Source organism: Rattus norvegicus, chromosome 2, assembly GCF_036323735.1.
Source record: "Rattus norvegicus strain BN/NHsdMcwi chromosome 2, GRCr8, whole genome shotgun sequence".
Taxonomy (NCBI): Eukaryota; Metazoa; Chordata; class Mammalia; order Rodentia; family Muridae; genus Rattus; species Rattus norvegicus.
Window position 1 is genome coordinate 146,069,224 of NC_086020.1, and position 72,089 is coordinate 146,141,312.

A 72,089-nucleotide genomic window follows, 5' to 3' on the forward strand; every position below is an offset into this window, starting at 1 on the left:
TTCCTAATTTCTTTCAGCCAGTTATGTTAACAGAGTGTTCTGCTTTCAGGCGTGTAGTCTTTCCTGTCTACTGGTCTTCAGCTGTTCCCGTGGGCCTGTGTCCTGATTCCACCAGGCAGGTCTCTTGGAGCAGAAAAGTTGGTCTTACCTGTTGTCCTGCAGCTCAAGTTGCTTGTGGGGAGCTGCTTTTGAGCTCTCTGTGAGGGCGGCCACCAGGAGGACCTGTGCTACCTTTTCCCGGGGCCTCGTGCACCAGTGTCCCAGATGACATTAAGTGTTTGCTTCTGGAATCAGAAATGTGGGCAGAGTGTAGTCTCTTCTGGCTTCCTAGGCGTGTCTGTCCCTCTGAAGGTTTAGCTCTCCCTCCCATGGGATTTGGGTGCAGAGAACTGTTGACCTGGTCCCTTCAGGTCTGGGCCATGTGTAGTCATTGTTTTTAATAGCTGAGTAGTACTCCATTGTGAAAATATACATTTTCTCTACCATTCCTCAGTTGTGAACATCTTTGTCCTTTTCACTTCTGGCTATTATAAATAAGGCTATTATCAACATCATAGAGCATGTGTTTTTGTTACTTGTTTGAGCATCTTTTGGGTATATACCCAGGAGTGGTATAGCTGGGTCCTCAGGTAGTACTGTGTCCAATTTTGTGACGAACTGCCAAACTGATTTTCAGAGTATAAGTACAAGCTTGTAATCCCATAAACAACGGAGGAGTGTTCCTATTTCTCCACATCCTGGCCAGCATCTGCTGTCACCTGAGAAATGTTGAACATTTCTTTAGGTACTTTTCAGGCATTCAAGATTTCTCAGATGAGATTTCTTTGTTTAGCTCTGTACTCATTTTTTTAATAGTGTAATTTTGTTTTTAGGAGCCTACTTCATGAGATCTTTGTACATATTGGATATTAGCCTCTATTGGATGTAGGATTGATAAACATTGTTTCCCAATATATTTTAACATAAGCTATTGGAATTCTGTTGAAAATTTTCTCTGTGCCTCTGTGTTTGAGGCTCCTCCCCATTTTCTTTTCTATTACTTTGAGTGTATCTGGTTTTATGTGGAGGTCCTGGATCCACTTGGACTCAAGCTTTGTAAAGCTCCTAATAATGAATAGATTTGCAGTCTTCTACATGCCAACTTCCAACTGAACCAGCACCATTTGTTGAAAATGCTGTCTTTTTTCCACTGGACAGTTTTAGCTCCTTTGTCAAAGATCAAGTGACTAAAGGTGTGTGGGTTCATTTTTGGGTCTTTAATTATAGTCCATTGATCTACCTGCCTGTCTCTGTAGCAATACCATACAGTTTTTATCACTATGGTCTATAATACAGCTGGAAGTCAGAGATGGTGATTCCTCCAGATCTTTTTTTATTGTTGAGGATAATCTTCTCTATCCTGGGGTTTTGTTATTCCACATGAATTTGCAAGTTGCTCTTTCTAACTTTATGAAGAATTGATTTGGAATTTTGATGGGGATTGCATTGAATCTATAGATTGCTTTTGCAAGATGGCCATTTTTACCAAATTAATCCTTCTTTCCATGAACACAGGAGATTTTTCCATCTTCTCAGTTCTTCATTTTCTTTTTTCAGAGACTTAAAAGTTCTTGTTATACATATTTTTCACTTGGTTGGTTAGAGTCCCACCTGAAGGGTGACATATCCCTAATTTCTTTCTCAGTCTGTTTATCCTTTGAGTAGAGGAAGGTTATTGGTTTCTTAGAGTTAATTTTATATCCAGACACTTTGCTGAAGTTGTTTATCAGCTATAGAAAGTCTCTGGTGGAAATTTTGGGGTCACTTAAGTATATTATCATATCATCTGCAAATAATGATATTTTGACTTCTTCTCTTTCAATTTCTGGTTTTAGTCAGATTGCTTCAAGTTCTCTCCATTAGTTTGATATTGGCTAACGGTTTACTGTATATTGCTTTTACTATGTTTAGCTATGTGCTTTGATTCCTGATCTTTGAGGACTTTCAACTTGAAGGGGTGTTGAACTTTTTCAAATGCTTTCTCAGCATTGATAAATCTAATCTAATGAGATGACCATGTGTTTTTTTTTCCTTTGAGTTTGTTCATATAGTGGATTATGTTGATGAATTTCTGTTTATTGAACCATCGCTACATCTCTGGGATGAAGCCTCCTTGATCATGATAGATGATTGCTTTGATATATTCTTGAATTTGGTTTGTGAGAATTTTATTGAGTATTTTTGTGTCGATATTCATAAAGGGAAATTTGTCAGAAGTTTTCTTTCTCTGTTGTGTATTTGTGTGGTTTAGGTATAAACATAATTGTGGCTTCATAGAAGGAATAGGGTAATGTCTCTTCTGTTTCTATTTTGTGTAATATTTTTGACAGTATTAGGTGTTTTATGACAGTCTGATAGAGTCCACCAAACCTATCTGGTCTGGGCTTTTTTTTTGTTAGAAGACTTTAAGAACTGCTTCTAATTATTTAGGAGTTATGGGACTGTTTAGATGGTATATCTGATCCTGATTTAACTTGGGTACTGGTGTCTGTCAAGAAAATCGTCCATTTTATCCAAATGTTCCAGTTTTGTTGAGTGTAGGCTTTGTAATTGGATCTGATGATATTTTGAATTTCCTCAGATTCTGTCGTCATGTCTTCCCTTTTATTTCTTATTTTGTTAATTTGGATACGTTCTCTGTGTCCTCTGGTTAGTCTGGCTAAGGGTTTATCTATTTTGTGATTTTCACAATGAACCAACTCCTGGGTTTGGTGATTCTTTGTATAGTTCTTTATGTTTCTACTTGGTTGATTTCAGCCCTGAGTTTGATTATTTCCTGCCCTTAACTCCTCTTAGGTGTATTTTCTTCTTTTTGTTCTAGAGTTTTCAGGTTTGCTGTCAAGCTGCTGATGTATGCTTTCTCCAGTTTCTTTTTGGAGGCACTCAGAGCTATGAGTTTTCCTCTTATCACTGCATTCATTGTGTCCCATAAGTTTGGGTATGTTGTATCTTCATTTTCATTAAATTCTAAAAAGTCTTTAATTTCTTTTTTGACCAAGTAATCATTGAGAAGAGCATTGTTCAACTTCCATGTGTATGTGGACTTTCTGTCCTTATAGTTTTTATTGAAGACTACCCTTAGTCCACGGTGATCTGATAGGATGCATGGGACATTTTTCAATATTCTTGTATGTGCTAAGGCCTGTTTTGTGACCAATTATATGGTTAATTTTGGAAACTGTATCATGAGATGCTGAAGTGTATTTTTTTGTTTTTGGATGAAATGTTCTATAGATACCTGTTAAATTTATTTGGATCATAACTTCTGTTAGTTTCTCTGTATCTGTGTTTAGTTTCTGTTTCCATGATCTCTCCATTGATGAGAGTGATGTGTTGAAGTCTCCCACTATTATTGGTTGGGGTGAAATGTGTGCTTTGGACTTTAGTAAGGTGATTTTTTTTTTAATGAATGAAGTTGCCCTTGCATTTGGCACACAGATTGAGGAGTTCATATTGGTGGATTTTTCCTTTGATGAATATGAAATGTCCTTCCTTATCTTTTTTTGATAACTTTTGGTTGAAAGTCGATTTTATGATTAGAATTGCTTCTTGAGCTTGTTTCTTAAGACCATTCCCTTGGAAAATTGTTTTTCAGCCTTTTACTGTGAGATAGTGTCTGACTTTGTCACTGATGTGTGTTTCCTGTATGCAGCAAAATGCTGGGTCCTGTTTATGTATTCAGTCTCTTAGTCTATGTCTTTTTATTGAGGGAATTGATTCCATTGATGTTACGAGAGAGTAAGAAATAGTGATTGTTGTTCCATGTTATTTTTGTTGTTAGAGGTGGAATTATGTTTGTGTGGCTCTCTTCTTTTGGGTTTGTTGAAAGAAGATTGATTTCTTGCTTTTTCTAGGATGTAGTTTTCTTCCTTGTGTTGGAGTTTAACATCTATTATCCTTTGTAGGACTTTATTTGTGGAAAGATGTTGTGTATATGTTGGTTTTGTCATGGAATGTCTTGGTTTCTCCATCTATGTTAATTGAGAGTTTTGCTGGATAGAGTAGCCTGGGCTGGCATTTGTGTTCTCTTAGGGTCTGTATGATATCTGCCCAAGATCTTCAGGCTTTCATAGTGAAAGACTATGGTGACTTCTGGTGAGAAGTCTGGTGTAATTCTCATAGAATTGCCTTTATATGTCTCTTGGCATTTTTCACTTACTGCTTTTAATATTCTTTCTGTTTTGTGCATTTGGTGTTTTAACTATTATGTGATAGGAGAAATTTCCTTTCTAGTGCAATCTATTTGGAGTTCTGTGGGCTGCTTGTATGTTCATGGGCATCACTTTCTTTAGGTTAGGGAAGTTTCCTTCTATAATTATGTTGAAGATATTTACTGCCTCCTTTAGTCGCGAATCTTCGCTCTTTTCTATAACAAATATTCTTAGGTTTAATCTTCTCATTTTCTCCTGGATTTCCTGGATGTTTTGGGTTAGGAGGCTGCATTTTGCATTTTCTTTGACTGCTGTGTCAGTATTTTCTATGGTATCTTCTGTCCCTGAGATTCTCTCTTCTATCTCTTGTATTCTGTTGGTGATGCTTGCATCCATTAATCCTGGTCTCTTTCCTTGGTTTTTCTATCTCCAGGGTTGTCTCCGTGTTTGTGCTTTCTTTATTGTTTCTATTTCCAATTTTAAATCCTGGATGGTTTTTTTCAATTTCTTCACCTGTTTAGTTATGTTTTTCTTTAATTCCTTCTACTTGTTTGCCTGTGTTGTCCTGTATTTCTTTAAAGGAGTTATTTATGTCCTTTTTAATGTCCTCTATCATTATCATGACATGTGATTTTAAATCCAAATCTTGCTCTGCTGAAGTGTTGGGATATCCAGTATTTGCTGTGGTCAGAGAACTGGGCTCTGATGCACACAAGTAGTCTTGTTTTCTGTTGTTTAGGTTCCTGTGCTTGCCTCTCACCACTTGATTATCTCTGGTGTTAGCTAGTCTTGCTCTCTCTGACAGTGCTTTGGCCCTTCTATAAGCCTATGTGTCAGCACTCTGGGAGGTCAGCTTTCTCCCAGTGAGATCTGGGTACAGAGAGCTGTGTCACAGGGTAAGCTCTGGGCACAGGCAGAAACCAGAAGGGTCCTCTCCCAGACTGCTCCTCGGTTCCTCTGTCCTGAGAGCACTAGGCCGGTTTCTCTTGGGCCAGGAATGTCAGCAGAAGTGATGGTCTCACTTATGCTCTCAGGATTGTCTGCATTTCTGAGCATCCAATTCTCTCCTTATGGGATCTTAGTAAAGAGAACTGGGACTGGATCAGCTCCAGGTGCAGGTGGAAACTGGAAGGATCCTGTCCCAGACTGCTCCTCACTTCTTGTGTCCTAAAGGCTCTAGGAGGGTCCCTTGGAGCAGAAGTGATGGTCTTCCCTCTGTTGTCAGGTGTGTCAGCACTCCTGGAGACTGGATTTCAGCTCAGGATGCTGTCAGAAACCCCTTGACTAATTTATCTTAATTAATCAATATGCCCTATGCTGCTATATACCTGTGAATCATGCCATGTTCAACATTTCTTGACATATTCACTTCTCTTCCTTGTTCACATTACAGATTATTCAGTATCTCTTTATTAAAACATTGTGCTGGAGCATGAATAGTCTCAGGTTCCACATCACTTTATAAAAGTTGTTCTGTCTCCACCAGCAGACATCAATTATTAATTCTTCTCAGATAGTGGTCATACTTCACAAGTCCCTACCTGAGCCATACTGATACTTTAGACAACTTGATATTCTTCAAGTCTAAAGCATGTAGTCATAGTCACTGTAAGAACACATGTGTAATGATCCTGCCATATTCAGCAAAACTATATTTCACTGCTGACCTAGAATCCTGGAACTTAAATCATCCCTTCTCCATGATGACCAATGAGTATTGGAGAGAGAATATGTAATATTCTATTAAAGGTGAGCACTCAGAGTCTCTTATTTCATGTGTATTGATTCGTTCTTAACCTCTTATTAATCACCATATACTGCAGAAGAGATTTATCTGATGGTAGCTGGAAGATGCACCAAAAAATGGCTATAAAAATAAGAACTTAGAGGGGGTTTTATTAGTGTGTTAGTTTAGCAAGATAATATATTAGATTTTCTTATCCAGCCATATTTTTGATGTTGTTTTGGTGTTTTGTTTTGTGTCTGTTTTTTTTCTCCAAAATTAACAGTACCAGGCATGAATTCTGGTTTGAGGATTAGACCTTAACTTCAATCAGAATTTGGTGGATAGTTACTCCAACATCATTCAAGCCACTATTACACCAATCTTAACTGTCCAATCATTATTGTAGCATGTAGGGTTCACAATTTGATGACACAGCTGATGACTTTTCTCCCTTGGTAGCATTTAGATAACCTTCCAGCAACAGGACAGCTATCCAATATGAATTAATCTTCCAGGTCAGTAACAGCTAGATATCTCTATATCCTATGTCTCCATTATCTTATGTCTTCAGAAATAAGATTTCTGCACATGGAATTAATTTCCACAGCCCTCTTTACCTAGATCCTGCCTGGAGAGAGCTGGTCTCCCAGGAGTGCTCTCACTCTTCAGCCCACAGGTGAGACCATAGGACATTCCTGTCTCCATCTGCACCCCAGAATTATTAAGGCTGTCCACCCAGAGACAGCTGGTCTACTCCTAAGATCATAGGCTCACAGGAGGGACAAGCTTCAATCAGAGACATCAAAACCAATTAACCCTAGAAATATCCTGATGGTAAGAGGCAAGCACAAGAACCTAAGCAACAGAAACCAAGTCTACTTGGCATTGTCAGAACCCAAGAAAACAAAACCAAACAGGTGAAGAAATTGAACAAACCAGGATCTAAAAATGGAAATAGAAACAATAAAGAAATCAGCAGCTTATGTAGCAGAGGTTGGCTTTGTCTGGCATCAATAGGAGGAGAAGACATGGTCCAGTGAAGAATCATTTTCCCAGTGTAGGAGAATGCCAGGGTGGTGAGGTGGGAGTGGATGGGTGGTGGGAGTAGGAACATCTTAATAGAAACAGGGATAGGGGAGGGGGAATGGGAGAGGGGGAAAGGGGATAGCATTTGAAATGTAATTACACAAAATATCCAATAGAAAAGGAAAAAAAGAACCACTATGTCTTAGTTTAGAAACCTAAATGTCAGAAACTTGGAAAATCTAAATTGAAATGGACACATTTTATTTTTAGTCACCTATGTGTTTTGTAGTAATGCAATCTATGTCGAAATACTTATGAAACAGCAAAAGTTTCAGGATTCTCATTCTTCATTGCAATTTCTTATTTTATTTTATTTTACTTTCTTTTTGCTCCCTTTTATTGAACATAGATTCTTCTCTCATACAGTATATTCTAGATACAGTTCTCCCTTTCTCTACTCCTCTCAGTTCATCTTCATCTTCTCTCCCATCTAGACCTAATTTCTTTCAGTCTCTCAATAGTAAAAAATTGCAAAAGAAGCAAATAAAAAATCCAAAAAAAAACCAAAAAAGAAAATAAAGCAATAAAACCAAATCAACAATAAAAAACTGGCTTCTAAGAGATAACAAAAGCATAACACAATATATAGTAAGATAAAACAAAAACCTTCACACTGAGTTTGGAAGAGTGAAAGCAATGGAAGTAAAATAGTCTTAAGAGAAGAGATAAGAATCCCACTTGTTTGCATATACTCAGAATTCCCATAAAATACTAAACTGGTATCTATAATCTATATAGATAGGACCCCGTGCAGACCCATATAGGCCCCATGCTCTCTGCTCCTATTTCAATGAGATCACATGAGCTTTGCTCAGTTGTTTGATATGTGTTTATTCTTCTTGTTTTCTCCATCTTTGGTAACCATACTCTGACTTCCTCTTTTTCACAGACTCCTGAGATATCTAAGAGGAGGGTTTAACAGAGCCTTCCCATTTAGAGCTTCTCTGTTTCTTTGAGCTTAAATTCTTATTGAAAACATTCAGATATCTTTGTGAATTACTATGGGTTAACAAATGCATAAATAATTGGAGTTATCTAGCGATTTCTTTGTTCACAATGACATAAAACAAGAACTTATACATTATCTACTCATATGATTAAATGAATAATGGACAATTCAAAGAAATCTTAGTCAATTTTGTTTCAGCATGGGTTAATCAATGTCCCTTCTCTTTTATAAACATAAAAAGAATTGTTACACACAATACCTTATCTTTATACATATTATACAAGCAACAGCAAATGATCCTGGTTTGCTTAAAACAGCTAGTGCATTAATATCAGGGAAGACTCTTATTGGTGAAATATTAGTGATTTGTTAATAGATTGTTGTTGAGGTAAATAAGAAAAATTCTCAAGTTGAAGCCAAAACAAAACAACCCAGGATCTAAAGATAGAAACAATAAAGAAATCACAAAGGGAGACCAACCTGGTCATAGAAAACCTAGGAAAGAGAGCAGGAGTCATAGATCCAAGCATCACCAACAGAATACAAGAGATAGGAGAGAGAATCTCCGGGGCACAATAGTCAAAGAAAATGCAAAATGCAAAAAAACACCTAACCCAAAACATTCAGGAAATCAAGGAGACAATGAGAAGATCAAACCTAAGGATAATAGGTATAGAAGAGAGTGAAGACTCTCAACTTAAAGGAACAGTAAATATTTTCAAAAAATTATAGAAGAAAACTTCCCTAATCTAAGATGCCCATGAACATACAAGAAGCCTACAGAAATCGAAATGGACTGGACAAGAAAAGAAATTCCTCTCATCATATAATAATCAAAACACTAAATGCACAAAACACAAAACGAATATCAAAAGCAATAAGGGAAAAAGTCAAGTGACATATAAAGGTAGATCTATCAAAATTATACTAGACTAATCACCAGAGACTATGAAAGCCTGAAGATCATGGGCAGATGTCATACAGATCCTAAGAGAACACAAATGACAGCCTAGGCTACTATCCCAATAAAACTCTCAATTAGCATAGATGGAGAAACCAAGATATCCCATGTCAAAACCAAATATTCACAACATTTTTCCACAAATCCAGCCCTACAAAAGATAATAGATGTAAAAATCCAACACAAGGAGGGAAACTACATCCTAGAAAAAGCAAGAAATTAATCTTCTTTAAACCCCAAAGAAGGGGTTTAAACACAAACATAATTCCACTTCTAGCAACAACAACAACCACAACAACCACAACAACAACAACAACAACAACAACAGAAACAAAAACAGGAAGCAACAATCACTTTTCCTTAATATCTCCTAACATTAAAGGATTCAATTGCCCAATACAAAGACATAGACTAACTGTCTGGATAGGTAAACAGGACCCAACATTTTGCTGCATACAGGAAGCAAACATCAGTGACAAAGACAGACACTACCTCAGAGTAAAGGACTGGGAAAAAAGTTTCCAAGTAAATGATTCCAAGAAACAAGCTGGAGTAGCCAATCTAATATCAGATAAAATTGATTTTCATCCATAAGTTATCAAAAAAGATAAAAAGGACACTTCATACTCATCAAAGGAAAAATCTGCCAAGATGAATTCTCAATTCTGATCATCCATGCTGCAAATGCAAGGGCACAAATATTCATAAAAGAAACATTACTAAAGCTCAAATTACACATTTTACCTCACACAATAATAGTGGGAGACTTCAACACCCCACCCTCATTAAAGGACAGAATATGGAACAGAAACTAAACAGAGGCACAGTGAAACTAACAGAAGTTATGAACCAAATGGATTTAACAGGTATCTATAGAACATTTTATTCCAAAAGAACATAATATATCTTCTCAGCACCTCATGGTACTTACTCCAAAATTGACCATATAATTGGTCATAAAACAGGCCTCAACAGATACAAGAAGACCTAAATAATCCCATGCATCCTATCAGTCACCACAGACTAAAGCTGATCTTCAATAACAACAGAAACAACTGAAAGCCCACATACATATGGAAGCTAAAAAACGCTCTACTCAACGATACCTTTGTCAAGAAAGAAATCAAGAAAGAAATTAAGGACTTTTTAGAATTTAATGAAATGAAGGCAAAACATAACCAAACTTATGTGGCACAATGATAGCAGTGCTAAGAGAAAAACTTATAGCTCAAAGTATCTCCAAAATGAAATTGGGGAGAGCATACAATAGCAGATTGACAGCATACCTCAAATTCCTAGAACAAAAAGAAGCAAATACACTGGAAGGAGTTGACAGCAGGAAATAATCAAACTCAGGGCTGAACTCAACCAAGTAGAAACAAAAAGAACTATACAAAGATGCAACAAAAGCAGGAGCTGGCTCTTTAAGAAAATCAAAAAGATAGATACACCCTTAGCCAGACTAACCATGGGGCAGAGGGACAGTATCTAAATCAACGAAATCAGAAACGAAAGGGAGACATAAGAACAGACACTGAAGAAATTAAAAAAAATCATCAGATTCTACTACAAAAGTCTATATTCAACAAAACTGGTAAATCTGGAGGAAGTGGACAATTTTCTAGACAGATACCAGACACCAAAGTTAAATCAGGATCAGATAAACCATCTAAACAGTCACATAACTCCTAAAGAAATAGAGGCAGTCATTAAAAATCACCCAACCAAAAAAAAAAAAAAAAAAGCCCAGAACAAGATGGGTTTAGTGTAGAATTCTATCCGACCTTCAAAGAAGACCTAATACCAATATTTTTCAAACTATTCCACAAAATAGAACAGAAGGAACACTAATCATTTTGTTCTTTGAAACCATAATAACGCTTATACCTTCACCACACAAAAAATGCAACAAAGAAAACTTCAGACCAATCTTGCTTGTGAATATTGAAGCAAATATACTTAATAGCCTGTCCACTTACTCTCTACCTATTCAATATAGTACTCAACGTCCTAGCCAGAGCAACTAGACAACAAAATCAGGTAAAAGGAGCAGAGATTGAAAAGGAAGAAGTAAAAATATCACTATTTTCAGAGGATATAATTGTATATTTAAGTGACCTCATAAGTTCCATGAGAGAACTCCTACAGCTGATCAACAACTTCAGCAAAGTGGCTGGATATAAAATTAACTCAAACAAATCAATAGCCTTCCTCTACTCAAAAGATAAACAGACTGAGAAAGAAATTAGGGAAATGACACCCTTCAGAATATTCACAGATAACATAAAATATATTGGTGTGACTCTAACCAAGGAAGTAAAGGTCTATATGACAAGAACTTCAAGTCTCTGAAGAAAGAAATTGAAGAAGATCTCAGAAGATGGAAAGACTGCCCATGCTCACAGATTGGCAGGATTAATATAGTAAAAATGGCTGTTTTGCCAAAAGCAATCTACTGATTCAATGCAATCCCCATCAAAATTCCAACTCAATTCTTCATAGAGTTAGAAAGAGCAATTTGCAAGTTCATTTGAAATAACAAAAACCCCAGGACAGTGAAAACTATCCTCAACAACAAAGGAATTTCTGGGGGAATCATCATCCTTGACTTCAAGCAGTGTTACAGAGCAATAGTCATAAAAACTGCATGGTATTGGTACAGAGACAGGCAGATAGATCAGTGGAATAGAACTAAAGACCTAGAAATTAACCCACACACCTATGATCACTTGATCTTTGACAAAGGAGCTAAAACCATCCAGTGGAAGAAAGATAGCATTTTCAACAATTGGTGCTGGTTCAACTGGAGGTCAGCATGTAGAAGAATGCAGATCGACCCATTCTTATTACCCTGTACAAAGCTTAAGTCCAAGTGGATCCAGAACCTCCACATAAAACCAGGTACACTCAAAATAATAGAAGAAAAAGTAGGGAACAGTTTTGATTTCATGGGCACTGGGGAAAATTTCCTGAACAAAACATAATGGCTTATGTTCTGAGATAAAGAATCTACAAATAAGACCACAGAAAATTACAAAGCTCCTGTAAGGCAAAGGACACTGTCATTAGGACAAAATGGCAACCAACAGATTGGGAAAAATCTTTTCCAGTCCTACACCTGATAGAGAGCTAATATCCAAAATATGCAAAATAGGAGACGTTAGACTTCAGAGAATCAAATAACCCTATTAAAAATGGGGTACAGCGCTAAACAAAGAATTCTCAGCTGAGCAATATCAAATGACTGAGAAGTACCTAAAGAAATGTTCAACATCCTTAGTCATCAGGGAAATGCAAATCAAAACAACCTTGAGATTCCCCCTCACAACATTCAGAACGGCTAACATTAAAAACTCAGGTGAAGATAGATTATGGTAAGGTTGTGGAGAAAGAGGAACACTCCTCCATTTTTGGTGGGATTGCAAACTGGTACAACCAGTCTGGAAATCAGTCTTGAGGTTCCTCAGAAAATTGGACATTGCACTACCTGAGGACCCAGCTATACCTCTCCTGGGCATATACCCAAATGATACTCCAACATAAAACAGAGACACATGCTCCACTATGTTCATAGGAGCCCTATTTTATAATAGCCAGAAGCTGGAAAAAACCCAGATGCCTTTTAACAGAGGAATGCATATAGAAAATGTGGTACATCCACACAATGGAGTACTACTCAGCTATCAAAGACAATGACTTCATAAAATTTATAGTCAAACGGATGGAACTGGAAAACATCATCCTGAGTGAGGTAACTCAATCACAAAAATTCACACATGGTATGCACTCACTGATAAGTGGATATTAGCCCAAAAGCTTGGATTACCCAATGATACAATTGACAGACCACATGAAGCTCAAGAAGAACGATGGCCAAAAAGTATGGATGCTTCAGTCCTTCTTAGAATGGGGAACTAAAATATTAATAGGAGGAAATATGGATATCAAGTTTAGAACAGAGAATGAAGGAATGACCATTCAGAGAGTGCCCTACCTGGGGATCCAGCCCATATACGTACAGCCACCAAACCCAGACAATATTGCTGATGCCAAGATTTGCACGCTGACAGGAGCCTAATATAGCTTTCTCCTGAGAGTCTCTGCCAGAACATGACAAATATAGAGGCAAATGCTAGCAGCCATCCATTGAACTGAGAAGGGGTCCTCAATGGAGGAATTAGAGAAAGGATTGAAGAAACTGAAGGGTTTGCAACCTCATTAGAACAACAATACCAACCAACCAGAGATCCCAAGGACTAAACTACCATCCAAAGAGTCCATATGGACAGACCCATGGCTCCAACTGCAGATGTAGCAGAGGATGGCCTTGTTGGGCACTGATTAGAGGAGAAGCCCTTGGTCCTGCCAAGACTAGATCCCCAGTGTAGGGGAATTTCATGGTGGGCAGTCGGGACAGTGTGGGTGGATGGGTGGAAGAACACCCCCATAGAAGAAGGGGGGATGGGATAGTGGGTCTATGGATGGGAAACTGGGAAAGGGGATAATGTTTGAAATGTAAATAAAAAATCCAATAAAAATTGAATATAAAGATAAATTAGCCTAACTTCTATCATAAAGTATATAATATCTAGATCTACGATGGATCACTAAATATCAGGTGCTTTACAAAGAGGTGGATTATGGACTGGACATACCAGTAAGTCAGAGGTGTGCTTCCTCCAGTATATTCATCTCTTAAATGTTTCATAATTTACACAAATAGCAACACAAATGTATGTGCACATGAGGGACAATTTTCATTTTAACTGCCATAGCAAGTTTATGTACTGTGGGTGAAAATAAAGTGGAATATATAATAATAGCAGAGATAGAGAAACAGATGAACAGTCTTAAAATGAAATGAGAGATATGCAAATACAAGGAAATCATTAAGAGATATAAATCTAAGAGTAGAGTTTTGTAGGTTTATACCCTCACACCAATACCCGTTACCTCTTTCTGCTTCCTTGCATGAATGGACATCTGATCAGGTAGCTTCAAGCTCCTGATGTTATGTCCTGTCTCTAAACTATCATGCACTCTACTCATTTGGAACATAAAGTTAAAACTACTACCTTTCCTCTGTTAAGTTGTTTTTGATCACAATGCTTTATCACAGTTACACAAAAGCAATTGATAAAGAAATTGGCACCACAGGTAGAATGTTGCTGTGAGGAACCTGATCCTGTTGAGTTTTGAAGGTATGTGGAAGCATTTGGAACTTCATGCTAGACAAGCAATTGAATGCTTTAAGCAGAGCTTAATGGAGTTTTCTATCAAGAATTTGAAAGGCAATTTTGCTGAAATTAGTGTGGATAGTAGAAATCTGGTTCATAAAGTCTCAGCAGGAACCAGAGACTCTATCAACCACTGGGCTAGATGACATTTATGTGATATTTTAACCAACAATCTAGCTGTATCTTTCTAATATCCTAAGAGTTTTTTAAGAGACTAAATTGAAAAGTGAGATACTGATTTATTTTCCAGGGGGAAGTTTCAATATAGCCAATGTTGAGCCTGTGGATTGGTTATTACTGGTCACTCTTACTTAAGTATATAATGAACAGGAGCAACAAGGCCAGGAAGAAATGATGTGTGCAGCTTGGAGCAGAAGAGGGCACCAGGACACTTAAGAGTACAGTCACTTGTCTACTGAAGAGGGAGGGGTAGTGTCATTGTTGAAGAGATTAAAACCAACAAAGAAAAGCTAAGACTTTCTTCCTCCAAGAAAATAATTGCTTAGAAAATTTGTCATTAGTTTCAATGTATAGAAGCTGCTGTAACTGTGGTCCAAGAATAGCAGGATCCATTCCAAAGAGTTATTAGCAATGCAAGGATTTTTCCTCCATGGTTTATTAGAGTCAGTGGAAATCAGACAATGTATTTGAAGGTCAGAGTCCCAAGAGGAGGTGAGGTATCAGGCTTGACCTGGCTCCCCAACTGTCTTTGACTTTGTATTGATGGGAGCTGTATGCCTCCTGTGTCTCCTTCACTGTGGTTATCAACTGGACATCATCAGAAACAGTATAAAAATTTCTGCAAGTGAACAGAACTTTTGATGCCCTCTGCCAATCCCATTGATAGTCAGAATTCTCCATTTTGAACCTGGCCTTAAAGGGTTCAATCCCCATTGACATATCATTCTGCCTTTACACGGTGGGGGGGCAGTTGAAGTCAGAAACTGATGGGACAAAAAACCAACTGGTAGAAGTGGGTAACTTGGGGAAGACCTCTGAATGCTGTCCTAGGCTTTTATTGTTTTCTATGGTCATAGAACTGAGGCATCATGGTAAGGTATTTTAGGGTATTGCCACATTCATTCAGTGTGTCTCTATCTCTGTCTAGATCTTTTTTTTAATTGTGGGGAATGGTATTATGCTGTAGCTTTGACTGACCTGTAGGTTTACTTTAAACATGTGACTCATCCATTTGAACTTCCTCGTAATGGGTTTACAATTTTGACAACCATGTCTGAGCTTACTGTCCTTTCTTTGTGTCTTTGGATTAAGGTCAATTCTACTTTTAGAGGATGCTTACTCTCTGTGCTGCATAATCTCTCTATTTCTATATTGTTCTGTTTATGAGAATCACTCCTCTCTCTCTCTCTCTCTCTCTCTCTCTCTCTCTCTCTTACACACACACACACACACACACACACACACACACACACACACACACACACACACTCATCGGATCAATGAACTTCGGAAATATATCTCTTGTGATTTTTGCCTTAATGTTTGTTTGCTTGTCCTGTGTCAGTGGAGACTAACATTACTGACCTGCCTCTTTTGTTCTCACACTCATTTGGTTTTATGAAAGATACCCAATTTTGTGACTTGTTAACATTTTCCTGTTACTAAAACTTTTCAGCTTTCAACAGCAAAGTTAAGATGGTTTTGCTTTTTTCTCCTTCCATTTGATACATTCTGTTTTGAAAAGTAGGGAAGAACAGGATTTACCAGGCTGGACATGAGGTAGTGGTGGGGTCACAAAATTCTGCGAAAGCTCTCTGCAGTTCAGAAATAAGAAGAACATGCAAGAGTCACCTAATAATTCATAGTTAAGTTCTCTTTCCAGTCTGTGTATTGTTCCCTCTGCTTGCTTTCAGCCTCTACTTTCTCTTTCTAAAATCATTGCTTTCATTTTCAGAGATTATAATATAACTACTTCATTTGAAACTTTCCTTTCCTCCTTCCAAACACTCCCAAATACCACTTTTTGCTGTTTTTACAAATTCATGGGCTCTTCTTAAATTAACTGTTATTACATACATATGTTTATATGTATATACATGTGATCTTAAATGTGTAAGTATAACGTGCTCAGCATCCATGATTCCATGTAGTTTATTATCCCAAACGCTTTTGAGAAATGATTTTTTTTCTGATTTTTTTTTGTTCTGGTAGATATCAATGCAGGGTTGGTAAACATTACAGCAAGGAAAAACATGGAACAATCATGCTGGTAATAGGTTCTGCCTCAAATTTCTTGGAGAAACTTGGAAGTGGACTTAAATAAAGAAACTATTATAACATCGGCAGAAAGACCTCAGAACAAGTAAATAGAGCAAGGGTGTTTCATAAAAGGAATGGGCATATGTCAGGTTTACACACAGAACATGATAGATACAATGTTGCAACAAACGTTTGCTTAATGAATATATATTATTCTCAGGATAATGCAAAGAGCTCTATGAATTTTCTGAATTTAACTTTTATGTGTTATATTTTAATACTGCCTAGTCTTCATCAAATTAATTAAATATGTAATTTTGACAAGCATTTAGTTTCCTGTTCTATATTCTATGCTCACCTCACACAGTATATTTTATTGAGCTATAGGCTTTAGTGTTTAGATTGATTCAATGCTATCCCCGTTTTTTAAACTTCTTGTCAATGCTTTTGGTAAAATGGTACCAAAAATGGACTTTTATTTTTCCTGTGCTATTCTGAGAGTCCCATTAAGATGTGTTTCACTGATGTTAAAGAAGAATTTGATACTCTGAAAGGTTTTGGCTCTTAATGCGAATTATCAGTAGACATGGTACGTTCTGTTCCACAGAAAAGCACAGTTGCTCAATGTATTAAAATAGTGCAATGATCTTGGTGCTTAATCTTCAGTGAGTGTTGCTATATCACCGTTTGATCTGGACAGATATGCCTTCTACCTTTGTCTTACTACTTAGCAATATATATATGAGGTGACATTTGACTATTCACACAAAGAAGTTTGGAGAAGACTTATCATGAAGCACAAAACTCTGTGCTTTGGATTCTTTTTTATATTCCTTGCTTATTATATTTATATACCCATTCCAGAAAACGTTGAAGAACCATGGAAAGTGAGAATCATAGATGCTGGCATGAAAATATCATCACTTACGGTAATACTTTTTTCTGAGAAATACAATTTTCCTGAGAAATACAATTTCCTGAGAAATTGTGAAGCTTTCTTACAAAGTAATATGAAATTTCCTTTCATCAGTATTTTGAAAGATTCTTTGGTTTTCTTTAGTGCTGTATGTACAAATTACCATAGTTCATGTATTTAACATTAGAGTTAATCATTAACATGCTTTATTGTCTATTGAGGAAATTAGTATTTAAAAGATGCTATTGCTAAAATTAATAATATATTGACCACAAAAAGAATTAGTGTTCTTAGAAGAATATTTGGGTAACTGTTCAGATGTTTAAATATATTGGAATACCTAGGCTCATATATTTTCTTAAACTCACATGTTTAAACCATTCGTGTTATAAAAGCTAGCATATATTAAACATTTCATTGTTTTAGTATCTTTTCCCCATTTTTAGGTAATTCCTAAGCTTCCTATATTCAAAAACTATTCTTGTGCCAAAGAATTGATCAATATTAACTATGTTAGTAATCAATTCAATGATAATGACAATTTCACTACAACTTTATACAAGGGTTATGCTGATGTTAATTAAATTATATTTTAATAATCAGAAAAATGTTATGATGGTGTTATTTATTTCTATCTTTTCATATCATTTAACAATTATTTGTGTAATAATTGTAAAGCTGTCTGTCCTACCTGCTTTTGCATTTATGTGTTGTAATATCCCATTTGTAAAGCTACTAGAAAGCAAGCCTGTGCACTTATGAGCAGATCACCCCCCCTCTCTCAGAAAATGTGCTATATAACACATACTCCCTGACAGCTCAAAGGCCACAGCTTGGCACCTTCTGCTGCTGTTGTCTGTTTTTAGGTCCAAGTTTCTGGGATTCAGAATTTATAATGACAGTGCCTGAATTTGAACTCAAGAATACATCTCATTCTCTTTTACCAAAATATACTTCTTTTTGGAAGCCTTTGGCTATTGTGACGATAGGAAAGTTTGGAAAGTAGAAAAGAGCAAACAATGAATGATCAGAGAAGATGCAGCAATGTATAGTAGATGAGGAAGTCATGGCTATTGTGCTGCAGAAAGAGGATGATCTCCCCATGCCAGACAACTGCCCTATTCTCATTCTGATTTCTGTGATAATATACCCTGGCAAAAGCATCCTACGTGAGAGAATGTTTATTTTAGTTCGCTACATAAAGAACACCCCTTTATTCCAGGAAGATCAAGTTTTGGGTCTTGATGTGCCATCAAGAGCAGAGAGAAGTGAAAGTATGCATCTTATATTTAGCTAGATATCCAGGCACAAAATTGGGGAATGGGGCCACCTACTTTACAAGGCTGTCTATTGCTACATCCATTAATACAATCAAACAATTCCCCAAACATCTGTTCACCAGCCAACACGATCAAGACAGTCCTTTAATGAGACACTCTCAGGGCTGGAGAGATGGCTCAGTGGTTAAGAGCACTGACTGCTCTTCCAGAGGTCCTGAGTTCAATTCCCAGCAACCACAAGGTGGCTCACAACCATCTGTAATGGGATCTGATGCCCTCTTCTCATGTGTCTGAAGACAACTACAGTGTACTTACATACATAAAATAAATGAATACTTTTAAAAATTGATGAGACACTTTCCTAAGGTGATTCTAGGTTGTATGAAGTAGACAGTAGAACTAATCATTAAAATAGCTAATACGTTTACTTCTGAGTCCAATGTTAGCTGAATTATCCTGGTTTGGGCTTCTTTTTTTTTTTTTTTTTTTTTACCCTTTTTTTTTTTTTTTTTGCAATTCAACGTGCCCTCTTTATTAGTATTATGTGGCATTTACGCAAATCTTTTTATTTATTTATTTATTTATTTATTTTCTTTTCTTTTTTCTTTTATTTTTTATTAACTTGAGTATTTCTTATATACATTTCGAGTGTTATTCCCTTTCCCGGTTTCCGGGCAAACATCCCCCTCCCCCCTCCCCTTCCTTATGGGTGTTCCCCTCCCAACCCTCCCCCCATTGCCGCCCTCCCCCCATAGACTAGTTCACTGGGGGTTCAGTCTTAGCAGGACCCAGGGCTTCCCCTTCCACTGGTGCTCTTACTAGGATATTCATTGCTACCTATGGGGTCAGAGTCCAGGGTCAGTCCATGTATAGTCTTTAGGTAGTGGCTTAGTCCCTGGAAGCTCTGGTTGCTTGGCATTGTTGTACTTTTGGGGTCTCGAGCCCCTTCAAGCTCTTCCAGTTCTTTCTCTGATTCCTTCAATAGGGGACCTATTCTCAGTTCAGTGGTTTGCTGCTGGCATTCGCCTCTATATTTGCTGTATTCTGGCTGTGTCTCTCAGGAGCGATCTACATCCGGCTCCTGTCGGTCTGCACTTCTTTGCTTCATCCATCTTGTCTAATTGGGTGGCTGTATATGTATGGGCCACATGTGGGGCAGGCTCTGAATGGGTGTTCCTTCAGTCTCTGTTTTAATCTTTGCCTCTCCCTTCCCTGCCAAGGGTATTCTTTTTCCTCATTTAAAGAAGGAGTGAAGCATTCACATTTTGATCATCTGTCTTGAGTTTCGTTTGTTCTAGGGATCTAGGGTAATTCAAGCATTTGGGCTAATAGCCACTTATCAATGAGTGCATACCATGTATGTCTTTCTGTGATTGGGTTAGCTCACTCAGGATGATATTTTCCAGTTCCAACCATTTGCCTACGAATTTCATAAACTCGTTGTTCTTGATAGCTGAGTAATATTCCATTGTGTAGATGTACCACATTTTCTGTATCCATTCCTCTGTTGAAGGGCATCTGGGTTCTTTCCAGCTTCTGGCTATTATAAATAAGGCTGCGATGAACATAGTGGAGCACGTGTCTCTTTTATATGTTGAGGCATCTTTTGGGTATATGCCCAAGAGAGGTATAGCTGGATCCTCAGGCAGTTCAATGTCCAATTTTCTGAGGAACCTCCAGACTGATTTCCAGAATGGTTTTACCAGTCTGCAATCCCACCAACAATGGAGGAGTGTTCCTCTTTCTCCACATCCTCGCCAGCATCTGCTGTCACCTGAGTTTTTGATCTTAGCCATTCTCACTGGTGTGAGGTGAAATCTCAGGGTTGTTTTGATTTGCATTTCCCTTATGACTAAAGATGTTGAACATTTCTTTAGGTGTTTCTCAGCCATTCGGCATTCCTCAGCTGTGAATTCTTTGTTTAGCTCTGAACCCCATTTTTTAATAGGGTTATTTGTTTCCCTGTGGTCTAACTTCTTGAGTTCTTTGTATATTTTGGAAATAAGGCCTCTATCTGTTGTAGGATTGGTAAAGATCTTTTCCCCTCTGTAGGCTTCTACTTGTTCTCTAAGGGAGTTCTTTATGTCTTTCTTGAAGTCCTCCAGCATCATGATCAAATATGATTTTGAAACTAGGTCTTGCTTTTCTGGTGTGTTTGGATATTCCGTGTTTGCTTTGGTGGGAGAATTGGGCTCCGATGATGCCATGTAGTCTTGGTTTCTGTTGCTTGGGTTCCTGTGCTTGCCTCTCGCCATCAGATTATCTCTAGTGTTACTTTGTTCTGCTATTTCTGACTGTGGCTAGACTGTCCTATAACCTGTGTGTCAGGAGTGCTGTAGACCTGTTTTCCTGTTTTCTTTCAGCCAGTTATGGGGACAGAGTGTTCTGCTTTCGGGCGTGTAGTTTTTCCTCTCTACAGGTCTTCAGCTGTTCCTGTGGGCCTGTGTCTTGAGTTCACCAGGCAGGTTTCTTGCAGGGGAAAAATTGGTCCTACCTGCGGTTCCAAGGCTCAAGTTTGCTCGTGGGGTACTGCCTAAGTCCTCTCCGCTGTGGCAGCAACCGGGAAGATCTGCGCCGCTCTTTCCGGGAGCCTCCGTGCACCAGGGTTCCAGATGGCGTTTGGTGTTTTCCTCTGGCGCCTGGATGTGCACAGACTGCAGTCTCTTCTGGTTTCCCAGGCGTGTCCGCTTCTCTGAAGGTTCAGCTCTCCCTCCCTCGGGATTTGGGTGCAGAGAACTGTTTATCCGGTCTGTTTCCTTCAGGTTCCGGCAGTGTCTCAGGCGCAGGGGTCCTGCCGCTCCCGGGCCCTCCCCTACGGGAACCCAGAGGCCTTATACAGTTGCCTCTTGGGCCAGGGATGTGGGCAGGGGTGGGCAGTGTTGGTGGTCTCCTCCGCTCTGCAGCCTCAGGAGTGCCCACCTGATAAGGCGGTGAGGTCTCTCTCCCACGGGGTTTGGGAGCAGAGAGCTGCTGCGGTCCGGGATCCGCCAGTGTGGGACTTCCGGTAAAGATCTTTTCCCAATCTGTTGGTTGCCATTTTGTCATAACCACAGTGTCCTTTGCCTTACAGAAGCTTTGCAGTTTTATGAGATCCCATTTGTCGATTCTTGATCTTAGAGCATAAGCCATTGGTGTTTTGTTCAGGAAATTTTTTCCAGTGCCTATGTGTTCCAGATGCTTCCCTAGTTTTTCTTCTATTAGTTTGAGTGTGTCTGGTTTGATGTGGAGGTCCTTGATCCACTTGGACTTAAGCTTTGTACAGGGTGATAAGCATGGATAGATCTGCATTCTTCTACATTTTGCCCTCCAATTGAACCAGCACCATTTGCTGAAAATGCTATCTTTTTTCCATTGGATGGTTTTGGCTCCTTTGTCAAAAATCAAGTGACCATAGGTGTGTGGGTTCATTTCTGGGTCTTCAATTCTATTCCATTGGTCTATCTGTCTGTCTCTGTACCAATACCATGCAGTTTTTATCACTATTGCTCTGTAATACTGCTTGAGTTCAGGGATAGTGATTCCCCCTGAAGTCCTTTTATTGTTGAGGATAGTTTTAGCTATCCTGGGTTTTTTGTTATTCCAGATGAATTTGCAAATTGTTCTGTCTAACTCTTTGAAGAATTGGATTGGTATTTTGATGGGGATTGCATTGAATCTGTAGATTGCTTTTGGTAAAATGGCCATTTTTACTATATTAATCCTGCCAATCCATGAGCATGGGAGATCTTTCCATCTTCTGAGGTCTTCTTCAATTTCTTTCCTCAGTATCTTGAAGTTCTTATTGTACAGATCTTTTACTTGCTTGGTTAAAGTCACACCGAGGTACTTTATATTATTTGGGTCTATTATGAAGGGTGTCGTTTCCCTAATTTCTTTCTCGGCTTGTTTCTCTTTTGTATAGAGGAAGGCAACTGATTTATTTGAGTTAATTTTATACCCAGCCACTTTGCTGAAGTTGTTTATCAGCTTTAGTAGTTCTCTGGTGGAACTTTTGGGATCACTTAAATATACTATCATGTCATCTGCAAATAGTGATATTTTGACCTCTTCTTTTCCGATCTGTATCCCCTTGATCTCCTTTTGTTGTCTGATTGCTCTGGCTAGAACTTCAAGAACTATATTGAATAAGTAGGGAGAGAGTGGGCAGCCTTGTCTAGTCCCTGATTTTAGTAGGATTGCTTCAAGTTTCTCTCCATTTAGTTTAATGTTAGCAACTGGTTTGCTGTATATGGCTTTTACTATGTTTAGGTATGGGCCTTGAATTCCTATTCTTTCCAGGACTTTTATCATGAAGGGGTGTTGAATTTTGTCAAATGCTTTCTCAGCATCTAATGAAATGATCACGTGGTTTTGTTCTTTCAGTTTGTTTATATAATGGATCACGTTGATGGTTTTCCGTATATTAAACCATCCCTGCATGCCTGGGATGAAGCCTACTTGATCATGGTGGATGATTGTTTTGATGTTCTCTTGAATTCCGTTTGCCAGAATTTTATTGAGTATTTTTGCGTCGATATTCATAAGGGAAATTGGTCTGAAGTTCTCTTTCTTTGTTGTGTCTTTGTGTGGTTTAGGTATAAGAGTAATTGTGGCTTCGTAGAAGGAATTCGGTAGTGCTCCATCTGTTTCAATTTTGTGGAATAGTTTGGATAATATTGGTATGAGGTCTTCTATGAAGGTTTGATAGAATTCTGCACTAAACCCGTCTGGACCTGGGCTCTTTTTGGTTGGGAGACCTTTAATGACTGCTTCTATTTCCTTAGGAGTTATGGGGTTGTTTAACTGGTTTATCTGTTCCTGATTTAACTTCGATACCTGGTATCTGTCTAGGAAATTGTCCATTTCCTGAAGATTTTCAAATTTTGTTGAATATAGGTTTTTATAGTAAGATCTGATGATTTTTTGAATTTCCTCTGAATCTGTAGTTATGTCTCCCTTTTCATTTCTGATTTTGTTAATTTGGACGCACTCTCTGTGTCCTCTCGTTAGTCTGGCTAAGGGTTTATCTATCTTGTTGATTTCTCAAAGAACCAACTTTTGGTTCTGTTGATTCTTTCTATGGTCCTTTTTGTTTCTACTTGGTTGATTTCAGCTCTGAGTTTGATTATTTCCTGCCTTCTACTCCTCCTGGGTGTATTTGCTTCTTTTTGTTCTAGAGCTTTTAGGTGTGCTGTCAAGCTGCTGACATATGCTCTTTCCTGTTTCTTTCTGCAGGCACTCAGCGCTATGAGTTTTCCTCTTAGCACAGCTTTCATTGTGTCCCATAAGTTTGGGTATGTTGTATCTTCATTTTCATTAAATTCTAAAAAGTTTTTAATTTCTTTCTTTATTTCTTCCTTGACCAGGTTATCATTGAGTAGAGCATTGTTCACTTTCCACGTATATGTGGGCATTCTTCCGTTATTGTTATTGAAGACCAGTTTTAGGACGTGGTGGTCCGATAGCACGCATGGGATTATTTCTATCTTTCTGTACCTGTTGAGGCCCGTTTTTTGACCAATTATATGGTCAATTTTGGAGAAAGTACCATGAGGAGCTGAGAAGAAGGTATATCCTTTTGCTTTAGGATAGAATGTTCTATAAATATCCGTTAAGTCCATTTGGCTCATGACTTCTCTTAGTCTGTCGACATCACTGTTTAATTTCTGTTTCCATGATCTGTCCATTGATGAGAGTGGTGTGTTGAAATCTCCCACTATTATTGTGTGAGGTGCAATGTGTGTTTTGAGCTTTAGTAAGGTTTCTTTTACGTATGTAGGTGCCCTTGTATTTGGGGCATAGATATTTAGGATTGAGAGTTCATCTTGGTGGATTTTTCCTTTGATGAATATGAAGTGTCCTTCCTTATCTTTTTTGATGACTTTTAGTTGGAATTTGATTTTATTTGATATTAGAATGGCTACTCCAGCTTGCTTCTTCTGACCATTTGCTTGGAAAGTTGTTTTCCAGCCTTTCACTCTGAGGTAGTGTCTGTCTTTGTCTCTGAGGTGTGTTTCCTGTAGGCAGCAGAATGCAGGGTCCTCGTTGCGTATCCAGTTTGTTAATCTATGTCTTTTTATTGGGGAGTTGAGGCCATTGATATTGAGAGATATTAAGGAATAGTGATTATTGCTTCCCTTTATATTCATATTTGGATGTGAGGTTATGTTTGTGTGCTTTCATTCTCTTTGTTTTGTTGCCAAGACGATTAGTTTCTTGCTTCTTCTAGGGTATAGCTTGCCTCCTTATGTTGGGCTTTACCATTTATTATCCTTTGTAGTGCTGGATTTGTAGAAAGATATTGTGTAAATTTGGTTTTGTCATGGAATATCTTGGTTTCTCCATCAATGTTAATTGAGAGTTTTGCTGGATACAGTAACGTGGGCTGGCATTTGTGTTCTCTTAGGGTCTGTATGACATCAGTCCAGGATCTTCTGGCCTTCATAGTTTCTGGCGAGAAGTCTGGTGTGATTCTGATAGGTCTGCCTTTATATGTTACTTGACCTTTTTCCCTTACTGCTTTTAATATTCTTTCTTTATTTTGTGCGTTTGGTGTTTTGACAATTATGTGACGGGAGGTGTTTCTTTTCTGGTCCAATCTATTTGGAGTTCTGTAGGCTTCTTGTATGTCTATGGGTATCTCTTTTTTTAGGTTAGGGAAGTTTTCTTCTATGATTTTGTTGAAGATATTTACTGGTCCTTTGAGCTGGGAGTCTTCACTCTCTTCTATACCTATTATCCTTAGGTTTGATCTTCTCATTGAGTCCTGGATTTCCTGTATGTTTTGGACCAGTAGCTTTTTCCGCTTTACATTATCTTTGACAGTTGAGTCAATGATTTCTATGGAATCTTCTGCTCCTGAGATTCTCTCTTCCATCTCTTGTATTCTGTTGGTGAAGCTTGTATCTACAGCTCCTTGTCTCTTCTTTTGGTTTTCTATATCCAGGGTTGTTTCCATGTGTTCTTTCTTGATTGCTTCTATTTCCATTTTTAATTCCTTCAACTGTTTGATTGTGTTTTCCTGGAATTCTTTCAGGGATTTTTGTGATTCCTCTCTATAGGCTTCTACTTGTTTATTTATGTTTTCTTGGAATTCTTTCAGGGATTTTTGTGTCTCCTCTCTATGGGCTTCTACTTGTTTATTTATGTTTTCCTGGAATTCTTTCAGGGATTTTTGTGATTCTTTCAGGCATTTTTGCGATTCCTCTCTGTAGGCTTCTACTTGTTCTCTAAGGGAGTTCTTCATGTCTTTCTTGAAGTCCTCCAGCATCATGATCAAATATGATTTTGAAAATAGATCTTGCTTTTCTGGTGTGTTTGGATATTCCATGTTTGTTTTGATGGGAGAATTGGGCTCCGATGGTGCCATGTAGTCTTGGTTTCTCTTGCTTGGGTTCCTGCGCTTGCCTCTCGCCAACAGATTATCTCTAGTGTTACTTTGTTCTGCTATTTCTGACAGTGGCTAGACTGTCCTATAAGCCTGTGTGTCAGGAGTGCTTAGACCTGTTTTCCTCTCTTTCAGTCAGTTATGGGGACAGAGTGTTCTGCTTTCGGGCGTGTAGTTTTTCCTCTCTACAGGTCTTCAGCTGTTCCTGTGGGCCTGTGTCTTGAGTTCACCAGGCAGCTTTCTTGCAGCAGAAAATTTGGTCATACCTGTGGTCCCGAGGCTCAAGTTCGCTCGTGGGGTGCTGCCCACGGGCTCTCTGCAGCGGCAGCAACCAGGAAGACCTGTGCCGCCCCTTCCGGGAGCTTCAGTGCACCAGGGTTCCAGATGGTCTTTGGCTTTTTCCTCTGGCGTCCGAGATGTGTGTGCAGGGAGCAGTCTCTTCTGGTTTCCCAGGCTTGTCTGCCTCTCTGAAGGTTCAGCTCTCCCTCCCACGGGATTTGGGTGCAGAGAACTGTTTATCAGGTCTGTTTCTTTCAGGTTCCGGCGGTGTCTCAGGCAGGGGTCCTGCCGCTCCTGGGCCCTCCCCCACGGGAGCCCAGAGGCCTTATACAGTTTCCTCTTGGGCCAGGGATGTGGGCTGGGGTGAGCAGAGTTGGTGGTCTCTTCCGCTCTGCAGCCTCAGGAGTGCCCACCTGACCAGGTGGTTGGGTCTCTCTCTCACCGGGTCTGGGAGCAGAGAGCTGCTGTGGGCCCGGATCCGCGGGTGGTTTGGGCTTCTTAATGCCTCACATTATTGACTTAGACAATATAGGAAATGAGGGTTAAGCAAGTTCTGTTTTATAGAGAAATTACTGCATCATCATCCTTGACAAGTTGGTGTATTACTAGACTTCAAACTGGTCTGATACTTATACCCTATCAGTATAAACATATTCTGTGACTTTTTTGTTCTCAAATGTAAAATAGAACTATGAAACATGTAGCTGCACGTTGTTTTCCTTCTACATGGATATGTATGAACAAATTATTAGTTATTTAAATGATTATTCCAGTTTTTGACATGTTTTCACTGGGAGTTCAATTGTTAAGCATTTTGCTTACTATTTTTACAGCCAGTGTGACTCTCTTTTAATTATTATCTATGCGTCATGTCAGGTGCGACTTGGTTGTGAATACAGTTGCATGACATAGCTTCAGCTGCAGGAGCACTTTCACCCTGAATAATGCATCTCTGGCTTTCTAGTATACAAATGGCTTGATCTTCCTTACATGCTTGATTATTTTGCCTTTTTCTATACCCCATTTGCTCTTAAATATAATTTTGGTATAGTTTAGAGTATTACTAGAGAAGGAAATGGCTTTGATATCTATTTAAACAAATTGCTCTGGCTCTGGCCATTCAAGTAGCCAACTCAGGCATAACAGGACAAGGGGTCTGGATGTGGTGGCTGACTGCACCCCTTGTTCTCTGGGAAGTCTTAGCCTACTCATGATGATGATTAAGTTGTACCAGGAAATATTGGAAGCAGGACATGTTTTTGAGAAACCTGAAGTTTTAATAGTTAAGAGAATTGAAGACCCCCAGGAAAGAGATAATGATCCTGGATCACTAAGGACAGGGATGTCCATAGAAAACACAAGGGACAAGACAGAGGAAAAAATAGCTGGGTTTACTGGACTAGTGAGCAATGGTGAGAGCCCCCATGAGAAGAGATCTCTAACAATAGCAAGTTTGATCCAGAAATATTGGGGAAAATTGGGAGATATATGCATAATAAAAATATAAAGGATTCATTAAAGAGTTTGGACTCCACAATGGGCCGTTGGATTGGTGAACTTACATTGCTTAAAAGATTGGAACATATTGATTTGACCTCTGGCATTGCCTGTCCAAGGAAATTAAGGTACAAGTTCTAAGAGATAGAATTTGGGCCTGAACAGGAGTCGTGGGGGAAGCTTCAGGAGGAATTAATAATGCATATGGAAAAGAGTTGGAAAAGCATTGAACATATAGATGTTTAGATGATCTTAATAAAGACATTCAGCAAATTTAGACAAGCTAAAAATACTAATATTATTCTGGCCTGTCTAGTGCCTTTCTGTTTTCATGCTGTAGCCACAAATTTATGCCCAGATGATCTGTGATTTGGAAGTTTATCTGACAGTTAAAGGCTAATGTATAACTTATTTTAACACAAACTGAACTTGACTTTGTGTGTGCATTACACTGTCTGGTGACATAGTTAACATGGGGATAGTTTTTGTTTGTTTGTTTGTTTGTTTGTTTAGGAAAAATAATGGGCTTGAGGAAAATAATGAAAAGACTTTTAAATTATGCATTATTGGCCAGCAAGGAAGTGTGCAGCCAATAAAAGATGGAGATGAACTGAGAGGGCGTCTGAAAGCTGTTACTGAGCCCAGCTTCAGAACAACAATGAGTCTTTTGTCAGCTTTCACCTACATAATTGCCTGAGACTGTTCTTACTCTGACACAATCCTCCTATTTCTGAGAACCCCCAAAATGACTAGGCTGGTTCTCAGCAGTCTCACGAATAATGTCTCCTCTATTCTACATCCATGCTTTCATACATTTCAGAGATATATCTTAGATATTACAGATACGCTATGTACTTCAACATTTAAAAGACCTATATAGAAGTAGCTCTTTCATTTGGTTTATTCATATTTGATATCTTTGCTATGGTTACAATTATCTCTGCAATGCTTTTGTCATTATTTAAGTGCTATTACTTACTCTTATTTCCTGTCATTCCCTGCAGCATATAAAATACATTTCCATTAATACATATATTTTTCTTTTGCAAATTGGGTCATTTTTAAATTTTTTTCTTCCCTAGTTTTCTTTTTATATCTCTTGAGATGAGACACACTGTTGCCTGACTTCCTTAGGTTGACTGAGACTATCTTTATTGCCTCCCTGATGCACAATCTGGCTGCATTACTCTTAATGATGACTCATTATACTAGTGACTGAATGTCTCTTTCTTAAATTTTAACATGATTCTTTTTTCCCAGAAGAGAAAACGTTATTGTTTCTCTTCTATTTAAATCTATGGTGAAACAGAATAGGATGTAAAAAACAAAACAAAAATCCCAAAATATTAGTCTGCTGTACTTTTAGCCCACAGCCAAAATTTCCCCATGTCCTACCTACTGTATATCCACATTTATCAGTGAGTGACTATATGTTACTTAAATGTGACAGCAGCATGTCAGGGCGGTATTATCTAAAGAAGGGTAGAAGATTGATTTTGGTGCTTAGAAACCAGCAAGTATTGACATGCATGTGAAAAAGTAGGGTACTAAAACATGACCTTTGACACCTGTCACTTGACATCCTGTCTTGGATTAATCTCTATGTCTGTCTATTATTTTCCTGCATGTCTCAAGGTTTCTGCATTCTAAAATTATTTAACTGACATGAAGTAACAGTGGAGTATGGTCATTGCAATCTACTCTTCAAACCAAGTGCTGTATGTAATATGCATAAATAAAGCAGTACCATGACAAGGTTCCATCCTTTCATCCTTAAATAGGAGTTACGCTGATTCTCCTAGGTGAAGGTACATTTCTATAGAAAAAAAACCTTCTTCCCCTTTTGTGCTATGGATGAACAAAGAACTTTATCCCATCACAAGTGCTATAATAGTGTTGGCAAATCCATCTTTGCCTTTTTATATTTTACTCATTTGGGTAGACAGTTGTTCTTCCCAATAATTCATATTCTACCTTCTGGTTATGAAACACTCACTACTTGTGTGATTGGACTCCTATCTTTTTATGAAAAGTTAACTCCTACTCAATATTTTTAAGTTTCTTTCTTTATTTTCATCTTTATTAACTTGAATATTTCTTATTTACATTTTGATTGTTATTCCCTTTCCCTGTTTCCAGGCCAACATTCCCTTAACACCTCCCAATCCCTTTCTCTATGGGTGTTCCCTTCCCCATCCTCCCACCATTACAGCCCTCCACCTCAATAATCACGTTCACTGGGGGTTAAGTCTTGGCAGGACCAAGGGCTTCCCCTTCCACTGGTGCTCTTACTAGGCTATTCATTGCTACCTATAAGGTTGGAGCCCAGGGTCAGTCCATGTATAGTCTTTGGGTAGTGGCTTAGTCCCTGGAAGCTCTGCTTGGTTGGCATTGTTGTTCATATGGGATCTCAAACCCCTTCAAGCTCTTTCACTCCTTCTAAGATTCCTTCAACAGGGGTCCTGTTCTCAGTTCAGTGGTTTAATGATGGTATTCGCCTCTGTATTTGCTGTATTCTGGCTGTGTCTCTCAGGAGAGATCTACATCCGGTTCCTGTCGGCTTGCACTTCTTTGCTTCATCCATCTTATCTAGTTGGTGGCTGTATATGTATGGGCCACATGTGGGGCAGGCTCTGAATGGGTGTTCCTTCTACCTCTGTTCTAAACTTTGCCTCCCTATCCCCTCCCAAGGGTATTCTTGTTCCCCTTCTAAAGAAGAAGTGAAGCATTCGCATTTTGGTCCTCCTTCATGAGTTTCATGTGTTCTGTGCATCTAGCATAATTCAAGCATTTGGGCTAATATCCACTTACCAATGAGTGCATACCATGTGTGTTTTTCTGTGATTGGGTTACCTTACTCCAGATGATATTTTCCAGTTCCATCCATTTTTCTATGAATTCCATAAAGTCATTGTTTTTGTTAGCAGAGTAATATTCCATTGTGTAGATGTACCACATTTTCTGTATCCATTCCTCTGTTGAAGGGCATCTGGGTTCTTTCCAGCTTCTGGCTATTATAAATAAGGCTGCGATGAACATAGTGGAGCACATGACTTTTTTATATGTTGGGGCATCTTTTGGGTATATGCACAAGACAGGTATAGCTGGGTCCTCAGGTAGATCAATGTCCAATTTTCTGAGGAACCTCCAGACTGATTTCCAGAATGGTTTTACCAGTCTGCAATCCCACCAACAATGGAGGAGTGTTCTTCTTTCTCCACATCCACACCAGCATTTGCTGTCACCTGAGTTTTTGATCTTAGCCATTTTCACTGGTGTGAGGTGAAATCTCAGGGTTGTTTTGATTTGCATTTCCCTTATGACTAAAGATGTTGAACATTTTTTAGGTGTTTCTCAGCCATTTGGCATTCCTCAGCTGTGAATTCTTTGTTTAGCTCTGAACCCCATTTTTTAATAGGGTTATTTGTTTCCCTGTGGTCTAACTTCTTGAGTTCATTGTATATTTTGGAAATAAGGCCTCTATCTGTTGTAGGATTGGTAAAGATCTTTTCCCAATCTGTTGGTTGCCGTTTTGTCCTAACCACAGTGTCCTTTGCCTTACAGAAGCTTTGCAGTTTTATGAGATCCCATTTGTCGATTCTTGATCTTAGAGCATAAGCCATTGGTGTTTTGTTCAGGAAATTTTTTCCAACGCCCATGTGTTCGAGATGCTGCCCTAGTTTTTCTTCTATTAGTTTGAGTGTATCTGGTTTGATGTGGAGGTCCTTGATCCACTTGGACTTATGCTTTCTACAGGGTGATGAGCATGGATCGATCTGCATTCTTCTACATGTTGACCTCCAGTTGAGCCAGCACCATTTGCCGAAAATGCTATCTTTTTTCCATTGGACGGTTTTGGCTCCTTTGTCAAAAGTCAAGTGACCATAGGTGTGTGGGTCTTCAATTCTATTCCAGTGGTCTATCTGTCTGTCTTTGTACCAATACCATGCAGTTTTTATCACTACTGCTGTGCAATACTGCTTGAGTTCAGGGATAGTGATTCCCCTGGAAGTCCTTTAATTGTTGAGGACAGTTTTAACTCTCCTGGGTTTTTTCATTATTCCAGATGAATTTGCAAATTGTTCTGTCTAACTCTCTGAAGAATTGGATTAGAATTTGTTGGGGATTACATTGAACCTGTAAATTGCTTTTAGTAAAATGGCCATTTTTACTATATTAATCCTGCCAGTCCATGAGCATGGGAGATCTTTCCATCTTCTGAGATTTTCTTCAATTTCTTTCTTCAGAGGCTTGAAGTTCTTATCATACAGATCTCTCACTTGCTTCGTTAAAGTCACACCGAGGTATTTTATATTACTTGGGACTATTATGAAGGGTGTCATTTCCCTAATTTCTTTCTCAGCTTGTTTCTCTTTTGTGTAGAGGAAGGCTACTGATTTATTTGAGTTAATTTTATACCCAGTCACTTTGCTGAAGTTGTTTATCAGCTTTTGTAGTTCTCTGGTGGAACTTTTGGGATCACTTAAATATACTATCATATCATCTGCAAATAGTGATATTTTGACTTCTTCTTTTCCAATCTGTATCCCTTTGATCTCCTTTGTTGTCTGATTGCTCTGGCTAGAACTTCAAGAACTATATTGAATAAGTATGTAGAGAGGGGGCAGCCTTGTCTAGTCCCTGATTTTAGTGGGATTGCTTCAAGTTTCTCTCCATTTAGTTTAATGTTAGCTACTGGTTTGCTGTGTTTGGCTTTTACTGTGTTTAGGTATGGGCCTTGAATTTCTATTCTTTCCAGAAGATTTATCATGAAATGGTGTTGAATTTTGTTAAATGCTTTCTCAGCATCTAATGAAATGATAATGTGGTTTTTATTTTTCAGTTGTTTATATAGTGGATTGCATTGAGTGTTTTCCCTATATTAAACCATCCCTGCATGACTGGGATGAAGCTTACTTGATCATGATGGATGATTGTTTTGATGTGCTCTTGGATTCGGTTTGCAAGAAATTTATTGAATATTTTTGCGTTGATATTCATAAGGGAAATTAGTCTGAAGTTCTCTTTCATTTTGGGTCTTTGTGTGGTTGAGGTATAAGAGTAGTTGTGGCTTCATAGAAGGAATTCGGTAGTGCTCCATCTGTTTCAATTTTGTGGAATAGTTTGGAGAGTATTGCTATGAGATCTTCTATGAAGATCTGATAGAATTCTGCACTGAACCCATCTGGACTTGTGCTCTTTTTGGTTAGGAGAACTTTAATGACTACTTCTATTTCTTTAGGCATTATGGGGTTGTTTAAATGGTTTATCTGTTCCCGGTTTAACTTCGGTACCTGGTATCTGTCTAGGAAATTGTCCATTTCATGCAGATTTTCAAGTTTTGTTGAATATAGGCTTTTGTAGTAGGATCTGATGATTTTTTGAATTTCCTCTGATTCTGTAGTTATGTCTCCCTTTTCATTTCTGATTTTGTTAATTTGGAAACACTCTCTGTGTCCTCTCATTAGTCTGCCTAAGGGTTTATCTATCTTGTTGATTTTCTCAAAGAACCAGCTTTTTGTTCTGTTGATTCTTTTTGTTTGTATAGTCCTTTTTGTTTCTTGGTTGATTTCAGCTCTGAGTTTGATTATTTCCTGCCTTCTACTACTCCTGGGTGTATTTGCTTCTTTTTGTTCTAGAGCTTTTAGGTGTGTTGTCAAGCTGCTGATATATGCTCTCTCCTGTTTCTTTCTGCAGGCATTCAGAGTTATGAGTTTTCCTCTTAGCACAGCTTTCATTGTGTCCCTTAAGTTTGGGTATGTTTTACCTTCATTTTCATTAAATTCTAAGAAGTCTTTAAGTTCTTTCTTTATTTCTTCCTTGACCAAGTTATCATTGAGTAGAACATTTTTCAACTTCCATGTATATGTGGGCGTTCTTCCCTTATTGTTGTTGAAAACCAGCTTTAGCCCTTGGTGGTTTGATAGGGCGCATGGGATTATTTCTATCTTTCTGTACCTATTGAGGCCTGCTTTATGACAAATTAGATGGTTAATTTTTGAGAAAGCACCATGAAGTGGTGAGAAGAAGTTATATCCTTTTGTTTTAGGACAGAATGTTCTATAAATATCTGTTAAGTCCGTTTGGTTCATGACTTCTCTTAGTCTGTCTATGTCTCTTTTTAATTTCTGTTTCCAAGATTTGTACATTGAATAGAATGGGGTGTTAAAATCCCCTACTATTAGTGTGTGAGGTGCAATGTGTGTCTTGAGCTTTAGTAAGGTTTCTTTTACGTATGTAGGGGCCCTTTTATTTGGAGCATAGATATTAGGATTGAGAGTTCATCTTGGTGTATTTTTCCTTTGGTGAATATGAAGTGTCCTTCCTTATCTTTTTTGATGACTTTTGGTTGAAAACCGATTTTATTCCATATTAGAATGGCTACTCCAGCTTGCTTCTTTAGACCATTTGCTTGGAAATTTGTTTTCCAGCCTTTCACTCTGAGGTAGTATCTGTCTTTGTCTCTGAGGTGTGTTTCCTGTAGGCAGCAGAATTCAGGGTCCTCGTTGCGTATCCAGTTTGTTAATCTATGTCTTTTTATTGGGGAGTTGAGTTCATTGATGTTGAGAGATATTAAGGAATAGTGATTGTTGCTTCCTTTCATATTCATATTTGGATGTGAGGTTATGTTTGTGTGCTTTTCTTCTCTTTGTTTTGTTGCCAAGGCAATTAGTTTCTTGCTTTTTGTAGGGTGTAGCTTGCCTCCTTATGTTGGGCTTTACCATTTATTATCCTTTGTAGGGCTGGATTTGTAGAAAGATATTGTGTAAATTTGGTTTTGTCATGGCATATCTTGGTTTCTCCATCAATGTTAATTGAGAGTTTTGCAGGATACAGTAATCTGAACTGGCATTTTTGTTCTCTTAGGGTCTGTATGACATTTGTCCAGGTTCTTCTGGCTTTCATAGTCTCGGGTGAGAAGTCTGGTGTGATTCTGATAGGTCTGCTTTTATATGTTACTTGACCATTTTTTCTTACTGCTTTTAATATTCTTTCCTTGTTTTGTGCATTTGGTGTTTTGACTATTATGTGATGGGAGGAGTTTCTTTTCTGGTCCAATTTATTTGGAGTTCTGTAGGCTTCTTGTATGTTTATGGGCATCTCTCTCTCTTTAGGTTAGGGAAGTTTTCATCTATGATTTGTTGAAGATATTCCCCGGTCCTTCGAGTGGGGGTCTTCACTCTCTTCTATACCTATTATCCTTAGCTTTGGTCTTCTCATTGTGTCCTGGATTTCATGTATGTTTTGGGCCAGTAGCTTTTTCCATTTTACATTATCTTTGACCCTTGTGTCGATGATTTCTATGGAATCTTCTTCTCCTGAGATTCTCTCTTCTCTCTTTTGTATTCTGTTGGTGATGCTTGTATCTACGGTTCTTTGTCTCTTCCTTTGGTTTTCTATATCCAGGGTTGTCTCCCTTTGTGCTTTCTTTATTGCTTCTATTTCCGTTTTTAATTCCTTCAACTGTTTGATTGTGTTTTCCTGGAATTCTTTCAGGGATTTTTGTGATTCCTCTCTATAGGCTTCTACTTGTTTATTTATGTTTTCCTGCGTTTTTGTAAGGGAGTTCTTTATGTCTTTCTTGAAGTTCTCCATCATCATGATCAAATGTGATTTAAAATCAAGATCTTGCTTTTCTGGTGTGTTTCGATATTCAGTGTTTGCTTTGGTGGGAGAATTGGGCTCCCATGATGCCGTGTAGTGTTGGTTTCTGTTGTTTGGGTTCCTGTACGTGCCTCTGGCCATCAGGTTTTCTCTGGTGTTACCTTGTTCTGCTATTTCTGACAGTGGCTAGACCATTCTATAGGCCCGTGTGTCAGGAGTGCTGTAGACCTGTTTTCCTGTTTTCTTTCAGTCAGTTATGGGAACAGAGTGTTCTCCTTTTAGTAGTGTTGTCTTTCCTGTCTACTGGTTTTTAGCTACTCCTGTGGGCGTGTGTCCTAAGTCCCCCAGGCATGTCGCTCGGAGCAAAAAGTTAGTCCTACCTCTTGTCCTGTGGCTGAAGTTGCTCCTGGGGGGCTGCTTTTGAACTCTCTGTGAGGGCGGTAACCAGGAGGCCTGTTCTGCCTTTTCCTGGTTCCTCAGTGCACCGGGGTCCCAGATAGTGTTAGGTGTTTTCCTCTGGTGTCAGAAATGTGGGCAGAGTGTAGTCTCTTCTGGCTTCCCAGGCGTATCTGCCCCTCTGAAGGTTTAGCTCTCTCTACCAGACATTTGGGTGCAGGGAGGTGTTGACCGGGTCCCTTCAGGTCAAGGTGGTGTCTGGACCCCATGGGACCTGCAGCTTGAGTGCCCCTATCTTCCTGTTCCCAGACGCCCTATACAGTTTCCTCTTGGGCCAGGGATGTGGGCAGAGGTGGGCAGTATTGGTGGTCTCTCCTGCTCTGCAGTCTCAGGAGTGCCCACCTGTCTAGGCAGTGAGCTCTCTCTCCCACAGGGTTTGGGAGCAGGGAGCTGTGGCCCGGGATCAGCGAGGTTCAGGCTCCAGCTCTTAATAGTGATTCTTTATAGAAGATATCCTTTTATCCTTGTGGGCTATTTTATGTTTCATCTTTTTTCTGTTAAAGGTGGGAGTGTTCTATATAAAATAACTTGATCTCTTCCCATTGTTAATGTATTTTATTTCAATAATGTGAAAATAATATGAAACCAATTCAACTGATTTTTGAAGGTCTTAGGCTTCTTTTTTTTTTTTTTTTTTTTTGCTGTTTTTTGAACTCCCTTCATTATTTCCACCAAGAGCAAATCTGATCAAGATAAATTCTTATAGACTTTTCAGTTGTGTTGCTATGTTTGTTTTTCTCCTGTATATTATTCTAACCATGTTGGGGCACCAGGGGAAGAGGAAGCCCTTGGTCATGCCAAGGTTGGACCCCCCAGTGCAGGGGAATATGGGGGGCAATAAGGGGGATGTATAGGAGGAATACCTGTATGGGGGAGGGAAGAGGGGAGGTAATGGGGACTTATGGACTGGAAACCAGGAAGGGGAATAACATTTGAAATGTAAGTAAAGAAATATATCTAATAAAAATATTTAAAAAGAACAATTTCTGAATGCCTCTAAGTCTATGTTTTTGGGTCTTTTCTTTCAGCAATACTCAATTCTCTTTTTTCTTTCTCTTTCTTTTCTTTCTTTCTTTTCCTTTCTTCCTTCCTTCTTTATTTATTCGTTTTTACAGATTTTATTCCCCTTCTGGTCCATCCCCCAAGAGTTCCACATCCCATATCTCCTTTCTCCACAAGCGTGTCCCCACCTCACCCACCCCACCAGACCTCTAAACTTCCTGGGGCCTCCAGTCTCTTGAGGGTTAGATGTATCTTCGCTGACTGAACCCAGACCAAGGAGTCCTCTGCTGTATATGTGTTGGAGACCTCATTTCAGCTGGTGTATGCTGCCTGGTTGGTGATCCATTGTCTGAAAGATCTCAGGGGTTCAGGTTAATTGAGACGGCTGGTCCTCCTACAAGGTTGCCTTCTTCCTAGGCTTCCTCTAGCTTTTCCCTAATTCAACCAGAGGGGTCAGCAGCTTCTGTTCATTGGTTGAGTACACATATCTACATCTGATTCTTTCAGCTGGTTGTTGGGTCTTCTGGAGGGCAGTCATGGTAGGTACTTTTTAATGAATGCCCCATAGCTTCAGTAATGGTGTCAAGTCTTGGGGCCTCCCCTTGAACTGGATCCACTTTGGGCCTGTCACTAGACCTTCTTTTCCTCAGGCTCTTCTCCATTTCCATCTCTTCATTTCTTTAAGACAGGAAGAATTATGAGTCAGAGCTTTGGCTGTGGGATAGCAACCCCATCCTTCACTTGATGCCCTGTCTTTCTGCTGGAGGTGGATGCAATAAGTTCCCTCTCCCCACTGTAGGGCCTTTCATTTAGGGTCCTCTCCTTTGAGTCCTGAGAATCTCTCACTTCCTAGGCCTCTGGTACATTCTAGAGTGTCCTCCAACCTCCTTCCTCCTAAGGTTGCCTATTTCCCTACTTTCTACTGGCCCTCAGGGCTTCAGTCTTTCCCCCAGGCAATATCGGATCATATTCCCCTCTGACCCCACCCCATCCCCTTTTCTATCCCTGTCCTTTTCCCCTCCCTCTTCCCTTCCCCATTTTTTTCTCCTTCCAAGTGTAACTGACATGAACTCACTTGGGCCCTTCAGCTTGTTGATCTTTTTTATTTCTGTGGACTGTATCTTGGGTATTCTGTACTTTATTTTTTGGCTAATATCCAATTATTAGTGAAAACATACCATGCATGTCTTTTTGGGTCTGAGTTTCCTCACTCAGGATGACATTTTCTAGTTCCATCCATTTGCCTGCAAAATCAGGATGCCCTTGTTTTAATAGCTGAGTAGTATTCCGTTGTGTAAATGAACCACATTTTCTGTATCCATTCTTCTGTCATGGGACATCTGGGATGTTTCATTTACATTCTTTCTCAAACATATTGTGTTTTGTGCTCCAACTACTCAAATTAAAATAAAAAAATTGCTGCTCAGCACGTTTTTTTTTATTAACTTGAGTATTTCTTATATACATTTCAAGTGTTATTCCCTTTCCCGGTTTCCGGGCAAACATCCCCCTCCCCCCTCCCCTTCCTTATGGGTGTTCCCCTCCCAACCCTCCCCCCATTGCCGCCCTCTCCCCCCACAGTCTAGTTCACTGGGGGTTCAGTCTTAGCAGGACCCAGGGCTTCCCCTTCCACTGGTGCTCTTACTAGGATATTCATTGCTACCTATGGGGTCAGAGTCCAGGGTCAGTCCATGTATAGTCTTTAGGTAGTGGCTTAGTCCCTGGAAGCTCTGGTTGCTTGGCATTGTTGTACATATAGGGTCTCAAGCCCCTTCAAGCTCTTCCAGTTCTTTCTCTGATTCCTTCAACGGGGGTCCTATTCTCAGTTCAGTGGTTTGCTGCTGGCATTCGCCTCTGTATTTGCTGTATTCTGGCTGTGTCTCTCAGGAGCGATCTACATCCGGCTCCTGTCGGTCTGCACTTCTTTGCTTCATCCATCTTGTCTAATTGGGTGGCTGTATATGTATGGTCCACATGTGGGGCAGGCTCTGAATGGGTGTTCCTTCAGTCTCTGTTTTAATCTTTGCCTCTCCCTTCCCTGCCAAGGGTATTCTTTTTCCTCATTTAAAGAAGGAGTGAAGCATTCACATTTTGATCATCTGTCTTGAGTTTCGTTTGTTCTAGGGATCTAGGGTAATTCAAGCATTTGGGCTAATAGCCACTTATCAATGAGTGCATACCATGTATGTCTTTCTGTGATTGGGTTAGCTCACTCAGGATGATATTTTCCGGTTCCAACCATTTGCCTACGAATTTCATAAAGTCGTTGTTTTTGATAGATGAGTAATATTCCATTGTGTAGATGTACCACATTTTCTGTATCCATTCCTCTGTTGAAGGGCATCTGGGTTCTTTCCATTTTCTGGCTATTATAAATAAGGCTGCGATGAACATAGTGGAGCACGTGTCTCTTTTATATGTTGAGGCATCTTTTGGGTATATGCCCAAGAGAGGTATAGCTGGATCCTCAGGCAGTTCAATGTCCAATTTTCTGAGGAACCTCCAGACTGATTTCCAGAATGGTTTTACCAGTCTGCAATCCCACCAACAATGGAGGAGTGTTCCTCTTTCTCCACATCCTCGCCAGCATCTGCTGTCACCTGAGTTTTTGATCTTAGCCATTCTCACTGGTGTGAGGTGAAATCTCAGGGTTGTTTTGATTTGCATTTCCCTTATGACTAAAGATGTTGAACATTTCTTTAGGTGTTTCTCAGCCATTCGGCATTCCTCAGCTGTGAATTCTTTGTTTAGCTCTGAACCCCATGTTTTAATAGGGTTATTTGTCTCCCTGCGGTCTAACTTCTTGAGTTCTTTGTATATTTTGGAAATAAGGCCTCTATCTGTTGTAGGATTGGTAAAGATCTTTTCCCAATCTGTTGGTTGCCGTTTTGTCCTAACCACAGTGTCCTTTGCCTTACAGAAGCTTTGCAGTTTTATGAGATCCTATTTGTCGATTCTTGATCTTAGAGCATAAGCCATTGGTGTTTTGTTCAGGAAATTTTTTCCAGTGCCCATGTGTTCCAGATGCTTCCCTAGTTTTTCTTCTATTAGTTTGAGTGTATCAGGTTTGATGTGGAGGTCCTTGATCCACTTGGACTTAAGCTTTGTACAGGGTAATAAGCATGGATCGATCTCCATTCTTCTACATGTTGACCTCCAGTTGAACCAGCACCATTTGCTGAAAATGCTATCTTTTTTCCATTGGATGGTTTTGGCTCCTTTGTCAAAAATCAAGTGACCATAGGTATGTGGGTTCATTTCTGGGTCTTCAATTCTATTCCATTGGTCTATCTGTCTGTCTCTGTACCAATACCATGCAGTTTTTTTATCACTATTGCTCTGTAATACTGCTTGAGTTCAAGGATAGCATTTTTACTGTGATTTTTCTGAGTATATTTTAATTTAAGGGCTAACAACTATAGATTAAATTTATTTGTTCTCTGTGTGTATTTGCATTCATAGATGCAGGTTTATGCCATGGCCTGCACTTAAAGGTCAAAAGACAAATTCTTTCCTTTCACTATTTGGGTCTTAGAAACAGAACTCAGGTCATCAGACTTGATGGCAAGCTCTTGTATATGATGAGTTACTTTTTGGTCTGTGATTGTCTTTTCTAAGCATTGATAAGGTTATTAGATATGAAAATGCATCACCTAAAAATCTGGAAGTTTTCAGCTATTATTTCAGTAAATAGGTCTTTTCTGCTCTAATATTCTTTCCCTTTTCTCCAACTCTATATATATGAAATCACTAAGGATCATGCCACGGATCTTAGGTCTGCTTCCTTTAGTTTCAGTTACTGTTTTTATTTCAGATTGTGTATTTTCTTTTGGTATATTTTCAAGTTTATTGAATTATTGTCTTCTACCTCTCACTATTGAAGTCTACTAATAAATATTTTGGATAAATAACGTTTTAGTTTTGTTATAACTTTTCATCGAGTCATTCTTAGTGTACTTATTTTTTACAAGGTGTCTGTTATTGAATCTGTTCCCAGAGGATTCACCTTTAGCTTAGGGAACATAATTGTAGTATCATTTTAAAATCATAACTTCAGATGCAGGTAATCTCATTTTCTATCTTTGATTTGGTTTCCCGCAGTGAAATAGTTAAATTTGTTTTGTTCCTTTTTTGCTTTTTGGTCAGGTAATTGTGGTTTGTCATTGATTTTCTGAACACTTTGGCATGGTGTTTCGAATGGCAGTGCCTCACAGTGGCTTGTATCAACTTGGGTTCCAGTTGGTGGAATTGTTTGGGAAGGATTTGGTGGAGGGCAACAGTGTTCAGGTTTTAAAAGACTTTTGTGATTCCTAATGGTTTCTCTCTGCCTTGTTGGTTTTGATAAAGATATAAGCTTGCAGGCCTTTCTTCTGTTCTCATGATTTAACCCTTTGTAATCCTAAGCCAGATTAAATACTTTCTTTTATAAGTTTCTTTGGTGAGGGTATTTTATCACAGCAATAGAAAAATTGGGCTGTAAAATAGACAAATGGGCTGTAAAATTTCTAATAAGAATATAGACTATTTTTGTCACTTTTTTACTTTGGGAGTTGACTAGTCAGGTTATCAAAAGACTAAAAGAGAATATATTTATATTTGTTAAAGACAGTCAAGAAGATTGGTGGCGTACAATTTTTAAAGTGAATGATATTCACTTTCTAAATGTTTTTGAGATTAATGATCTATAACTATTCTCATTATTTTTTGAGTCAAAATAAAATCACCAAGACCGTTAAAGCTAGCATGGGATTACATCTGATTTATTAGATTGCATCTAACTTACCAATGCCTTATTAATTGGTGGCCAATAAAATACTTTAACTATTAGAGATAGTGTCTCTCTAAAGTGAATCAAATTACTGTTGACAGAAAATAGATATTTATCTATACTAAAATTATCAAGACAAGAATTATTAATGCTTTTATCCAGAGATAATTACATTAATACATGCTTCTGAAATAAGTAACAAAACAAATTTTAATTACTTTAGTTGAGGTAACAGTTACATGTTAGGAAAACAGAAAAACTAAAGAGCGATTATTTTTCAGCTATAGAAATAAAAAGAGATTTATTTAAGGAAAAGAAAAGAAAGTTCTTGGTAGCTGAAAAATGGAAACAGACTACTAGTTATGTGGTAACTAAATGATTACATTTCAACACTGAAATGAATCAAAGGCCAGGGAGATGGCTTGGAGGGTAAATCACTTGCTGCCCATGCATGAAAACATGAGATTGGATCTCTCATATCCACATAAAACTAAACACAACAGTGTTAATTTGAAACCCTGCTGCTCCCACAGTGGTATGGGGAGATGGGACAGGGGAATTTCTAGAAGCTCGTGGGGTAGCAGAACTGGCATATGCAGTGACCAAGAAATGCAGGCCTTAACTCACACAGTATGGAAACTGAGAAACAATATTTGAATGTATCTTCTGGCTTCATAGACACATAGTACATATGTGCCTACACACACACACACACACACACACACACACACAACTTTAAAATTTGTAACTAAATTGATTGAACAAAATAAATATTGGAAATATGCATTCAAGGAAAAAAACATAAATCTAAAAATATCTAAAAATACCATGTAGGAATAGCATTTAAGGAGAACTTAACACAATGAAAAGTACAATACCAAAATTTTGGGGTGTCAAAAGAAATTATTTTGTTTCCAAAGTTTGGATGCTTGAGATTTCTTTTTTAAGTTTGACAGTCCATACATTCATGAGATGAGCTCCCCTCTTTTCTGATGAAATTATTCTCAAAATTTTCTCTTTCTACTTTTATGTATTTTTTTTTTGCAAAGACCCATTTGGTTTAATTAGTTTTTTAACGTGAAGGAAGATTATGTACCAGGACAAGAATAACGATAACTACACTACTGAAGAAAGTGGGAACTCCCACCACAACCATTAACTGTCAGTATTTCCACGAGTTTGGGTTGGGACTTCATGAATAACTCCCATATCTATCATGAAATGTTGATTGGCCCCATCTTATGAAAGTCTTCCAGGTGAAGTTATTGAGATGCCTATGGCATAAATGATAGTCCATGTTGTAGGACATGTTCAAAGTCTCATTTTTTAGAGTTCAACAATATTTTTCACATTTTTCTAAAGTAGGAATGATACTTATTTCTCCCAGACCCTTCTTATTTCATACCCTGTTCAACATCATGTCCTTTTACAAAATATTTCTATAACTCAATTAGTCCAGTTGGTGCTGACTATGTGTGTAGATATAGAGCCATATATTGGAATCAGGCAACTGACCAAGGGCCATATGCCTCAAGGTACCTGATTCTCCCATCCCTAGTAGCCAGGAACTGCCAATAGCTCCTGAGTTGGGGTTAGGGTCTCTTTAATCACAACCTCCAATCTACACTTACATATTGTTTGGCTTGTTCATGTGTGCATCTCATGTAGATAAGCAGAGCATCTGTGAGTTTTTAAGTGCAACTGCCTTGCCATGTATGGAAGACACTATTTCAGCAGTCTTCCTCTTCTGGGTTTCCATCTTTCCTCACCATCTGAGATGTCCACATAATCGGTGGCAAGGGCTGTGTCATACACAATACAGTATTATCACCACCTACTAACTTTTCCCACTTCATCTCTATGTGTATTTAGTATTACTAACATTATAATATTAATGTTTGCATTTGGATGTTGTTTTAATAGGCCACATGGTTGGAAAATATGGGTCTTATGAAATTTGAAGAGTTTTTTGGCATATTAATGGGAATCCAAGATACAAAGGCAGTTTCAGATGAAAACATTACAGTGATTGACACAGACTTCAATGATATACCTGTTCGTCTGTATTTACCCAAAAGGGAGTCTGAAAGAAAGAGACCAGCTGTGATTTACATTCATGGTGGTGCCTTTATATTGGGAAGCTTCAGTAAGTATATATATATATATTTTTTTGGTTCTTTTTTTCGGAGCTGGGGACCGAACCCAGGGCCTTGCGCTTCCTAGGTAAGCGCTCTACCACTGAGCTAAATCCCCAGCCCCAAGTATATTTTTTAAATGGAGGTTTTCTTTGATTACATTTATTATAGTAAATGGAACTCTGTGTATTCTCATGACCTTGATACACTTTCTCCTCCAGTGATTTCATTTTCCCTTTAAGCAGGTCATAGGAGTTGTTATGTTTTATAGCATAGTTATTATATTTTATAACATGAATACAGTTTCATACTCTTTAAGTGAATTGTGTTTTCCAAATACATTTTGACATTGTTTTTGGTTAAGATTTTAATCATAAATTTACCCTTTCTTATTCCTAACTCTTTGTATAGTCACTAGATACAATCCATAGTTAGTTTCTGTAAGAAATTACACAAAAAGAATACATTGACTGATTTTTAACTACAATTAAAATTTTCACATATATTCAAAAAAGTAATGAAGTTTATTTGTAAATGCATAAAATATGTATGACTTTTCTTAAAAGTCTAAGCTTTGCATAAGGGAAAAGCTTATTTTTGAAAATTACCACAATATATATATGTATATATATATATAAAGTTAAAGTTCCATTATTAAAAATTACAAGAACTCTAAAAGATATTTAAAGATTAATTATGTTACTATCTGATTTTATGAGTATTATAGTGATGATTATAATTTCTTCACTTACTTCCAGAGTTCTGATTTAAAGCCAGTTTAATGGATTTGGAAGTGGTTACTTTGAGAAAGTCAAGGCATACACTTTTTCCTTTCCTAGAAGAAAATCAAGAAAAGAATATGTATTACTACTAAAGCTTTGGGATTACGGTCTTCACATTGGCCATTGTTGGTGCAATATTGCCTGGTATCATTTCTTTCTGTACTGCTCAAGCATAGGCCTTCTCCTGCTGAAACTGGCCCCAGACAAGAACAAGAGCATGATTCTTGTAGACTATGGTCTGCAGCTAGGGTCATATAAGTGAGCAACACAATGAACCCAGAGGAAAGTTTCTGAGGTAACACAGCAGGCCATCAGAGTACAAGCTTGTTTATTTCCTTGTGACCAAATTGATTTTATCTTCTCAGGACAAAATATTGACTTCTCAGGCACAGTTCAGGAGTAATTTAGTAGGCAGGTTATAAGATGGTCTCGTAAGTCTGATTTTTCCTCTATGTTGTCACAAAAGTGTTGATACCGTTTTCTATCAATTAACCACAATTCAAGTAGGTTATGATTCGTAGATGTGTTGGGTTTTCATTTCCTGGTTGCATGCAGGTCTATTCTCCATTTATTTCTTCCATTCCAGAGATGCTGCCGTATGATTCCATGAACCGATGGACAGCCAACAAACTTGATGCCGTTGTTATTGCTCCAGAGTAAGAGACCTCACAATCTTTATCTTTGTGGTCTTTGCCCTCCCAAGATAAACTTGGTTTACAGTCCAAGTCACACAATCCTTAACAGTGGCTAGGCTACTGCTAGGAAATTTTGATTTATAATTTTTTCCTAATTACTATAATACCAGTGAGTGCTCAACAAGGCACAGTTTCGCCTCCATGTCTGCTATGGTAGACACCTGTGAGACACAGAGGAGTAAGAATCTTTGTGTAGAGAGCAGTGATAGCTCTGGGAACATAGAGCCCACCCAGGCAATGTGCCTGCAATGTATCGCAATCTTGTCTCAGGGGTGTTGGGCTTTATATAACATAACAACAAAAACAAAGTATGTTAGGATTATTCCTGGGTCCAGTAATATTGGAACCAATGCTGGGACCATTCAAATATTCCAAGAACCTTCCCAATGACAGTCCTTAGTATTTTATGATTTTCCCTGCTCAAATGTCCAACAATATACTAGAAAGTTGAATATATGCCTGTTACTTTAAGTATTCTGTACTTCTTAAATCCCAGGGTGAGGTTGGAGGAAATTAGTTTTTACTTGCCAATATTATAGTAAAGAAATTAGTTTACAAAATTTTTGATTTGTGCAGTAACACTATAAAGAATTTTGACTGATGGTATTGTAGGGTCAAGTAGCAAAAATGAGAAAGCTCAGTACTGACCTGTTCACAGCTACCTCTTCAAAGCAAAGGGAATTAATTACATTTGTGGAATTTCTAGATAGTAATGATAGTTTGCTTCCCTCATTACAATTTAACAAATATTTCCACATTACAATTTAAAGAAGTTTTCTTTTTAAAAACACAGAGACTAATAAGGTATATCTAGTTTAAGCATTCTATAGTTATTTTGGTCAATTTGTACTTTACTGTGAAATATAATATTTTAATGTTGCTTGGTTGATACTTAGCTACTTAAAAACACTTAGTCACATCTTAAAATTTAAGAATTCACAAGGACTGACTGAATATTATTGTTTATTGTAAAACTGTGAATAATTGAAGAAATCATTGTAGATTTTAGTGTCTAAGAGTGAGAGTTAAAAAACTGAGAGGCTCAGTTGAGCTGTGATTCTGTAACAGAACACAGTGAGAGGTGAGCAAGAAGGGGCCAAGTATGAATTATGATATTCTTTTGTGTTAAGGATTACAGTATTTTAGTAATAGACTTCATGTTTATATATAAAACTTTTAATTTTTATTCACATTCTCATGTTTATTAAATGAAATTCTACCATTCTGTGGAATTTTGATCTAAATAAATTTCTAACTAGAGACAACCAATGATCTTCTCTAAGGTTCCCTGATTTTAAATTCCTTGAATTATCTAATCAATGATCATGAATTGCTTTTGAGTCACCGACTCTATTGAGGGCTTGGTGAAGCTTACAGATTTTCTGAAGGCAGAGACACATCCTACCTCACTCTTCTCCCAGTAGAAACAGTACCCCAAACCCTTGAAACCAGAATCTACTTCTTGTTTTAAAATTGTAAATTTTAGTATGCCCAGGTTTCGTTGATGAAATTAAATGTTCAAAATGGGCTAATTAAAAAAAATCTTGGGAAATCGAGAGATAGTTGAAAACATGAACTTGATCAAAATTTCTCCACTCTTTTTGTTTGTTTGATTGATTGATTTACCTTTAAAGCTACAGACTTGCTCCTCAGTACCTATTCCCAGCTGCCCTAGAAGACTGTGTTTTGGTGACCAAATTCTTTCTCCAGGATAAAGTTCTTGCAAAATACAGAGTGGATCCCACTCGCATCTGCATTTCAGGAGACAGTTCTGGGGGTACCTTGGCAGCAACAGTGACTCAACTGGTATGTCATACATATTATCTATGGTACAAACCAATACAGTTTAGTGCTAAAACAAAAGAAATCTTTTGGGTTTTGTGTTTCCATGATGTTTGGACTGTAATCTATATAATGTAAGATAACCCAGTAAATTTATTTATTTGGCATGATTTTAGCTTGAGTTTTGACTTTAAGTAAGTAATATTAAATAAGGATTTCATAATCCTGTTCTCTCTCTTTTTCATCTATCTCTCTGCATGTTTATCTGTCTGTCTGTCTGCCCCTCCTCTCTCTCTCTCTCTCTCTCTCTCTCTCTCTGTATTTACTGGGCATTGAATCCAATGCTTGCTAGAGAAATGGTCTACCATTAACTCCTTTTAAACTCTTCTCAAGTTGGCCTACCTCATATAAATTTTAAAAGGATACCAATAACTATGACCTACCATTTAAAATAAGCTTTACTGCTAACTTTTTAACAATAAATTGTAAAATCTCTTGTGACGTTGGTATCACTGCCCTTAATTGCTCTCTTGTCTCTCTGACTAGAAAAGATGGCAAGAAGTAGTTAAAGAGAAATGAGTTATGGGCTTGTGGTGTGACAAGGTATCATGGTAGAAAGAACATGGAAGTGGGAGGGGGTTTATCTCTGGATGGAGCAGGAGGCTGGAGCAGATTGCTTACATTTCTCCAGGAACACAGAAAGCCATGAATCGAGGACATGAAGAAATGGTACCCAATGACTTGTTCTTCCTGGCTTGCTCACCTTGCTTTCTTATGTTATGCAGGATGGAACCTCCCATAATGGGCTGGGGAAATCAATTACTTGTTTACAATATACTGCATAGTCTCACCCATAGACCAATCTAACAGGCATTTTCTTCATTGTTCCTTTCTTTCAAATAAATCTAGCCTTTGTCATGTTTTCAAACAAAATGAAATAAAACTGAACCAGCCAGGAAAGTTGAGTTCTTGTCACCTTGACTCAGAAACACATCATTATTCAACTCTAGCCTTTCTTCTCTTGTTTATTATAACATCTTGCACTAATATTACTATATCAATATTCAACATATTCCAACTTTAAAAGTCCTGCAATCTGTGCAAAGTCCAAGACTTTGACGGTTCAGTCACTGTAAAATATTCAAAGTCTCCCTAAAATTCCAAAGTCTACAACTGTGGGCTTCTATAAGATAATCAATTAGTTAAATGCTTTTGTATTCAAGAAGAAAGTATCAGAGCATACTCATAATCAGAATAAAGCAAGAAAATGCTCAACATAACACAACTCAATGCCAGACATTGAAGAGTCACTATACAGACTCCAAAAGGTTGGCCACAGCACGTGCAGCATGTCTCACAGTCTGTGACTAGCTTACCCCCATAGCTGTTGCTGTGTTACTGACATCTCCAAAATGTTGTGGTCTCCATGGCATCTGGGCTTACCAATTACTGAGAGAGTTTTGCCTGTGCTCTCTTCAGGGTTATGAACCCTGCCCCACAGTGCCAAGACTCAACCTCTTTCCCTGAACCTTTCAGTCCTTAGGCTTCTATCTGCCCTGCGGCTTCACATTCATCAGTAGCCTCTATGGGCCTCTCATGGTGCCTGCCATGCTTTGACTGCTCCCCACGATCCCTTCATTCACTTAAAAACCAGCACCACCTGTGAAACTATATATTGCCAAGTTCAACCGCCAGCACCAAGTAAAACCTTGACCCCACCTGGAGTGCAACCTCCACGTGTTGACCCTGAGGAAACCCTTATCAGGAGATTTTGACTCAGTGATATGAGTCTCTTCTTCTTCTTCTTCTTCCTCTTCTTCTTCTTCTTCTTCTTCTTCTTCTTCTTCTTCTTCTTCTTCTTCTTCTTCTTCTTCTTCTTCTTCTTCTTCTTCTTCTTCTTCTTTTTCTTTATTAACTTGGGTATTTCTTATTTACATTTCGATTGTTATTCCCTTTCCCGGTTTCCGGGCCAACATCCCCCTAACTCCTCCCCCTCCCCTTCTATAAGGGTGTTCCGCTCCCCATCCTCCCCCCATTACCATCCTCCCCCCATTACCGCCCTCCCCCCAACAATCACGTTCACTGGGGGTTCAGTCTTGGCAGGACCAAGGGCTTCCCCTTTCACTGGTGCACTTACTAGGCTATTCATTGCTACCTATGAGGTTGGAGCCCAGGGTCACTCCATGTATAGTCTTTGGATAGTGGCTTAGTCACAGCTGATTCTTCAGCCCAAGCAACCAGTATTGATTGTTCTAGGTAACTAAAGATTTTCATTTTAGTGGTTCTTGAATCAAAATATCTGATAGATGGCCCTGATAGAGTCTTTAAGAGACTTTCAACCTTCTGGACTAATTCTCATGGCTTTCTCAGTCAGCTTCTTTGTATCATCCAGGATCACCCATCCAGAAGCTGTATTCCCCACAATTGGATGGGTACTCCTACAGTAATCACTAGTTGCCAAAATATACCACAGGTTTGCCACGGGCTAATCTTACAGAGACATTTATTCCAAGTAGTTTCATCGTCTTAGATATCTCTATGTTGTCCTGGTTTGGCAAAAACAAATCAGGACACCCAGCAAGTACTGCTTGTGCTGCCCAGAAGTTCTTAGATGTTTGGGCTTTGCTCAAGGGTGGGGAAGTCACCAGGAGCCACATCCTTAAAGGAAACAGACTCCCCTTTTCCCAAGAGCCATCAAAAATCAATAGCTCCTTTGAGAGAGTGAGGCTTTGAGAAGTCAAATTTAATGATGTTTAAGGATTGACACATATTATTTGCTAAGTAAATTTAATAATCCTCATAGGTCCTAGAAATCTAAGCATGTGTGTACTTTGATTCATGTTCACAGGAAGTGAATAGCCACATTTATAATGATCTTACTTTTTACACAGATAAATAAAGCATCTCCTTGTGTTTTTCTTTTACATTTTTACTTATTATTTTTACACATGTGAGTGGTTCTGCCCCCATGTTTGCCTGCGCCTAGTGTTCTTGCAATACTCACAGAGGCCAGAAGGTGGCAATGTACTCCGCAGAAACTGGAGGTATTGACAGTTCTGAGCCACCAGTACTTACTGGGACTTAGCAAATGCCCTTAACTGCTGAGACATTTCTACAGCTTGGCAACATGTCTGTCATTAATATTAAATTTTAATACTTTTTATAGGAAAAATAAAGGAATATCTGATTGTGGAACTTCCAAAAACTATCTATTAATAGCATTTGCTAGTTAATTTTTCAGAATATTTTTCTTTTTAATCATAATCATATTGCTTGACCACAGATTCTAAGCTTCATCTGAGCTGAATCTCTAGGACACCTTTCTTCGTTCGATGATTTTCCTCTTCAATTGTTTTGTTTCTTTTATTCAGAAAAAATTTGAAGAGTTCCCATTTTAGAAATATGATAAAATCATATCTTAAATTATATATATATGTATATATATATATCTACATAGAGTCTTGTCTGTTCTATTTCTAAAATTCCTAACATATTCAAGGGTTACAGTATAGCCTTTGATTATCTTTGGTAGTTTTTAGAACTATTTTTTATTGGATATTTTATGTATTTACATTTCAAATGTTATCTCCTTTCCCAGTTACCCCCTCTGCCAAAAGATGCTCTAACATATAACAAGGACACGTGCTCCACTCTGATTATAGCAGCCTTATTTATAATAGCCAGAAGCTGGAACGAGACCACATTCCTTCAACAGAGGAATGGATTCAGAAAATGTGGTACACCTACACAATGGAGTGCTACTCAACTATTAAAAACAATGACTTCATATTCTTAATTTAATTTAATATTACCACAAGTTTTCCCCTGCTGGCCCTCACGAAACCCTGTGTGCGCCTTTCCCAACAAAAACAAAGTTAAGATGATTGTTTCTGTGCTCAAGTTAAAATATCTTCCAGAAAGGTAATATAATTAAGGAAGGGGAGGTCATGAGTTCAGAGACAGTGGTAGAGACACATGAGAGGAGCTGGAAGGGGGAAGGTCTGCAACTGATATAAACCCAGAACTCTTACAGCAATGACCCCAAAGGGAAATGTTACATTAAGGAAAACCTATACATTATTCTTACTGCTATAAACTCCACATTAGAGACCCAAGCCTTGACAAGACAGGGTATCTTGCCTAGTGTACAACATTTGAAGCCAGAACTCAAATTAACACAAGCCAGGCTCTAAAGTTTCTCCTTTCAAACCCAGCTGATCTTTCCTCTTGGCAGACTGGATGTTGACTGCATGCATCATTGGTTTTTAAATGTAAGACAGTTTGTGTGCTGCTTCGGGAACTCAGGGTGTGTTGTGAGCTTCTTAAGAACAGTACAGATGGGCAAAGTGAGTCAAGGAAACTGAAAGTGAGTCATCAGAGCAAATCACGACCACTTTCAGCATCCTGGAGGGCCCTGAACAGACATTATGAAATGTCAGTTCATGCTCATGTTATATATAGAGGCCTTTAAAGGTGTGTGTGTGCATGTGTGTGTGTGTGATGTCACTGTGTGTGTTTATACACGTTTTTGCATGTGTATTCCTACATGCATGTGGAAGCCCGAGATCAGTGTTAGAAAGTATACTCCATTGTGCATCCATCTTGTTCGTGGAGAAAGTGTCTCTCAGTCAAACTCAGATCTCATTGATTTGGCTGTTCTTGCTAGTCTACTTGCTTTAATCACGCATATCTTTTTAGGACATAGTATGACACATGGTCTTTAATGTAAGGTGGGAATTGAACATTGGTGCATTGGAAATGAGGTATATTGTTCTGTGAATTTATGAGGTGATTCTCTTGCTTAGGTGTTTGCGCGCACAAATGTACAGGTGCATGCTTACGGGTAAAATTAAAACTGCCTCAGAGCACCTGCAATAATTGTTACCAGACTGATAACACTGTGCTTGTGGGCAGTATAGGGTCACTATCCTTGGACATTTTATGCATCATGTAACTGAAGAAGACTAAAGCTGACCTAAGTTTTGAAATAAGATAGGTAAGGATGTTGGGGTCTAAATTAGTAGACAATATTAGGGAAGAAGTATGACTATTGGGATTGAAATATTTGTGGACAGTGTTGTGCGCTTGGAATGGTAAGACCTGCACAGATCCTGCCTACCAGCACACCCTGTCCTTGCTGCTTCTATTCTCCACACTCTGCTTGTTAACCGCACTGGGAAGAATAAGGGGTTTCCACTCAACCATTATTACACCTACTTCTTCATTTCTTTGGAACATTTACTAAAGTTCATAAAGGTGGCTTCATGAAAAGTCTAGAAATAATTCAAGAAGCTTATCACATGGCGGTTATTATACACCTCTTTGCATGAGGTGACTTTTCTAGCTGGGAGGGAGGGGGTCGCCATCCAACTGCAGTGGTTTCCCTTCCAAGGTTCTGGTAGAGGGCAATGCAGGAGAGGGTCTCCAGGTTCATATAAAGTTGAACACCACACATTGACTCTGGGATAAAAGTAACTACCTTTTCTGAAAGCATAGGTGTGACCTCACAAAAGTCTGTGATATATAAAAGACTGAAAGGGGGGTTGGGGATTTAGCTCAGTGGTAGAGCGCTTGCCTAGGAAGCGCAAGGCCCTGGGTTCGGTCCCCAGCTCCGAAAAAAAAAAAAGACTGAAAGGGCCAGTGGTTTTGTTAACATGTCTTGCATCTGGACCCCTTTTGATCAAATGAGACCCCACGATTTCTCTGGCTTTGCTAATGGATAAAATTTTGGTGATTACTTCTCAGATTTCCATGGCGCTAATAAATCTGAGCAATGACAAGTTCTCAATCATTTACCTTTTATGTAGAAAGGACCCTAATAAGTGAAGGTTCTATTCACTAGACTTCTGGGAGATTTGGCATGTGATATTCTGAAAGTATTTTAGTGTACCAGGAACCACTGTTTTGGGGTTTCTCATAACAAAGGATGGTGGTTTTAGGAAGTACTTAGAGGTAAAGACAAATATTCCCATATCTTCTTTCCCTTTTATTGGATATTTTCTTTATTTACATTTCAAATGTTATCCCCTTTCCTGGTGTCCCCTCCAGCACCCTGGAGTCCATCCCCTTCCCCCTGCTTCTATGACAGTGCTCACTCACCCACTCCCTCCCTCCCTCCGCCCCATCCTGGCAGCCCCTCCTATTGATGCCCGACAAGACCATTCTCTGCTACATATGAGGCTGGAGCCATGGGACCCTCCATGTATACTCATTGATAGGTGGTTTAGTCCTTAGGAGCTCTGAGGTGTCTGGTCAGTTGATATTGCTGTTCTTTTTATGGGGTTGCAAACCCTTTGCACTCCTTCAGTCCAGCTCACAGCCAACCATTGGACTGAGAACCGGGTCCCCAGTGGAACAGTTAGAATATCCCCTATCTTACAGCTTTAACACAAAAGACATTGAAGAAATAACTGTTTGGCTCAGAATGGGGTTCAAGATACCTGCAAATATAGACACTCCCTACCTCAGCTCTTTCTATTTTGTTAACTGGCTGACTTGCTGGCACTTCTGGGTTTCTCTTGATGTAAATTTTGTGGAGTTTAAAATACTGCCAGGAAAGCCATTATTCTCTTTTTTTCTTAATGTGTGACAGACTCAATGTAGTTATGCTTTTCTTTTTTTGTGTATCTGTGTGTATTCACATTCGTTTGAATATGAATGTGAGTTTGTCCTTGCATGTACATATGTTGTACATACATGTGTTTAAGCATGTGGAAGTCAGCTGTTCCCTCATTTTCTTTTCCATCCTTTATTCTTTTCTTTCTGAGATAGATTCTTACTGTGTAGCATCTGTTGGCCTGTAACTTGATAGGTAAACCAGTTTGGCCTTGAAAATCATATACACATATCATATATATGATATACATATATATACATATATACACACAAATAATATACAAACACACACACACACGTGTGTGTGTGTGTGTGTGTGTGTGTGTGTGTGTTTGTATCATGAGTACTTTCCAATGATCCTGGAACTCCCCAGGATCATCTGTTAGATTAAATCTCCAATAAACTCAGCTGTTTCTTTCTTTCTCTACCCTAGCACTGGAGCAGGGCTGCCACTATTACCAGGTCTAATTTTAGGTTGTGCTCCAGAGGTTTGTTCTGGCAAGGATATTACCAATTGAGCCATGTCTCAATGAGCCATGAACAACTTAATTGAAGTGTAATCTTCTTGGTCCTCATGTACCTCCACGGGGGACAATGTCAGGTTATACATGGAAAAGCTATTGCTTGTCTCAGCTTCAGTTTTACTCTTGTGCTCCTTATTCTCTGAATGATCTGGGACACTGCATTTAATTTGGAAAATCACCAGCTTAAAGACACTGGGAAGGATCAAGTATCTGACAACATTTTCTTAGGGAAAAACTTCTTTCTTCACTTTCCTTGGGAACTTGCTGGACTGTGTTGTCTGCGATGTGCACATTTTTGACTTTGTGTCTGTTGTGTGTGCACTTTGGAGTTTGTCAGATGATTTTTCTTGAGAAGTGCTGTCGTTCAATCAATCCTCTCATTTCATTTAAATTAACTTCTTTGATGGAGGCCTGTTCTTGACCTAAACAGATTGTAATCCTCCCTGTGTTAGGCTGGAGGACTGTAGAGACAAACATTTGTGGATGTGGCACTACTGTATAAACACATATGCTGCCTAAGTGACAATTCTTGGGAGACCACTGTACATTTTCTCCAGAAATGAGCAGGACTAGAAAGTGAAAGGGAAGAGTCTCCTTACAGCTACAAACTAAGGACACTTCCCGTTTTTGGTGAAGACAAATGACACATAAAATGGTCAACTACATCCTTCTGCCCTTCTGATTTTGGAAAGTATTCTTTGTATTTTCTGTCATGTTATAATACTAATCAGCTAAAGGTACGACATATGATAGTACTGTGTCCAACATGTAGCAACAAATGGTTATGTCTGTTTGAATGGATTTTTGACATGCTGTTTTATAATATTTATTCTTTCTGCTCCTTTAATGTATATGTATATGTATATGTATGTGTATGTGTATGTGTATGTGTATGTGTATGTGTATGTGTATATGTATATGTATATGTATATTAGTATAGTCATTATATTGTTATAAGCAAACTTGACATCATGACATATGCCTATGTAGAGATCACTTGGGAGGCAGTATGTTTGTCCTATATAGATAAAAATAACTTGTCACCAAAAACAAAAAATATTTTTAAGCATAGCTCTTCTGTCTTCTTCATTGGGACTCTTCCGATCATGGTCCCATTTTCTTGCCATGGGTGAATGGATGTGTGTGATAGGAGAGTACCACTTTCTCACTGAAGAAGAAGGAATAACATGTTCCTGTTTCAAACAATGAGTAAATATGAGAGTAATCATCAGACACTGTTTTAGGTTTGTAAATTTATTCACTTCCAGTTATAAAAACAAGGTGCCAATCCTTCTGCTTAAAAGCTATCGACTCATTAACACTCATACTGTGTTATATTTACAGCTACAGGATGACCCAGAATACAAAAACAAAATTAGAGCACAAACCTTGCTATATCCTGGACTACAGGCACTTGATACCTTAATGCCATCTTTTCGAGAATATGAACATGGTCCCTTTTTGACAAGGAAGGTAGCAATTAAGATGACATGTCTATATTTATCAGAAGATAAAGAATTGCCCAAGACAATACTGAGAAATGCTCATGTGCCTAAGGAGTCAAGACACCTATTCAAGTTTGTTAACTGGAGTGACTTCCTTCCTGAGAAGTACAAAAAGAACCATGTTTACACTGAACCAGTTCTTGGAAAACTTAGTGCATCCCATCCAGGACTTGTGGATAGCAGAGTATCACCTTTGTTGGTCAATGATTCCCAGTTACAAAAATTGCCATTAACTTATATCCTCACATGTGAGCATGACATCCTAAGAGACGATGGACTTATTTACGTCACACGACTCAGAAATGTTGGAGTTACTTTCACCCATGACCACATAGAGGATGGAATCCATGGAGCCGTATCATTCGCCACAGCGCCATTTCATTTACAATTAGGCCAGAGATTAATAGATAAGTATATAATTTGGTTAAAAGAAAATCTGTGATGGTACATGTAGCTAGTTGGTCTTTTAGTTAGCAATGTAACCTAAGCATTTTAAAATTAAAGAGTTTAATTATGACTTGAACTTTGGATTAACCCAATTTTAATTGGGTATGTTAGGACAGTTACCTTGCGAATTTTTCTATACTGACAAACTTGGGATATTTGTTTCATTGTCATCTATCTGTATTATTATGAGTTGAGATACTCTCTATGATTTCTAAACTAGCACTATAATTTGAGTGTAATTATATTCAAACGGTTGTGGCAGTTTCCAGGCTGAGTTGAGAGTGGGATGATAAGTGAGTGAGGAGAGAGTGGTGGGGAGAAGCATAACAGTAACATTTGTGTGGAGTGCTCATTACCCAGGTAAATTGCTTTAGATTTTGTTTTATTTATTCGTTTTATATGAAGTCTATTTACTACTTATTACAAAATGTTCCTGGGTAGTAGAGAATAATGTTGGTATCCTCACTACAAATCATTTCAAAGCTTTCATATTTGAACTTTAGGAAGACCAAGCTCAGTCTGGAGCTCCTAATTGGATATCTATTATAAGTGGTTATTCCTGGAATCATATATACGCAAGTAGCACTGAATTATATATACATATACATAACCACACATACATACATACATACATATATGGATTGGTTTGGGTTTCAAGAAATAAACCTTCAAAAGTATAGTTATGAAAATATACTTTATTCTAATTTTAAAAGGCTAAAATTTATTTATTCTTAAACAATGATTTCTAATTCAAGATGATACCTAGTCATTCATCTGTGGGAGTCAGAATTATTTGCAGTATTATTTTCATATTTTGAAATGGATCAATAGCCCACACAGAAATTGTTTTTTTTATTATTAACTTGAATATTTCTTATATACATTTCGAGTGTTATTCCCTTTCCCGGTTTCCGGGCAAACATCCCCCTCCCCCCTCCCCTTTCTTATCGGTGTTCCCCTCCCCATCCTCCTCCCATTGCCGCCCTCCTCCCAACAATCTAGTTCACTGGGGGTTCAGTCTTAGCAGGACCCAGGGCTTCCCCTTCCACTGGTGCTCTTACTAGGATATTCATTGCTACCTATGAGGTCAGAGTCCAGGGTCAGTCCATGTATAGTCTTTAGGTAGTGGCTTAGTCCCTGGAAGCTCTGGTTGCTTGGCATTGTTGTACTTTTGGGGTCTCAAGCCCCTTCAAGCTCTTCCAGTTCTTTCTCTGATTCCTTCAACGGGGGTCCTATTCTCAGTTCAGTGGTTTGCTGCTGGCATACACCTCTGTGTTTGCTGTATTCTGGCTGTGTCTCTCAGGAGAGATCTACATTTGGCTCCTGTTGGTCTGCACTTCTTTGCTTCATCCATCTTGTCTAATTGGATGGCTGTATATGTATGGGCCACATGTGGGACAGGCTCTGAATGGGTGTTCCTTCTGTGTCTGTTTTAATCTTTGCCTCTCTATTCCCTGCCAAGGGTATTCTTGTTCCCCTTTTAAAGAAGGAGTGAAGCATTCACATTTTGATCATCCGTCTTGAGTTTCATTTGTTCTAGGCATCTAGGGTAATTCAAGCATTTGGGCTAATAGCCACTTATCAATGAGTGCATACCATGTGTGTTTTTCTGTGATTGGGTTACCTTACTCAGGACCACACAGAAATTGTATTCCTAACCTAAGAAGGTGTCTGAGCTGATGATACCCAGGCCTACTCTCCCCTCTGTCAGTAACAACAACTGCAAAAATAACTGCATTTCCACTGGGAGCCACTAAAATCCTTGTCAGTTACTGGATGTCCCGGTACTGTTGGCAACTCCTTATGGTTGTGTTCAGTTGTTTCATGCTTTTGTTTAAAGTTGAGTAACTCTGGGAAATTAGGAATTTCAGTTGATAAAGTAATCCTTATCTGCATTACTTCCATTATTTTTTTTTTTACAGTTTGAGGATTCTTTTCCGTTTTACCAGCAATCTGATCACTGATCTCTCTGACCTTATCATAGGAGGCTCTTTCCTGACATGGCACTGCTGTTGGTAAACCAGAAACGCTGGATTAATTTGTGCCATTGTTGTCATTTGACCCATGATTTCTGTGAATATAAAACTATAGTAATCTTCTCACTTTTTATTTTTTTCCTTTATAAAAGAAAGGGATTGTCTTAGTTTGGGTTTTACTTCTGTGACCAAGGCAACTCTTATAAAGAACAACATTTAATTGGGGCTGGCTTAAAGGTTCAGAGGTTCAGTCCATTAGCATGAAGGTAGGAACTGTTTTGAGACTTTCTTTCTCAAAGCAATTAATATAGATTTCTTCATTTTACCCTCAGGCAGAGTATTTGGACAATGGCAAAAAGCAGTCACATTTTCACCAAAAATATCACAAAACAGTCTCTAGACTACACACTAAAATCTTCTCAGAAAACACTTGAACTAGGTCCCCGCAGTTCAAAACACACTCAAGAATGCTCCATGCTTCTGCTAGTCTGGCCCATTAAGCACCATTGAAAGCTTTCCACTGCTCTACAAAGTCCCCAAATCCACATCCCTCCAAACAGAAGCATGGTCAGGCCTATTACAATACCCCAGTCCCTGGTACCAAAAGTTCTACATCTTCATTCAAACGAAGCCAAGAGCAGATTGGCTTTCATGTGTCTAGGTGTAGCCCACCATTACAATGACACAATTCCTCAAACAAGGTCACATCTCCTAATAGTGTCACTTCCTGGCATAAACATATTAAAACCTCCTCAGGGGTCATCAATAAAACTATCTTAAACCAGAACTGAGAAATTTTTCCTTATTCAACTTACGTTGATACACATGAAATATTTTTCAACTATCTAGTTACATCGTAATTTTTGATAAGCATATAGAACAGTTCTTTGTGGAGGAAGAAGTTATCTTGAGATTTACAAATGACCATGTGTAAAATAATAGCACAAATGTTTTGAGAATAATAATTTTTGATTGGATTTAAGGCTCATTCTACAGGAGGCAAAGCATGCCAGATGCTGTGAATATGGTGAAGAAACTAGGGCTGGGACATTCGTAGATCTGATGGGAAATGAACTACTATTATCTTCCTAAGTGGAAAGTATTAAACTGCATTTGAAACATATTTCTCTATTCTCATAGATTAGTGTAGCTCCCAGCACTTGTAGGAGAATTCTTTCTGAGCAGTGAACAAGAGGAAACACAAAAAATTACAAAAAAATTACAATTTGGTAAAAGTGCAAAACTTACTATCTGTAGGGTCCTTGCCCATAACTCTGTCATACACATGATTATTATGCCCATTTCCTCCAGAGATCGTTGAGGAAGAAAGGGCAGAAAGACTGTAAAAGGTAGATGTTGGAGAGGACCAGAGTGAGGCAGATGTCCTCTGCACTGGCAGGACTGTTGCAATGAGAATGAAGACATGGCTGCCTTCATGAGTCCTGAAGAAGATCAAGACATTATCAATAATCATTTCACCATGGGTGTGGAAGTGGATCACAAACTCCTAACTCCAGCTGAGGATTATTGGCAACAGATAGTTACTAGGATGAAGAGTTTTTATTTTAAGAGTGTGGTCCCCTGTAGTTTAACCATGATCCAGTGGATGGCACCACAAGTGTGCATATGTGAGCTATACAAATTGGACTCAGTGCGTTGTAAAGAAAAAAAAGTAAAAAGAAGACATGAAGTTGGGTAGAGGGTTGAGGATAGGAATTTAGAAGGAACTAGATGTAGCATAAAACGGCTAGTGTTATCAAAATATATGAATATATGAGATTTTCAAAAAATATGAGTATCATATTTAAAAAAAGATTAAAGTCCAGCATGTGGGGGATGTAGGGGTCAACCCTTGTGAAGAAAAACGTGGGATGGAAAGTGTCTTACTTAGGGTTTTACTGCTGTAAACCATGACCAAAGCAAGTCTTTTAAGGACAACATTTAATTGGGGCTGGCTTACAGGTTCAGAGGTTCAGTCCATTACCATCAAGGCAGGAACATGGCAGCATCCAAGCAGGCATGGTGCAGGCAGATCTGAGGTTCTATATCTACATCTGAAGGCTGTTAGTGGAAGACTTGATTGCAGACAGCTAGAGTAGGGTCTTAAAGCCCACACCCACAGTGACTTACCTACTCCAACAAGGCCACACCTGCTCCAAAAAGGCCACACCCCCAAATAGTGCCATTCTCTGGACCAAGCATATACAAACCATCACAGAGAGCAAGGTGCCATAGGCTCTTGTGACTCCCTAAAGAATCCTGATCTGCTGTACATGACATTATATCTAAGGTGACACCTGGCACACCAGTGATACAGCAAATAGGATCCAAGGCCAAGGTGTCTATACTCCCCCAGTCCTTCCATGTTTTCTCATTAAGCAGGGATTTCATTGGAGTATGGTGCTGGTATGGCAAGGCACAATTGGCTAAAGATTTACGGGCTTGGGTTTGGCTCAAACACTTTATATAAGCTTATAGACTGAGCAATAAACTCAGGTCTGTACCCTGATGTTGGTCTCCAGAGTCAGATTTCCCTGGATTTGTCATGTGACTCTGTTGCCTCTCACCACCTGTCCTCAGTTCTGTTCCCATACCAGAAACAAATATCTTTACCTCATTAAAAACCACTCTGGAAATCAGTCTGGAGGCTCCTCAAAAAATTGGACATAATACTACCTAAGGACCCAACTATACCACTCCTAGGCATATACCCAAATGATGCTCCAACATACAACAAAGACACATGCTTCACTGTGTTCATAACAGCATCGATTATAGTAGCCAGAAGCTGGAAAGAATCCAGATGCCCTTTAACAAAGGAATGTGTACAGAAAATGTGATACATTTACACAATGGAATACTACTTACCAAATAAAAACAACGACTACATGAAATTCTTAGACAAATAGATGGAACTATCATGCTGAATGAGGTAACCCAATCACAAAAAAACAGACATGGTATGTACTCACTGATAAGTAGACATTAACCCCAAAACACATAATACCCAAGATACAATTCCCAAACCTCATGAAGCTCAAAAAGAAGGAATACCAAAGTGTGGATGCTTCAGATCTTCTTAGAAGGGGGAATAAAAATACTCACAGTAGGAAATATGGAGATGAAGTATATAGCAGAGACTGAGGAAAATGCCATCCAGAGACTGCCCCACCTGGGGATCCACCTCATAAACAGAAAGCAAAACCAGACACTATTGCACTTACAAAGAAGTGCATGCTGACAAGAGCCTGATACAGCTGAGAGGCTATGCCAGAGCCTGACACCTACATGGTTGATGTTTGCAGCCAACCATTGAACTGAGCACTGGCTCCCCATATAGAGGAGTTAGAGAAAGGACTGAAGGAGATGAAGGTTTGCAACCTCATAGGAAAAACAACAATATCAACCAAGCAGACCCTCCTGAGTTCCCAGGGACTAAACTACCATCCCAAGAGTACACAGGGATGGATGTATGGCTCCATCTGTATATGTAGCAGAGGATGTCCTTGTTGGGCATCAATGGGAGAGTCCCTTTGTCCTGTCAAGTCTTGATGCCCCAGTGTAGGGGAATATCAGGGTGTGGAGATGGGGGTGAGTGAGTGGGTAGGTGAGGGAGCACCCTCTAGAAGCAGGGGGAGCAGGGATGGGATAGCAGGTTTCTAGAGGGGAAACTAGGAAAGGATAGCATTTAAAATGTAAATAAAAATATTTAATAAAAAAGAATGTTTAAAAAATTATGTTTCACGGCCTCTCATTCTTTGCAAAATGTGACTGTGGGTTTCTATATTTGTCCTTACATGCTGTAGGAGAAAGCTTCTATGATGAAAGACTTTTTGATTCTGTGATACCTAGTTCAGAAAATTTTTTTCCTAGTTCTATCCATTTGCCTGGAAATTTCATGATGTAATTCTTTTTAGTGGATGAGTAATAAAAATTAGATTGTGGAAATAAACCACATTTTCTAAATCTGTTTTTCTGTTGAGTGGTATCTAGGTTGTTTCCAATGTCTGTCTACTATGAAGAGAGCAGCAAAGGACGTAGATGAGTTAGTGTCCCTATGAAAGGATGAAGCACGAGAGACCTTGGAACACTCAGCCTAAATAGGATGTCTCCATCAAATTCTTTCCCTAGAGGTCAGTGACCCAGCATAAGATGGGGTAGAAAGAGTGTAGGAGCCAGAGGAGATCCACAGTGCCAAGGAAACAATGTTGTCTATATCCACATGAGCAAACCTTATGGGCTCTCAGAGAGAAAGTGCACAGGAACTGCAAGGTTCTGCACTAGGTCTTCTGCATTCAGAAGTTTAATGCTTTTATGAGATTCCTGAGTGTGTCAACAGGTGGATCTCTGACTCTTGTGCCTTTTCTGGGGCTCTTTTCCTCCTATAGGTTTATCTTGTTCAACATCAGTGTAAAGGGTTCTGTTTTAATCTTTTTATACTATATTTTGTTATATTTATAAAAGTAAATAACTGACTGAATAAAAACCTAGTCTCTAGGTTAAAGGTTTAAGAACTGACCTGCCAATTATAGAATTGGAGAGAGGGAATCCGTTTTCTCCAATAGAGTGACACTGGGTACATCAACAACATGACAGACCTAATGTTCAGGACTGGTTGACAAACATATAATTGACTCCACGGTTTGTTTGTGTTTTAATTATTTTGTTTGGTTACAGTGTGGGCTTTTTTTCCTTTTTCTTTGGTATTTTATTTTGCTTACTATGTTTGGGGAAGTGTTGGTTTATTTTTTGAAAAAAAAACTTAAAAGTTGAATGAGTAGGGAGGATGAGAGAAGGACTTGGTGGAAAGGAAGAATATTATCAAAATATACTAAAATTTAAAATTGTTTAAATCAAAATATAATAAAAGGAAAAAAACAACAAAATTAAAAATGTTTATGAGAAAATTTTGAGTTGAATAACAACTTAAATGATCACATTTTTGAAAAATATAAATTAAGCACAATTTCTAGAACAAACTATCAAAAAAACAGTAAAAAAAATAACCCTACACTATGGGCCACACTTGGGGCACAGTGTAGTGATAGAGAAATTAGAGTGGAGAGATAGAGAACAAAGAGAAGCAGAATGGTTTGTGTACTATGAAGAGGAGCAGAAATGAGATGCAAAGGTGTTTGCTATTCTTGTTCCTTGGGAAATAGCGAATCACACTGTCCATCACTAGAGGCAATAACAAACACATGTACCACTGGGTCTATGCTCTCTTCCATTGAGAAAACCAGTCACTGTGTGAGTCACTGTGTGACTCCCAGAGCTATATCCTAGCTCAGGAATAAGGGTAGTTTCTGAAGCGTGGTGACCCACAACTGACTGGACATACCCTTCTGTGTTAACTTCTCATTATTTAATTATCTGCTAATCTGTCCAGCTGTTTGGGATGGTGGTTCAACCATGAGACTGGATGACTCTATGTAGAGTTACAATTTTTCTGCACTGTGTTTAACTTTGGCCAGGGGTTTATTTCTTTTGGAATCTTGGGATTGAACCAATATTTAATCATCTTATCTTTCAAAAGATGTCATTGCTGACACAGAGTAGGGCACCATATGATATACAAGTATGCGATAGATAGAGAGGGGGGAGGGAGGGAGGGAGAGAAGCAGAACGGTTTGTGTACTATAAAGTGAGGTGGAACTGGAAACATGAGTGTGGTGAGGAACAGGCTGATGTGAGTTGCCTCCACTGAAGCCATGGTGAGTTCTGGCTTTGAGCTACTACTGACAGACATGTCTGCATCCATGGCCCTGCAACAGCATGAGTCTGTATTTATGTAGAGGTCTCACATTACCATCAAAGTCCATGCTGATGGTCATGTGGAGGTCCAAAGGCTGAGTAAAGCTTTCACCACCCTTCGTCTGGGCAGGATGAGAGAGCTGGTCCTCAAAAAGGGAGAGGTCATCCTCTCCTTTGCTGACTGCAGCACTTGGAGAGTGGACAACCCCCCACCCCACCCCACCCACACACAGAGCCTGGGCAGCAGAGTAGAGCTGCCTATGGTGGTGGGGAAGCATGTGAGCCAGCCAGGAAGGCATTAATACAAGAGAGCTGGCTCTGTCTCTTGCCAGTCATGCTATTCTGTGGGCCTAGGAGAGGTGGCCCTGAATCTTGACTAGGCAGTGTCGGAAATCTCCACCATCTCTTCTCATCTACTATTGCACTCAAGAGAGTGGACCCTGCACAGCACCTGGGTAGTACAGTAGAGCAGGCTCTGATGGATGAGATGTGGGTGAGCCAGCCCTGAGGACATAAGATCATGAGAACTGGACCTGCCCATTACTGGTAGCAGCTTTCTCATGAGCTGGCCTGCTGCTTGCCGGGGAAGCGAGGGAGAGCTGGCCCTAATGGTATCAGTGCAAGACGGCTGATGGGCAGACTGACTCAGCTACCACCCAGCCCCAAATCTAGGGACTGGAGTTATTCCATCCCAACTGCTGAAACATGTGAAGGGGGTGGTTCTGTAGAACCAAAGCTCTGCAGGATTGATATGACAGTAGAACCAAGGCTGCAAAATCTCCATGACACAGGGCAATAACAACACCAAGAGGAGTTCTGTGAGGATTTAGTATTGGAAGTGCAGCAGAAGCCAGAGCCCTGGAACCACACTGATGACTCATTGAGATGACCATTTGCCGGTGAATCTGTTTGAACATGAGTATACTGTGTGATACACCACAGTTTCTATAAGGAGATGTTTTGCTCTGTTTTATTTCTTTAGGACAGAGGTTACAATGGCAGAGGACCAATATAGAGGGAAAGGCAGATGAGTGGGACTGGGGTGCATGATGTGCAATTCACAAAGCAGCAATAAAATTTTTTAAAAACTCAAAATACTATAGCATGGCAGTTCCTTGTGTTTTCCAAAAGCTTGAATCATGCAGCACTGATTGGTCCAGCACGCTTTCTTCTGACTTCATAGTGTGTTTCTGCAATAATTTTCATGATGGATAAAGGATCAGCTCAGACAAAAAGCATAGAGATCTCACAGTACCAGCATCTTTATTAGATTAAGAACTGAGAGTTAATCAAACTAAGTTACCAGAATGAACTGAAGAGTAAACTAGAAATGTATGCATGGTGTTCAAGCAGGATATATTCTAGAAGTGTTGAGATGTCTCAATAAAAAAGTATTCAAAATAATTTAAACATTAGCATAAAAAGGAATATAATTTAATTAGCATGTAATAAGTGGAACTCATTAAAGTTTAAATTACTTGTATGCAAGACAAATTTTGGGTCCGAAGTTTTGTCGGTGGGATGGTATAATTATCTCTCCACTGGGGGTCCTGCCTGACTACAAGAGGTGGCCACTTTGGGTTCCATATCCTCACTGTTATAAGTTTCAGATAAAGTCACTCCCATAGACTCCTTGGCGGCCCCCCTATCTCAGGTTTTTGACATGTCCTAGAGATGCCCCAACCCCACCATAGCAAGCAGATCTCCATCTACTCTCCTGGTCCTCTGGCCCTCTCACCTCTTTCTCTTTCCACCTGATCTTGACTACCCCATTCCCCTCTCCATCCCTTCTCTCACAGAGTTTTCTCTCTCTATCTGCCTCCTATGACTTTTATTCTCCCTTCTATGTGAGATTCAAGCATCCTGTCTTGGGTTTTCCTTCTTGTTTAACTTCTTTGGGCCTGTGGATTGAAGCCTAGATATCCTGTACTTTATGGCTAGTATCCACTTGTGAGTATATTCCATGTATGTCCTTTTGGGTCTGTGTAATCTCACTAAGAATTGTATTTTTTTTTTTTGTTCCGTCTGTTTGCCTGCAAAATTCATGATGTCTTTGTTTTTAATAGCCGAGTAATATTACATTGTGTGAATGAACCCCGTTTTCTGTATCCATTCTTCGGTTGTGGGGCCCAAGTTGAGAGCGATTCCATGGGCAAGCACCGATCCATGACACTCAAAATGATACTCTGGTATGCTTGCAGATAGGAGCCTAGCATGACTGTCCAGAGACGCTCCACACAGCACCTCATTGAAATATGCAGAGACCTACAGCAAAACAGTGGATGGAGCTTGGGGAATCTTATGGAAGAGTTGTGGGAAGGATTGAGGGCAGGAGAACAGGAAGACCAACAGAGCCAACTAAGCAGAACCCTTGAGGCTGTCAGAATCTGAACCACCATCCAAAGAGTATAAATGGGCTGGGTAAACCACTGTTACACCCAAACATATAGAGCAGATGTACAGCTTGGTCTTTATGTGAATCCAAAATAACTGGAATGGGGGCTATCCTAAAAGCTGTTGCCTGTCCTTGGCCTATGCTCTTCTAGCTGGGCTGCCTTGTCTGGCCTCAGTGGGAGAGGATGTGCCTAGCCCTGCCAAGACTTGATGTGCTAGAATTGGGGATAATCAGGGGTCCTCCACCCTCTCAGATAAGAAAGGGAGGGAAGGGATGGCATGAGGCAGGGACTTAGGGGGTGGTAGTGAATATATAAATAAGTAAGTGGAAAAATTTAAATGACTCAATATTTAAAGAAAATTAAATAATAGTTTGGAAAATGCAAAGATGAAAGCAATTTCATTGCAAATGTCTAACGCTATTTCTAAAAATTTGAAGTACTGAAAAAATTCAACTGACATCAACATATAGTATATATAGTATATTGCATTATATAATATATTATATATAACATTACATATGTAATAGAATATATATATAATAAACATGTTTGGCACTGTTACTATTAACACAGATGTAGAATCTGTAATAAAACTAGAGGCATGAAAACCACAACTATGTTCAAACATTGGGAGACACAATGATATTCTTGTAGACATTTTGCTTCATGTTGTTTTCTTTGGGTACTTTTTTGTCTTACTGGTCTTGTATATTATGTTTTACAATTTTGTATTTGATGGGTATTGTTTGTGTATATGTGTGTGTTTTCTGGATAGTTTTGTTCATTTAAAAAAAATCTGGTGTGTTTTTGCTTGTTCACTAGCCTGTTTGTTGTTTAAAAAGACAGTAGAGTTGCATAGATGTGGAGGTAGGGAGGTTGTGGGAAGAGTTTGGGGAGAGGACACAATGATCAAATTATATTGTATTAATATTTTTTCAAGAAAAAAAGGAAAAAAGTGTTCATTGTCTTTAGTAATTAAGGGTATGAAAATAAAAGTTATGACCCAACACTAAAATAGTTTTTATTAGATAATGATTATAATTTATAGACTTCAATATTTTGAAATTGTAAGAGGGAGCAAAACATGTTAATATGGTAGTTTGTTACAAATAAAGTATTAAAAGAACATTTCTCTGTCTAGGTTATAACGCCTAAAATTATATTGTGAAACATTCTATCATTAAGACAAGAGTAAAGCCAGCAACTCTCCAGAGAGCTTTGAACTTTCAGCGGCAGACTGGGGCTATGCCATTGGTCTGCTTTGTTTTGATCCTCCATTTTCTGGGACTGTCTACTAATTTCTTAGTATCTTTGGCACACACATTATACAGGCACTGGTTGGATAAACCGATGCAACAAAACCTCTTTTATAATTGTTTATGTTTATACTATTGGCTATTTCTTTTGGTCACTTCTCTCTTTGCTCTAGCAAAAAGAGAAGGTAGATCACAGAAGAATGGGTCAGTTGTGGTTCAACATTTCCTGGAAGACAGTGTGTGGTGGTTGGTCACATTGTGTGTACAGTTGTGAAACAGAGAAGGCTCAATGGCTTCTGTCTATGATACCATTGCCACACTATATTTTGCAGACAGGACAGATTATGGATCAAAAGTTTAGTGGCTCAGTTTGTGTTTGTGTTTATCTTTTGGTAGCTTGCAGAGTACTTTATCTCACCAAAAACAGTAGAACATAGGGATGAAGGCTCAAAGTTGGTACCTGCTTGACTTCTCCATGTTCAATGAATGAGTTGTGTGTGTCTGTGTTTGTGTTTGTGTTTGTCTGTGTGTGTGTGTGTGTGTGTGTTTATTGTCTTCAGAATGGGGCCCTGCTGTCAGTTTGTGGACAGCATTTCATTATCTTAGCAACAGCTTGAGTTGTTTGGCGATTTCTTTGGGACCCCCTTGGCTAACAACTCAATTGAATGCAACCAAGTCCCAAGAGATGGCCAGTTGAGACTCAATATTCTTCATTACTAAGAGGTCTCATTGTGATTATCTTCATATACTTTAGGAAGTTTCCACTGCAATAGGTTTCTGTAAAGACCTCAAATGTCCCTCAGGTCCAGCTATTTCTCCTGAAGTCTCTCCCTCAACTCTATGTGCCCTCTTCTTCCCTAATTGACCCTCTGATTTTGGTCCCCAACTTCTCCCACTCCACTCATAAAATCTATTCTACTCTTCCCCATCACAGAGAGATACATGTATCTGCCTCCCCACCCTAAGGTCCCTTCTTTTATGCCTATCTTTTCTGGGTCTATGGATTTTTTTATCTTGGTTATCATTTATTTAATGGTTAATATCCACATACAAGTAAATACATAACATATATGACTGTCTGGGTCTGGATTAGCTCACTCAGGATGTCTTTTTTTGTAGTTCCATTTATTTGCCTACAGTTTTCATGATGTCGGATTTTGTTACAGCTTAGTAATACTCCATTGTGTAAATGCACCACATTTTCTTAGTGCATTCTTCTACTGAGGAACATCTAGATTTTTTCAGTTTCTTGGTATTTTGAATAAAGTGAAATTGAGCATGGTTAATTAAGCATGTGCCCTCATGGTGGGATGGGGCTTCCTTTGGGTACATGCCCAAGAACAGTATAGATAGGTCCTGAGGTAGATGATTACCAGTTTTCTGAGGAACTGCCATATTGATTTCCATAATGGTTTTAAAATTTTGCATCCCCACCAGCCATGGAGCCATGTTTCCTTTGCTTCACATCCTATCCTGCTTGAGCTGTCCTTTGTGTTATTGATCTTAGCCATTCTGACATAGGTAAAATGGAATCTCAAAGTAGTTTTGATCTGCATTTCCATTTTGGTTAAGGATGTTGAACATTTCTTTAAATGTTTCTCAGTCATTTGATTTCCTCTATTGAGAAGTTCTCTGTTTATATCTATATCTCATTTTTAAATTAGATCATTTTGCATATCTAGGTTTCAAGTTCTTTATTTATTTTTAAATATTAATCTTCTATCAGATGTAAAGTTGGTAAATTTTTTTTTCCTTCAGGCTGTCACTTCTCCTAATGTTGATGTCCTTTGCCTCAAGAAACTTCAATTTCATGAGATTGTATTTATTGTTCTTCTTAGTGCATGACATTTTTGTGTTCTGTTCAGGAAGCTGTCTCCTGTATCAATGAGTTCAAGGCTATTCCTCAATTTCTCTTCTATCATATTCAGTGTATCTGGTTTTATGTTGAGGTCTTTGATATAGTTGGACTTGAGGTTTGTTCAGGGTAATAAGTATGGTCGCACTTACATGCTTACATCTAGTTTGACCATCACTATTTGTTTAATATGTTGTCTTTCGTCCAGTATTTATTTCTGACTTTGCTATCAAAAATCCATTAGAGTGTGGATTTATGTCTGGGTTTTCCCTTGATCAGTGTTGCTGTTTTTATGCCAGTACCATGTGGTTTTGATTACTATTGCTCTGTAGTGCAAATTAATTGTAGTCAGGAATGGTCATTCTTTTCCTGTTCAGAAAAGTTTTAGTCATCTGTTTGAGTTTTTGGTAGGTCATTAGGTTGAGAATTGCCCTTTTAAATTCTGTGAAGAATCATGTTAGAATTTTGATGGGAATTTCATTGAATGTGTAGATTGATTTTCTTAGGATGGGCAATTTTACTAAGTTAATCCTACATATACATGACTATAAAGTATCTTTATCACTCCGATACCTTCTTTAATGACTTGAACTTTTTATTTGTACAAGTCTTATACTTGCTTGGTGAGAATAGTCCCATGATGTTTATATCATATTTTGTTATTATGAAAAGTGTTATTTATCTCATTTTTCTCAGTCCAACCACTTTTCTGAAAGTTTTACTATCTTTGGGAGTTTCCAGTTGAATTTGTATGGTACCTTGTAGGCTTATATTTTTCAAAACCTTTTTTAATAAGGGGTCTTTAATGCTTCGACTTCCCTTGTAGCCCACTGACCAAAGGTAAGGGAAGATGATGGCTAGTAGGACAAGGGGCTGTGGACCTGATTAGAAGTAGTTCCTTGGGTCAATTCTATTCTTTGTTGTTTGCAGTCCAGTCTAGTAGGAAATCATCAAACACAAATCTTCCTCCTTTTCCTCCTTCTCCTCCTCCTCCTCCTCATAATCATCATCATTATCATCATCATTATCAGCAGCAGCACCTCGATCCAGAAGAAACCATGAGACTCTACCAATCAACACGAGTTCACTGAAGTGGGAAGAAGCAGCTGGAATACCATTAGAAGTTCTTTGGTGCATTTCCCTCTACAAAGTCAGGGCAAGCGAAGATCAGTGAAGAAAGAGAAGTGAACAAATGCCAGAGAGTTTTCCATTGTCTGTAGGGTTTGATTTAAACTCTTTGCAAATATCATGCATCCTCTCAAGGGTCTGCTCCAGCAAAATATCACATGCCCTTTCACCAGGCAGCTTCCAAAAAACCACCACATGTCAATTTACAGAAAAACTTCCTTTCGCATGTCTGCTTCAGTGAAACATCTTCTCATAGGACAGTTTCCAGAAAAACATCACATGACACAACTGGTCTCCAACCAAACTAGAAATTTCCATTTCAGCTACTCATGTATATTACTATATCATCTGCAAATAATGAAACTTTGACTTTCCTTTTCAATTTGTATCCTCTTGATTGCCTTCAATGCAATTTCCATTGAAACTCTAACACAATTCTTCAAATAATCAAGAGGATGATTTTTCAGTTTCATATGGAAACACAAAAACCAAGGACATATAAATCCATCCTAAATAATAAAAAATTGCTAGCAGTATCAGCTAGCAAGCTCTGACCTCAAATTATACTACAGAACTATAAAAATAAAATTCACGTCACAGGTACAAAAACAGACAAGTTGATCAATGGTATCCAATCGAAGATCCAGAAATACTCACATATATGAACACCTGATTTTTAAGGGAAGCCAGAAATGCATGCTGGAAAACAGACATCATCTTCACCAAGTGATGCTGCTCAAGCTATTACACTGCACAATAAATAACCCGAAATGGATCAAAGACTCAAACATAAAACCATATACATTGAACATTATAGAAGGGAATGGAGGCAATAGGTTTGAACTTTTTGTCACAGGATAAGACTACTGAACAAAACATGGCTAGCACAAGCATTAAGAACAACAGTTAATGTCTGAGATCTTAAAAAACAGAAAACCTTCTACAAGGCAGAGGACAGTATAATTAGGACAAAATGGCAGCCTAAAAAATAGGTAAGGCTTTTTTCCCCTCATCTGACAGAGGTCTAATATGAAAAATGTTTTATGCATTTTAATATAAATATCAAAATATTTATAAACAACTCAAAAAATACAACACCAAGTAAACAACTCAATGAAAAAAAATATGGCACACATATAAATAGTGAATATTCAAAAGAAGAAATTAAAATAGGTGGGAAGCTCTTAAAGAAATGGTCAACATTCCTAGTCATCAGTAAAATGCAAATTAAAACTATTTTGAGATTTTATTTTACACCAATCAGAATGGACAACATAAATAAAACAAATGATGCCCCATGCTATTGAGGATGTAGAGTAACGAGAAATTTTAGCCATTGCTGGTGGGAGTGAAAACTTATATAGCTGAGATAACAATGAGTGCAGCAGTTCCTTAAGAAGATGGTAATTGATCTACCTCATGATCCAGTTATACTGCTCTTGGGCATATACCCAAAAGACACTTCATCCTACTACAGAGAGACTTGATCAATCATGTTCATTGCTGTTCTTTATTCATAATAACCAGAAATTTGAAACAACTTAGATGTCTTGCAAGAGATTGTTGGATTATGAAAATGTTGTATATTTACATGGTGGATTATTACTCAGCCTTTAAAATAGTGAAGTACTAAAATTTGTAGGTAAAGGTCAGAAGTAGGAAAAAATGTGGAGTGAGGTAATCACACAGCAAAATACAAAG

General features: G+C 38.6%; 1 protein-coding gene across 1 annotated transcript; it reads left to right on the forward strand.

Moving 5' to 3' along the window:
• Positions 1 to 17,160: 17,160 nt before the first annotated feature.
• Aadacl2fm3 (AADACL2 family member 3) lies at positions 17,161 to 56,068 on the forward strand. Its single transcript, NM_001106436.1, has 5 exons — positions 17,161 to 17,298; positions 43,462 to 43,684; positions 45,042 to 45,111; positions 46,785 to 46,956; positions 55,416 to 56,068. The coding sequence occupies exons 1-5, from the start codon at positions 17,161 to 17,163 to the stop codon at positions 56,016 to 56,018; spliced, it is 1,206 nt and encodes a 401-aa protein (NP_001099906.1). The 3' UTR covers positions 56,019 to 56,068.
• The last annotated feature ends 16,021 nt before the right edge of the window (positions 56,069 to 72,089 follow it).

Excerpts from the sequence above, each read along its gene's own strand:
- Aadacl2fm3 (NM_001106436.1), top strand. The coding sequence starts at position 17,161 with ATGAAGCACAAAACTCTGTGCTTTGGATTCTTTTTTATATTCCTTGCT. Across the intron at positions 43,685-45,041 it reads CTTTATATTGGGAAGCTTCA|AGATGCTGCCGTATGATTCC; the intron begins GTAAGTATATAT and ends CTTCCATTCCAG. Across the intron at positions 46,957-55,415 it reads CAGCAACAGTGACTCAACTG|CTACAGGATGACCCAGAATA; the intron begins GTATGTCATACA and ends TTATATTTACAG.